General features: G+C 37.8%; 1 protein-coding gene across 5 annotated transcripts; it reads left to right on the top strand.

Moving 5' to 3' along the window:
- Positions 1 to 20,935: 20,935 nt before the first annotated feature.
- LOC130221583 (adhesion G protein-coupled receptor E5) lies at positions 20,936 to 60,530 on the top strand. Of its 5 annotated transcripts, none has more exons than XR_008836288.1 (19): positions 20,936 to 21,193; positions 25,969 to 26,049; positions 27,437 to 27,592; positions 27,670 to 27,816; positions 37,495 to 37,647; positions 38,042 to 38,085; positions 38,187 to 38,282; positions 38,404 to 38,557; positions 38,715 to 38,831; positions 41,338 to 41,525; positions 41,612 to 41,776; positions 42,498 to 42,692; positions 45,354 to 45,571; positions 45,649 to 45,715; positions 48,441 to 48,532; positions 48,647 to 48,815; positions 51,732 to 51,827; positions 57,900 to 57,991; positions 60,132 to 60,530. XR_008836288.1 is itself a non-coding variant. In XM_056454127.1 (18 exons), exons 1-18 carry the CDS (start codon positions 21,166 to 21,168, stop codon positions 57,939 to 57,941), a joined length of 2,208 nt encoding a protein of 735 aa, XP_056310102.1. In that variant the 5' UTR covers positions 20,936 to 21,165; the 3' UTR covers positions 57,942 to 59,587. The 5 variants fall into 5 exon arrangements, 2 of the variants coding, with proteins under 2 accessions (XP_056310102.1, XP_056310103.1); XR_008836287.1 differs by having other exon boundaries at positions 60,195 to 60,529; XR_008836286.1 differs by having other exon boundaries at positions 60,175 to 60,529.
- Positions 60,531 to 72,089: the final 11,559 nt, after the last annotated feature.

Below are 72,089 nucleotides of genomic sequence, written 5' to 3'. Positions count from 1 at the left end.
GAAACTGCAAGTGGTGTGGGAAAATGGAGACATGAACATGCGCGTCTTTTGGGTCTATCGCTGCAGACCAATCCTAGTGCTGCTTGGAAGGCAGTAGGTCAAAACACGCAGAACTAGGATTGGTCATAACCCTCCACTCTTAGGATCAGATGAAGTACAGACTAAAAAGCCCATAACTCATCTTGCTGAAGGGACCGGCTCGATTGCGTCCTTCGCCAGGAGGACAAAAATCTCCTTGTGCAAGACAGACACAGGGCTGACACCTGGTGTAAAACACGCCATAACCTTAAGGGGACGTTTAGAGAACTGAATCGCATAGCCAAGTCTAATTTTCAGAATGAGCAATGGTGACGGGCTGACCAGCGTTAACCAGAGGGGTTATCACTGATGCACCAGCGGTGGGGCAACATGGGATGGGAAAGCTTAACGTGTCCTGAGGAAGAGCAAAAAATAAGAGGTTTATTCCAAACTTCTTCCCAAGAGCCTGTGGCGAAGAGCACCGATCCTGAAAGCTGGAAGCCATAGCGTCCCATACTGGCAGTGTTCAGGCTGTCACACCCAGAGAAAGAAGAATTTGCTCTTTTTAAAATTTGCTAGCCCAACAGCCATAGTTTAATGATATGGTGTCTCTGGCCCTCCGCCGGGAAAGAAGCAAACCTCCTTTTATCTGAGTGGCCTGTTTCAGGGACAATTCACGGTCTGTACTGCACTTAGTGGCGCCCTGAGGTGGGAGGCGGGGATCGTCTGTGGGGTGTTCGACGCTGTCCCTTAACCAGTGGAAGGGACAGGGCAGTGGAGCAGATTTTGGAACTACAGACGCGCGCCCTCGGTAAGGAGCAGCCAAAGTGGATGGGTTGACAGGGAGAGCAGTTTTTAAAGCCCGCTGATCGCACTTGACTGCTCTTTCACCGTAGTGAATTCTTGGGTGAACTCACCCCCAGTGCCCTCACTAGCTGACTTGGTGTTCCCAGAGCAAAGTCGATTGCAGTGCATAGTGAATTAAGCCTGGGTCGGAACCTTCCTTGTGCCGTTGGGCCAATGCCTGCTCCAGCCATAGCAAGCAAGGTGTAAGCAGCCTGGCCCCCAGCAGTGTAGGCTCTCGCTCTGAGGAATGCAAATAACCTACACACTTTGGACGAGAGCCGAGGCTGACCACGCCAGGAAGGGGCACCACATGGGCAAGATTGACCGCCAACACACTCAATCTGAGGAATCACCCTGTACCCCCTAGCTGCTCTGTCATAGAGTAAGGTGAGGGCGTAGCGCATGCAGACCGGCAGAAAAAGGTGCCCTCCGCACAGCGTGAACTTTTTGTGCACCTCCGAGAAGGTGACACCATGTAACACCCGTCTATTTGGTCCAGTGACAGAGCTGGGGGACAAGCCATCTCCAGCCTCGCCGCAGAAGCAGCCTGGGTTAGCATGGCCATGATATCAGATTCCATATCCGGAGCCTCGCTTCCCGCTTCCTCCCTCAGAGGTGGTTTCAAATTTTCATTGGAAAATGACAGCCTGCCCTCTGATGCAGCGATGGACATCTGGTCCTCGGTGTCATCAAGTGAAAGGGTGACCAACCCAGAGAATGCATTGCTTCTCTCACTCGAAGCTTGGATGGAGCGCATTGAGAAAATGGGAGGTCTGCAAGCCCGAGGGCGACGGATTGACCCCCACTGTGACCCTCAGATCTGCCAGAGTGCCAACCGCTACTTGCGGGGGACAACAGGGGTGGTTCGCCCTTTTGCAAGAGCGAGCCGCAATCTTAGCTGTGCAACAAACATGTCATCACAGTGATGGTATGTGCTGCCCTCAAGCACCGCATTAACATGCTTAACCCCAGACATGAAACAGGAAACCACCGCATCCAGAAATGCAGCGTCTTTTAAAAAAAAAGACATGCTGCACACCATGTTGCTCTTTTAGGAAACTTGCTCAGATAGTAACCGCTCTAGGAGAACCGAGAACGCCCCGGGATGGGAGAATGGACCCAGCTCGACCATCATCCACTGCGTTGTCACACACTCTGAGACTGGGAGACCGGCAGGTTCTCTCACTCTCTCTCTCTCTCTCTCTCTCTCTGTCTCTCTCTTTGTCTCCTTGAAGGAAGTTGGAGATGGAGGAACTAAAGTCTCTCTCAGTACCATGAGGCTCTGAAAGCGAAAAGATACTTAACGCCACGTGGCTGGCATCTTTATACACATAAAAGTGGATGTTTTTCCACATAGCACTGAAGTTCCCCTTCTGCTGGGGAACCGTTTTTTTATTTTGTGACTTCATTTACACACAATCAAGTTGTTCAAACTTGTTTAAAATTATTTCTTTTGTTAAACACAAAATATGATTTTTTGAAGAATTGTTGGAAACAAACAGGTGCCAGCCACAAGGACATTTTACATGTGAATATGTAATTTACCACATAGCATTCTCACAGTATGGAAAGTTAATCACTACACTAATAATAGTAACTATGCTAATAATTGTGTAAATAACCACATTCTTCCTTGAAAACATTTAAAATTATATTTTGTGACCCAAGAATAGTATTTTTTTTTTAAATAATATTGTTGGTAAATATTTGTATATGTATTTGATATATGTAGACTTAGTATTCAATACAATATATGTTTATTTCTATAGCGCTTTTACAATGTAGATTGTGTCTAAGCAGCTTAACATTGAAGTTCTAGTAAACTGAAACTGTGTCAGTCCAGTTTTCAGAGTTCAGTTCAGTGTGGTTTAAATTTCACAGCTGAAAGTTCAAACACTGAAGAGTAAATCTACTGATGCGCAGCTCCACAAGTCCCAAACTAAGCAAGCCAGTGGCGACAGTGGCAAGAAACCAACTTTTCCAATTGATGAAAGTGAAGAAAAATAAAGGACTTAGTATTGACATTGATTTTTTTTATATTCTTATTTTTGTACATACAGGGCGATTAGCAAACCACTCAACTACAATGAAGATGGAAATTCTTAAAAAAGTAAGCAGCAGCATGATGAACCTCAGGCCTGTCAACTGTGCTGAATGTCTGCTGTCTTGGAAGAGCTTTATCAATGCATTTTATGTGCTTTTTGCATTGTTCTTCTCAATGTGGAGTACAACAACCCTCTAAACATGGTAAATATTTGAAGATGCAAACATCTATGTCAACTGCGTTAAGTAATTCATTGTTTAGATTTGATGGTGTTTTTGACGTTTTTTAATATTAAAATATATCAGATGTTTAATGTTAAGTTAAACATAGACAATTATTTAAAGAGATAATTGATCCAAACATGTCCTCACAATTTACTTACTAATGTTTTGGGGGGTGTTTTCAGCCAAAGGATCAGGGAACCTAATCACAGTAAATGGCACAATGAAAAAAGGAGCAAAAGATAAAAATTCTCTACAACAACATCAGCAGTCTGCAAATAAATTTGGTCTTGGGCACCGGTGGACATTTCAGCACGACAACAACTTAAAACACAGCAAAATCAGTGAAGAAATGGTTAGTGGACAAAAACATTAATGTTGTGGAGTGGCCCAGACAGAATCCTAACTTTGCAATTGAGGGTGTACATACAGTAGGCCCTGGCCCAGTTAGAAGAGGTGTTCCAAGCTTTGGCAGAATACACTTGTAGTGTCAGTGCAAAGTGCACATGAGTGTGAAACTGAAAATGCGACAAATGGATGTATTTCAAATGGATTTATTAATCATTCTTACTTTTCAATGAACACAAACTGCCATAGTTTATCAAAAATGCAAACCCCTGGCTGTACTTCAGCTGCACCTTCAGCAAACCTCCTAATACGTGCAGCACATCGTGTGTCATCGCATGCTAAACAACTTAAAATAATACAAAACAATATAACCAAAGCAATTTCCATTCTACTGAGTGATAGCGCTTCTCTTCAAAACTGAACAGTCGCAACATCGATGATGTAAGTGTGCTCGGACTCGGAAGGTAAAATTGCAGTGCAGGGGAAGAGGGGAGGGAGGACAATCGCGCCTGGGCACGGTTTTAGACAGCCATGCCTAGTGTGAGTACACCCTGAGAATCTGTGGAGGGAACTAAAGATCAGGGTGATGACAAGGAGATCCTCCATCCTGAAACAGTTGGAACTTATCTCTAAAGATAAATAGGCAAACATATCAGTGTAGACATTCAAAACACTGTTCATCAATTATAGGAAGCATTTTTTTGGTGTAATAGTTAAGAAAGACAAAGAAAAATAGTACGGTGTTTGTTTACAAAACAAAACTGTAAAGACATAAACTGTTGCTTCGGGGGTCCGTTCTTCATACGTGGATTACTCAATTAGCTAGATTTGGTTATTGACGATTTGACACGATCCAGGATCGTTTCGTTCTTCAAAACGGATCCGAGAGTTGTTGTCATAGCAACAGTTCTGGTAGCTCAAACATGCTAGGGAGCAGGCTCATTTCATATAAACAGGATTAGATCAGGTCAGTTCAAGCAAAGATAATACTGAAAGTATGTACCAAATGCTAATATTTTCTTACAGTAGTTATATACACTTGGGAAAATAGTAAATATATTTTATAACTAAATATTTATATATATATATATATATATATATATATATATATATATATATATATATATATATATATATATATATATATATATATATAGTTAAAATATATATAAATATATATATCAACAAAACTTATGCAATCTGCACTCCGAAATGAAAGTACAAAGACTGCCACCTGGTGGTTCAAAGAGAAAATTTATTGATATGAAATTTTAGATCGCTTTAGTACAATTTGTGTATGAGTCTTTTTTTTTTTAAGGAATAATACATTTATGCAGTCATGAACATGTCTTGACAGTTAATATGACGGTGGCAGATGCCTTTACCAATATAAAATGCTTTTGTAAACATCCAGTTTTTCTTTACACCGATTAAGAAACCAGCTACAATACTACTACTATGGCTACTATAACAAAACAAATCCGCTCTAACTGTAAAACTAAATAAATTGCTAAATACTCTTGACAGGGTAAAGCATGCAGCCTACAACAAAGGTGGAAAGTTATTGCGTATCATATTTAACAAACAGTTAACTACGAATTTTATGTAATTTAGCTCACATGGAAAATTGAATATTAATCAGATTATATCATTACACTGCTGTGCCATCAGCCAATCGTTGCATTGCTGATCATGATTTCGAGGATCGATAGATCTGTCCTTCACAACACACACAGCGATCTCAGATCAGTTTATCCAGACAATTTAATCTGATTCACGAACTTGTTTGAAGAACCAAATTAGCCAGAGATCAGTTATCAAGATTAAAAGATCCAGGATCTTCCAAATCATATTAGACCATTTAAGTGAGCTACAAAGAACGGACCCCAGGACTTCACAGATTCAGGATAAAAAACTGTCTCAAAGAGCTGAAGCCTCTTTTAAATTACAGCATGATCAGATTGACAACTTGTCGTGTGGTGGAAAAATTAAACCACAAGCTGGAAACACATACTCATAAGCATAGGTGTTGCTCAATTAGGCTTGGGCTCTGTGGGCCAAATAATAGCTTTGTGGTTTAATCCAATATATTTCAAAATTGCATGTCTTGTTTTGGAAAGATCTACATAGACATCCCTTGTTTAAAAAAAGATATTATTTATATTTTTATTTTTAAAATATGACATAAAAAGAAAGCTATTTCATTTCCACAATGGCTGTAAAGCTGCAATGAAGCATCAGTCAACAGGTCACAGAAACACCAGCACTATACGAATAGTTCCCATTGTTGAGGGGTCTGGGACATTACTTGTTGACTTGTTCCATTCGCCAGTATGGCCCAAAGGGCCACAGCTAGATGACATTGTTTGAACCAATTTAAATTTGGACAATGTCAGCATAATACGACACTAAATCTGTCACACAAACGGCCCCGTAGGAACCTGTGCATGTGAATACAGGGTAAAGGTTATTTAAACTAAAACATTTTCAGAGAAGAAAATTATTGTTAACAGAAAACAATACAAAGTATGTGTCAGAAACTGCACAGGTGATGAAAACCCAGCTCTAAAAACAGTGCTCTTGAAGAAGGTCTCTGTGACAATTTTTAAGACAACATGAATACAGGAAGTCACACATACAAATGCACACATGCGTCTTCAGTGTTAACCACCATACTGATTTTTGTTTGATAAAGCTTATTAACAGATTATAGGATAGATGTCAGATCACCCCATATCCTTAAATACAGGACAGCTGTATTGTAGTGCTGCACTAGCATAAATTATGTGTTAATTCAACTAAAGCTGTTTAGCTTCGCCTTGTATAAAAAATAAAAATAAAATGTTGAGTGGTTTAAAGCAATGGGTTAAACTACTCAATATACACACAGTGGGTAAAATAAGTATTGAATGTTTTTCTTGTTAATATATTTCTAAAGAATCTGTTGACATGAAATTGACCCAAAATTTGCTAAAAACCCAAACAGTCCAAACATACAACTAAAACAAAATTAGTAATGTGTAATAACAATGGAAGAATCCTAGTCGACTGATGTAATTACTACTTTGTATAATATATATATATATATATATATATATATATATATATATATATATATATATATATATATATATATATATATATATATATATATATATATATATATATATATATAAAAATATATTATATATATATATATTATATATTTATACATTTATACAACAGTTCTGTCTGGTTCTTGAATCTGATTGGCTGATAGCCGTGCAATATTTTGCCAGTAACATCACACAAAGGCCTCTTCACCCTTCACCAGCAACAAGCAGACAGACACACTACAGTTTGACAAATATTACTGCTGTTAGACAACATAATGTAGTTGTTTAGATTGCAACTATGCAGTTTTTTTTATAGGAATAGTGCCTGTATTTAAAAAATATTATATTACTACAATATAAAGAATAGTTTATGATTTTAAAATATTAACAGTTTCTGAGAGAGCTCGTCGGCGGCCATTAGCCTGCCATAGAGTAGACCAAAGACAATTGACGTTTTCTATCCACAGGATGACGACAGAACCGCATAATAAGCCCTTACGCTTAGAAGATTATAACAGTCTGATTTCTAACTACAGCTGATCAGATTATCATTAAACTGGTAAGCATACCTGCCAACACTCCTGTTTTTCCTGGGAGTATCCCGTATTTCAGACCAATCTCCTGCAACCATCCCGTTTTTTTATTTCTCCTGGACGACTCCCGTAATTTCACCACCACCCCCCCACCCCCCATTGGTAAAGTCTGTATACACCCGCGGGTTGCCAACTTTGGTACAGTACCCGATCGCAGCAGCCGCCCAAAACCTGCTGCATTCTATCCCGGTTCTCAACAATGTTATTCAGAGACCTCACCCCCAAACCCCAGTCTCCCGGATTTTCAGAGACATGTTGGTAGGTATATTAGTAAGTGATATTTTAAGTCGATCTCTCTATTTTGTATGTAGCTGTATTTATACTGATTTGCTCACATATCAGGAATGTGTGTTGTGTTGGCAGAAAGAAAGAAGCAAAGTCCGCATGTGTTTAGCATTTTTCCTTATCGCAAACGCAACAGCAGTCTGGTAGTGATTGCATTGCTTTTTTCGGAGTTAATTATTGTGATATCCCGATTGCAACAGAGAAATACTGTAGACTGTAACACTGTAAGTAGATATCTCTGTAGACAGATGGCATTTCATGTCACGTTCAGCCTTATAATCTTAGAGTGTGAGCATACCTGTCAACACTCCCATTTTTCCCAGGAGTCTCCAGTTTTGTTCTGTCTCTCAGAAAACTCTCCAAAGCACCTTCACATCCCCCCTGGTAGGACGCTGTTACTCGGCCTATGGCCTATGGCCATCTGATATACAGCTTAATCGCACTGCTACTCATGTGATATTGCTCATATATACATTTTTTGATAACGTCTCAAGATGCCTCTTGTATGGAGAATGGAGTCACATACAGTACATTGCTCAGCTGTGTAATATTTTTCCAATACCTTAAAAGAGTCTTCAAATCTTGATGGTTCTGTGGGTCTTGTCGGTAAACTCTGATCTTTAGATCTTATTTTATATTGGATTCAGGTCAGGTGATAGTCTGGGCCATTCTACCAGCTTTATTGTCTTTTTTAAAATTAGTTGAGAGTTTCCTTGGCTGTGTTTGGGATCATTGTCTTGCTGGTCAGCCTGGTTTCATCTTCAACATAATGTGGGTGTTGGGATTGAAGCGGCTAAATATTCATTTATTCTAACGAGGGGCTACTGCAAGTTTTCAGCTGCTGTCTATGCTTTTCACGCCTTTCTACACCTCCCTTTCTTTGCGTGTTCAATACTTTTTCTATTTGTTATTTATTTATTTTTTGCACATAATTGTAGCAAATTAGCTCAAGGTTAAACTTCCCGCGCATTCTCTACCATAACAATGTAGCGAATTATAATCTGAATTTAACTGCTCATATATTCTGCACCATTATATGTAGCGGATTAGCTCAAAAGAACCAGGCATACATGTAAAGTTGGTTGTTCATGATTTTGAAGGCAAAACTGGTGCTTGTTAACTAATCTGGTTAACGATTGAGGCACAGGTTGATCGTGAAGCTAAAGAGCGTCATTGGTGTTGCGGATAGGGGATCCGTGTGCATGATTATATTATACATGATTACACATAAAAAGAGAATAAGTTTACATTAAAACATCAGTCTTAAGCAAGGAGCTTGTAGAAGTTCTGACCACGTCTCTGTCCAGTGCTGTGGGCACATTCCTTTGGGTCATAAATACCTTGAAATCGGATTACAACTGACCATTCAGTCTTTTCCCTGGGCAGAAGCTGGTGTTGTGTTGGCTGATGCATTTGTTGACTAAAAGCAAAATAATTAGCCATATTCGTTACATAATTTTAATTTAACTAATTTGTTTTGTTTTCTTTGGCTATTTGGATTTTTTTTGCTGTTAGTGACATCTGGTGAAATTTTCAAGTCAACCGCACCTTTAGAAATACAATCAGAACTCAAAACTGCGACCTTTGAATCACAATTCCAACTCTCTAACCATTAGGCCACAGCTGCCTCACACAATAACAGGAAAAAGTACTGTCAAAGTTACTTACTCAAACTGTTCAACGTCGAGAATTTTTGGAGCAGAGATCAAGGTGTCATGATGCACACATGGAACATTCTTTCATTCATTCATTTTCTTTTTGGCTTAGTCCCTTTATTAATCTGGGGTCACCACAGCGGAATGAACTGCCAACTTACCCAGCATATGTTTTCCGCAGCAGATGGACTTGTGGGGGAAACCGGAGCACCCGGAGGAAACCCTTGCAAGCACGGGGAGGACATGCAAACTCCACACATGAAACGAAAACATGGAAATCTGTTTTTACCAGAATTCAGTTTTTTAATTGTGTATAGTTGCTAAAGTTAAGTCTTACAAGTCCACAGACAATGCTTGAAGGCTAAAATTTTGGCATTAACATCTTGATTTCATTCATTCATTTTCCTTCAGCTTAGTCCCTTAAATTATCAGGGGTTACTGTACCACAGACTCATTTATTTATTTTAAAATCAACTGAATTATGTTATCGATCACACTTTTTAAAAAGCTTACTCATTATGGTTTGTTCTGTTCTGGACAATCAAATGATTATTTATTGTTAAAAACAGATACACTTTAAAACCTCAATCAGACGTCCTAGTTTTTCACGATTCTGCAATCACTGAATCCAACACAAAATCCAAAAAAATTCTCAATTAAACGCAAAGTAACAATGTAAATAATCTTATAAGCATCCAATTCCAAACCATATAATCCAATTATATTTATTTCAGTTTGCAATTAATTGTTTTACTTGACTAAAGCTGCGGTCACACTGGGCTTTTCCTCCCATAGACTTCCATTCATACGCACGCGAATGCGTCAGACCGGAAACGCAGGGTCGTGAGTCAAGTTTCGCAGATCGCTGTGTTGGAAAGTTCAAGCTTGGTGAACTCTGACCTGCGAAATTGCATCACTTGACTGCGTGACCAATCAAGAATCAAAACAGGACCCCTCTGGACAAAAATTTAAAACATGGAGCAATCGCTGGCTTGCATTTGCAGTAAAAAAAAATTAAACGTATATACTCGGAGAAAGTATACCAGTATATTGAAATATCTGTTTATATTTTTCTTACCCCTTAACCATGGAGTTCAGGCATCAAAAAAATATCAGTCTATACCGGTGTTTTATATTTAAAATGATAAAAAAATTAATGGTTTACGGACGTGACAAGAAGTTTTTTGAGTTGACATACTTTGTGGAAATTCTGTGAATAAAAAATATGTAACAGTCAAAAGGATAAGGGTTGGCTCTGCTTGGAACATATATAATTATTTTATTTAATTTTTGATTTTTGCATTAATGAGGAAAAACTATCATTACGGATGTGACTTTTCTTCGTGACTGCTCTGAAATTGACAGTTGACACATTATGAAAATCAGATAAATGCTTTCAAAACTTTAACAAAGACCTCTTTGTGGATATCTGTTGAGTATGTAAACCAACAAACTTTAACCTCTGAGACATCTAAATGGTAAGGTTGCTCAATTAATCAAACCAACACAATCTCACGGCAATTCGTAACTTTTTCGTAACATGCGTTCATGTCAAGCTCGAGTGATTTACATGTGAAGTCAATGCAAAGATTGGATTAGACATCCTGTGGCGCGAATTGTGCGTATTGTGCGCTTGTCGCACTTCTGACTGCAAAAAGAAAGCTTGAGCAAACAAAATGGAACAGACAGAAATGCAAGCAGCTTACAGGAAGTTGATTCAAAAAACCGTGAAAGACAGTAGGCATGTACGATGGATGACTATAATGTTTATATTTTATACGCTATAGTTTATAACCGATTGTGTAAAATATTGAATTAAATATTTACAGCTGCAGGTCCTATCGATTTTCTAACACATATAATACTCCTATAATGTAGTTAAAGCTTAGATCAATATCAAGATTTTGTTCTTATTTTGCCATCTGTAAAATAATTTAATAAGCACTCAAGCCCAATTGCCAGGTGCTGGAAAACTTTGAAAATGTTTTCATTTTAATGTAGGCTATAGCCTATTTTCAAGATTTGAAAAGTGCTTAGATTTTGGATAAAGTGCTTGGAAAATAAATTGTGTCGCTTTGATAATTTATCTTTATAAACAGTTATTTAATGAGTAAAATAAAAACATATTTATGCTCTGCATGAAATGAAATCTCTGCTATAGCCTGCGCAAGTGTCTGCAGCCTGACCCACGCATGCGCATTTTGAATAGTGGGAAAAGACCAAATGCATGGAGGTTATTGCTTATGTGCCCTGTGCACCTCGCGTTTTGCCATTACACTCTATGTGCGCACCAGAGAAAAAAGCATGTTACCGCAGTCACCTCTTTTTCATTCTTCAATCAAATGAAAGCAGATGCAGGTGTTTTCTTTGAGGTGACAGCAGTGTGTTGTCAAGACGACTACGGCAAACTTTTAATGATGGAGGTGAGACTTGTGGTCGCTGTTTCAAGTCATCCAGAGTTGTACGACTTTTACAAATCTTGAATATCATAATGTTATTAAAAAATTTCAGTAGGCCTTTTTCACACTTCCTGTTTCCAGTAAGCGAAACGGCGTATCACAACATTCGGTTCCAATGGAACGGAGTATGATAGAATGGCAGAGTCGTCTCGTCGCTGTTATTGCAGCGTTCCCTGCTGCTCCAGCTTTAAAAAAAACGTCATCCTTAACTCAATTTCCACGAAAAGACAAAGGACAGAGGAAATCATGGGTGAAATTAATTAGACGGAATGAATGTCCTTCGTTTCAAGTTATATGCCAGAGTATGCTAATGTGCAGTATGCACTTCAAAGTAGAGATCATTATGTTTTATCAAATATTGGTGGTCTTAGTTTTATTTTAATGTGAAATTATAATATAGACAAAATTCCAGTTTAGTTATCTGCCTTCCACAAACAAGTGCTCCTATCAAGGTCATTAATATATATGCACAATTTTTCCCCACATTGGAATAATAGACAACTAATACAAATGCAATTTTTTTTATTTACTTTTGATTTTACTAAATCTTATGTTGGCAAAACTTGTTTTACAGTAAACACCATCAGTAATAATAGAGCTTTTCGAACTCTTTTCCAAAATGAAATCACTACTGTTCCTTATATAAAGTTTTATTGGATGTCTTTATTAAAGGGTGACTTGATTTGCTGAAAAAAAATGTGGCTGTTACCACAGAAGTATCAGGTTAGAAACAAAATTAAAGAAATATCCTATAAACTTCTCCACAGATTTTATCCAGCAAAACATTATTTATAAAAATGTAAAAGTGGAATTGATCTAAATTGTATTTTTGTAATGAATATGAGGAGACAGTTTTACACTTATTTTGGCATTGTACATACTCAGTCAAAAGGAATAGGTGCAAAAAATTATTAACAATTTTCAGAGTTCAAAACCTCTTTTATCATTGTGGGAAAATGTACTTTTTGGCGTTACTGTCTATCCTTATCAAGAGGAAAATAGTTTTTATTTAATTTACTTTTATTGTTAACAAAATTGTACATTCATAAATGTAAATTTACTAATAAGCAACCAAAGTTTAAGGTATTGATCACTGAAATATGCTTGTGTATTACCAGCATCAGAGACTCTTTAAACAAGGAAGCCTACCCACTTTAAAAAATTGTGAACTCCATAATGTATTTATTTAATTATTACATATGTACATTTTGTATATTTGTATTTTATTTATAATTACCCCCTGGCATGTCAATTTTTGTGTTGTAAAATGTTATTTGCTGTTCTTTAAATAAATAATAAAAACATTCAAAGCAGATAAACAAAATGAACTGGAGCATGAACTAACTTTAACCTGAAGATTCAGAAACACCCTATACGCTACAGACTGACTGTTTTGAAGATATTTGCTTTAAAATTTAGTAATTAGTGGAAAACTGAAGTGCTTTAATGGAATCGTATTCAAACACTGAACACAACAACAAATATTTTTATTTTTTCCGGCGAGTTGGAGCTAAATTATGTTTCCAGACTTGAGTAAACCTTACGAGCATTAAGCAACCTGTCATTATGGGGCTCCTCGTTCTTTCGCACTGACCGATAGCAACTCGCCCGTATCTGACCCTGAATACAAAGGAAGGAGGGGGTTAGCACAGCTTACGGACAACTACTAACATAAAACTAATCCTGCTGGATGTTAAATAGTTATTTTTGCTAACAAATGGCTTGAGTTAGCAAATCTTATGCTGTTGGCTGTGCACCTTACTGTAACCTAACGTTGCAAACGCTTCGTGTAAGACACATTTTCTGCACAAATTCCTTTTAAATGCTGATTTATTTAGGCTACGTCAGTTTTACATATTAACCAAGCGAACAACGTGTTCTTGTCCAAATTACGGCAAAGTCGACAGTGAAAATGTCATGGTGGGCATCCGATGTCCTGAGGCTGTCATGCTTCTGCGACTGTAAGTAAAACCGGAATCAGCAAAACATTGCTTCAGAGGGCGCTTCCTGTATTCAATTCCGCTGTGAAAAAGGTCTATTACAACAACATTGACAACAACACTCGTGCACAATACGGCTTAGCTGATTCAGTCGTTTCCTATAGTGACATACAAAAGAGCACCGCGCTTCTTTTTTTCTTGTCAACATAAGGCAGTGTGGTGCACCTCACGTTTTTGGAATGGAAAAGCACGTTCGCTGTGATCGGCTCCTGATGTGCAACACATATTTGTTAACTCGCAGGACAGTAACTCGTGCAACCACAAGTGCCTACAGATGTATTTTGCCAAAGAAGCTAAATGAAAGAAGGATATTCTGACCACAGTTTGACACAGAGGAGTTGACAAACCAGCGCTGATGGTGATCGCCTCTGTGCTGCCTGGAACCTCGTCATAAACCCAACAGATAGGCTATTGATGATTTAGTGTAGGCTACAACCTACAAACCAACCTTTTTCCATTTGGAAAATTACAGTTATTAATAGTTCTTATATAATATACATTTTTAAATAGCCACATAGCCTAATCTACGAATAAAACACATCCAAATATTCTATGATAACTTCGCACCAAACTGAGGCTTTCATTTTACAGCTTATAAAACGTGTATGCAAATTAATGCAATATCACATGTAAACAACAAAATTGTTATATGCTATGTATTGGCCTATACTTTACAAAAAGTCAGCATTATGAGCCTTATGGTTCATTGTCATTATCTTTCATTACACGCTGTGCACGCACATGAACCGCGAGTGAGACAGAGGAAATAATCATAATTAAGACATAATCTTTAATCTAATGACTTTTATTAAAAATGTTGACAGAGATTTTGTAATATTATATAATAACAGCAAAGCATTAATTAAATGCATATTTTCGTGAAGTGATCTATTTTGAGGTAGCCTAATATTTTTATTTGACGGAAGAAAAAAACATGATTGGACAAACAGCCTATGCCGGTTCTTTAAAATGATTCAGTCAGTGTTTTTGTTTTGCAATCTAAATTTGTCATTTAAGTGAAAAAGATCAAGAGCATGATTTATTTGATTCTTTTGTTAGTTCTGTTTTTCCATGCTGCTGAAAAAAACACTGCAGGTGCGTAAAGATGCTCTGTTCTGTATGCTGTTTGCATGTTAAAATAGCCTAAATCAGTATTTTAAAATGCAATATTTAATGTGTCACACAAAATACGTAAAAAATTTTTATTAAATAATATTTTGATATTAATTTGTTAACAGTTAGTATTTGGTTAACGAGCGGCAGTTGTCGGTTGGCAAAATTAACTGAAATCAGCATTCCTAGTTTGGTATAAATTGTATCTTAACTATTTGATGAATTATTTGATGGTCAGTTATCTACAATAAACAAGAAATGCTTCAACACAAGGTGCTGCATCGCCAAAACACCAAGATTATGCGCCAAGATTATGTCAATTTGTAAATTGTTATGTTCTCTTTATTAAACATTTATTTCTGAAATGCTACTAAAGTGGTTTATATTTAACTGAAATGTTCAGGTCTTGATATAACATATAGATATTATGTAATGTAAGTCAGTAATTGTAATGCAGCATCATAATGAACAAATATGCGCTAGTCATTGGCTTATTTTAATAGGGAGTTCAAAAATTATCACGTCCATAATGCAAAATTGTGGCTGTTTAGAGCAAAGACCTGAGATGAGTTGGCGATCATAATTAGCATGGACCTATTTTCTTTGTATACATTTCATTTTATTTGTGATAATATTTATTATACAATATAAACTTTTTCATTAAATCGTTACGGATGTGACACGTGATCGAAGCTGCGTTATGAATTAAAAGGGCAGTAATGTTATGAAAAAGTGAAGGTAATTATTTATACTACAGACCCCAATCCTTCTGCAGAATTATTACAGTTAACATAAAGCATGGAAAAGGTGAGTCTTTAACCCCTTTTTTGAAAGCATGAAATGCGAAAAGTGGTTGGATAAAAATGAAATTTACCATTGACTCAATCCTCATATTTAATTGATAAATTAAGCAATTTCCTTAAATTCGACAAAAGCACATTATTAAAATAAAATATAGACCTTAATGAGCAAATTTAAATTGGTTTTGTTATTTTGGTCAAAAGTAAATTTTTTCGTGATAAGGTTGACATTTTCATGGAATTGCTGATATATCACATCATATATCATATATATATATATATATATATGACTGCAAGTAAGGAATACGTATAGTACACACAGATAAAGGGACTGCTGATTCTGAATGGAAACATACTCTGCCCTCAGGCGCTCACAATTGTGCAGTTTTAGAAGAGTGAGGGCATTTTTATCCACCTAAAAATACTTTGTTATTAGCACCCTAATTCTGTTTTGCAGAAGTGGTATTTCCCCTTCATAAAAGATATTAATACTTTTAATCCTTGATATTGCTACATTAAGAATAGAGGCCCTTGCTTTGACTGAATTGAAGCACGTCTATGGGACATCAAGCAACTGCTCTACCCGTTTTTGGCATGTGACAGAGGCTCATTGTCCTGCATGAAAATGACTGGCTGATTGAGTGATTAATGCAGGGAAGTAAAATGCTCAACTCCTGCTGCAGATAACACCACCAAACCATGAGACTTCACCTCCAGCTTTACAGACTTCTATACATGCTTTAGGTTGAATAGCTGAGAATTTAATTTATGTGCAAAATTTGAGTACGACAAAAACATCTGTGAATAAAGTCAATCAGTTAAAGAGAGTAAAATCATAACCTCCTTATAAACTGGCGCCAAATATTAAAAAGAGAAATGGAATTTGCGGGTACTGTAGGAGAAGCTACAGGTACTGTAGGAGGTACTGTAGGAGGTACTGTAGGAGAAGCTGCTGTGGGCCTTTCTTCTTAAATAATAAATTACTTGCACAATCAGAATATACAAACAAAAGGCAATGAACACAGTCACATTTGTATTTAGAGGCATGAGACCTTCTCTTTGGCAGAGCAGAGGCCATGATGATGGATTTGTTAAAATCACACGCTACAATTTATTTTGGAAATGTGTTCCCATCAATTGTTGCACATTTTTTTCTTATTGGATAAATATTCTATCCTACTCAGTAATATTTCTTTTATGCACATTTTCCAAATCTATGCACATCTACATGTTTCCGTTAAGCATTTTTTATGCGATAATCCAAAATGAGCATAAAAATAGGTGGATGGAAACATAGCTAGTGTAATATAACGTAATGTCTTTTATTACTGAAGTGATCTTTTTCCAGTTCTCTGTCCACAACATACTCTAATGTACTCTACAACATACTCCACAACATGGCCTAATGGTTAGTGAGTTGGTTGGATTCCTGGTCCTAACAGGTATTGAAGGTAGAGGGAGCCTCATTCTCTCCATCTTTAATACCCAGCTGATGTGCCCTTGAGCAAGGCACTTAAGCCCTTATTGTTCCCCAAGTACTGGAAACATTGGCTGCCCACTACACCAGGTGCATGCTCACAGATGTATGTGCACTTGGATGGGCTAAAAGCAGAAGACCAATTTCGAGTATGCGCAAAACAATACTTGACATGGCTCACTTTACACTTAAAGACGGAAATACTTTATGGCGAGATACTGATCTTTATCCTATTCAGTGTTGAACTAATGAGCAATTCCACCAATTGTAGCTTGACCCCTGAGATTCCCCACATTATTCTGTGCTTCTCTGTGGCTTTCTTTTGTGGACACCAAGTGTTTTTGGGGACCTGAATGAGTTGGTGACGTAGAGATGAAACATTTTAGACATCACATGTTATGAACTGACTAGCTTCTCTTGTCCCTCTGTCTAGTTTCAGCCACATTAGTTTGCATCCAGGAATCTAATTTCCCTTCTGCACTTCACACAAACTGAGTGCCAGAGGAGGTTACAGTTCCAACACATCATCATTTGAACTGCTTTTAATGTTTTTGCTATAAATTACTGTGATGCCACAACACTGTAATGCTTCTCTTTGTATTGTACATTTATTTTAAGAAATGGCAGGAATGGAATTATGAACTTAAAGTATAATTGTTTAATGCTGTATTGCTACTAAAACTATATTTGCCCACATTGTTATGTTTTTTTTTTTTTTTTTTTTTTTTTTTGTGTGAAATGGTTGTTAAAATTTGGCATCAGAGTTAAGACATCTGGGTGGCACAGTGGTTAGCACTTTCGCCTCACAGATCGCTGGTTTGAGTGCTGGCTGGGCCAGATGGCATTTCTCTGTTTGCATGTTCGTGTGGGTTTCCACCAGGTGCTCTGGTTTCCCCCACAGTCCAAAGACATGCGCTATAGGTGAATTTGATGAAATAAACTGGCCGTAGTGAATGTGAAAGTGGGTTGCAGCTGGAAGGACATCCACTGCTTAAAACATATGCTGGAATAGTTTGGTGGTTTATTCTGCTGTGACCCCTGATAAATAAGGGAATACGCCCAAGGAAATAGAATGAATGCGTTAAGACATCCAAAATTAATTAGTTTATAGATAAAACGAGATCCGTTATATCAAAATAAAGGTCCATCTATACAAATTGGTCATTCTATTGAAATATTTTCCTGTCCCTTGACTTAAAAGCAATATTACACTTGACAAATCTTTGTATACAATTTCTTTATATTTTAAAATGAAACAATATGTAATTTGAACAATAAATCAATTCAATGTGGCAATAATTTTGTTTTAAGAACAAAATTTACAGAACAAATGTATTTGAAGGTTAAAAACCACTCAAAAAAGCAAATGTATTAATAACAATCAAATATGTGATGTAAATGACATTTAAAAAAAAGAAAATCACCCTGGCGACATAACTAGCCTCTCGTCTTCCTGTTTTCTTAAGATGCATGGAGAAATGCCCCTTGTAACTTCACTGTCATTTTATCGATTATCAGAAATTTGTCATATTTATCTTATGATTTCTTGTGATGGGTTTAGTTATTTTCACCGGTGTTACCTTCTTTTATTGTGAAATGTGCTTTATAAATAAACTTGCCCTTGCTTTCAGCAGACATTTTTTAAAATGCATTTTCACGAAAATAGACACTGGTGTTAATTTTCTTGTTAGTAACCACTGAAGATCATCATGTTTCTCGCTGATGATCCATTTCTGTCACTGGTGTTACTTTTCCTTTCAGTGCAAAAAAAAAAAAAAAAAAAAAATCTAATGCTTTGTTTCTTAGACTTTACACACCTGAAACTTGTCTATAGCACTTGTTCACTGCTGCTCTTATAGTTGTGTAAATTGCTTCCTTGTCCTCATTTGGATAAAAGCGTCTGCTAAATGACTAAATGTAAATGTAAAAAAAAAAAAAAATATATATATATATATATATATATATATATATATATATATATATATATATATATATATATATATATATTCACAGCAAATGTATGGTTACAGAAAATCCCACATTTAACAAACCTGATTAAAATAAATTAAAAATAATCTCCTTATTTGTTCCATAGTCATTATCTTTTAGTAACTCTAACTACAGTACATGTGCTTAAAAAGTCAAGAAATAATTTTGAATGATTGCATAAAACCATTAATACTGGCAAAAATTAAATACATTTATTTCATTAATTTTCTTTTCGGCTTAGTCCCTTTATTAATCAGAGGTCGTCACAGCGGAATGAACCGCCAACTTATCCAGCATATGTTTAATGCAGCGGATGCCCTCCCAGCTGAAACCCATCACTGGGACATCATACACTCTTGCATTCACAAACATACACTATGGCCAATTTAGTTTATTCAATTCACCTATAGCGCATGTCTTTGAACTGTCATGTCACTGTGAACATGCCAACACGGGGAGAACAAGCAAACTCCACACATAAATGCCAACTGACCCAACCGGGGCTCGAACCAGCAACCTTCCTGCTGTAAAGCAATCGTGCTACCCACTGCGTCACCTTGACGCCCCAAACTGTAAATAAATATTCAAAAATATTTTTAAATCATTTAGCTGCCCTTCAGGTTTTTGGTAACGGATTAATGTGTCCTAAGTTGAAATATTAAAAAAGAAGTGCTCTTTTAGGGCTTCATTTCAACAATCTAGGCGCAAAATCTATAGCACAAGCGCAAAAGCATTAAGGGCGTGTCTGAATCCACTTTTGCTATATTAAGGATGGAAAAATAGGCTCTGCGCCACGGCACATGGTCTAATAGGGTTGTGGTTGTTCTCTTAATGAGTTATGGGTGTGTTTTGAGAATAAATCAGTCTCATCTTCCATTCCCTTTAAAAGGGGAATGGGAGACATTTGCTATTTACATGGCGGACTTTGTAAGTGGAAAAACTGAGCGCTTCACTAGCGAGGAAACAGTTAAACAGACTGTCTGCAGCGCGAGGATAAAGAATGAGCCTCCTCCAATCGGCATTTACTTTCTCTCTTTTGAGTCCACTGAAGACATCCATTAGCCTACACAATTCGTTTTGTTTGTTTAGCTCAAAGATTTATTTCAAAACTATTTCTAAATTCAGTTTTTATTGTAAGCGAGACGCACAACTAATACGATCTGTGCTGGGCTTTAGACCTGCTTTCAGTCTATTTTAATTCCTCAAAATAGCAACATGCCAACAATGCACCTTAACACACCTTTCTAGACCGGAACACCGATGAGTCTACAAAGTGGCGCAAATGTATTTGCTATTTAAACAACGTGGCACAAAACGGGAAAATTAAGATTGCTGGTCTGAAAGAAGCAACACATCAGGGCAAACATGTCTTGCGCCTTATTGCGCTGGGTGTATGATAGGGCCCTTAGACATTTTGCCTAACAAAAAGTCCATTTTTCTGTAGAATGACACAGATATCATAATTTTTAGAAGTGAAAATGTTTACCTCTGGCAGTTATATCTGACTGTTTACTTGTCTTAAACGGTTTGAAATGCATGTACAGTGAGTTAAGCTTGTTTTTAGTTTTTTTAAAATATTATTAAAGTAATAAAAACAAAAAAGCAAGGTCGTATTTAGCAACTACTGTAAATAACATTTCAAACATACTAATAACCCTTCATTTATTTGTTTGAATTCTACTAAAGATCTAAAATAAGCATCAGGAACTTTATTTTTGCAATATTACCAGAATTATATTTGTGTGATATTAATGATATTATTAACTGAAATGTGTTCAGATGCAAAAAAGACTTTAGCAATTTTTTTTCATACAAGATTCTATGAATAGATTAAGATCCAAAGAAGTTATGTAACACTACACTGACATCACAAACCCCCTTTTTTTGTCTTAACACATCAGCTGCCAGCTTTTTTTTCCACCGTCCCTCCCTCAGTGTAAGGGGGCTGGGCCGCACTAACAAAACTCTTTCAGGCACTTCATGCTTTTTCAGCATTCAGACTTAGCCTCATCTCAAGTTCAATAAACATTTTCACCTATAGTAGATGAAGTGAGGAGTGACTCTAATCTCCTTGTATCAACACAGAATACATCTGGAGACGTGTTTGAAGAAAGACAACTTCTGGAAACCCACACATACTTTTTTTTTGTATGGGAATGCTCTGGATCAAAACGTCTTTATTGTTTACTTTTTAATCCACAAGTCTCCGTCACTCTTTGACCATGAGGCGCACATATCTGCTTACTCTGGGTGAGTCCCGATTCACATCTTTTCAGGATTGAAAGTTTCCACTGATGAATGTTTAGACAGATGTTTATGTGGTTTCGCTAACTCTGATATTTCCCTGCCAACCACTGTGAAACGGCTGCCGTTTTAAAAATAGAGAAACATTAGAGGAAACTGCCACAGATAGGAAAATCTGATGTCACAATGGGGTGGTTTTGGTCTGAATTAGGGACTCTGGAAATCACCAGCTGCATGCGACTGATGAATGGAGAACAAACACAACATTGATTTGCCTCTTGGGTTCTTATAGTTTCAAGATGTTTAAGTGAAGTGAAAGTATGGTGGATTTCAGCATTAGGACATGATTTTGGAGAGGAGACTGAAGATTTAATGAATAAATTTTTATTAATTAGACAAAGAAGTGTATGTGTTATATTTTAACGTAATTAACACACTCAGCCTTCTCCCATACATGTGTAAGTCATTTCATACATACTGACTGGAGACTAAAATGGTGGAGGAGAGAAACTGTGTGACAGCTTATAAAATGCTGTTACAGTATATGGCAGTTAGATCCAAGATACTGTTGAAAAAGTTGCGCTGTATGAGTTCTTGTTGTATATTTGTATCATATGATAGTTAGGCAATATTACAGTAGTTATTAGATCACATGAGTGCAGGTTTGTCTTAAATAGCAAGAGTGTGAATGTGATAATTATTGTACAACTGGTCAGTATGTACATATTAGTTAGTAATCTTATATATTTATGGCGCAATATTCTCTTGTAATGATGAAAATATTAACTATGTAGTTGGCATGGTGGCTCAGTCATTAGCACTGTCGCCTCACAGCAAAAAGGTTGCTGGTTTGAGTCCCGGCTGGGCCAGTTGGCATTTCTGTATGGAGCTTGTGCGTGGGTTTCCTCTGGGTGCTCCGGCTTCCCCCACAGTCCAAAGACATGCAGTATAAATGAATTGGATGAACTAAATGTGTGTGTGTGTGTGTGTGTGTGTGTGTGTGTGTGTGTGTGTGTGTGTGTGTGTGTGTGCGTGTGCGTGTGTGTGTGTGTGTGTGTGTGTGAATGTGAGAGTGTTTGGGTGTTTCTTAGAACTCTGTTGCGGCTGGAAGGGCATCCGCTCTGTAAAACATAGGTCGGAATAGTTGGCTGTTCATTCCGCTGTGGCAACCTCTGATAAATAAGGGACTAAGCCAAAGGAAAATGAATGAATATTAACAATGAAGCCACAATGCTGAAAAAATCAGTCCTTTTTTGTTGTTTTTGAAGTAATAAATGACTAATTGGGCCCCATCGATTTCCTTTATTTATTTATTTAGCCAGTGGATCACATTGAAATAGGACTGTCTCTTCTTCCAGTGAGACCTGGTGAAGATGGCAGACAGCACATAAAGTTTCATATAAAAATGACAAAAAACAATACCACAAAATTACACCATTCATAAAAAGATCAGATCATAAAAACAATTACAAGTATCCTTTAAGATAATGTACAGAAGATGTATAAAAGTACTCAGAGTCGGAAGTGAGGCAAGATTGAGCTGAATTTGCAGGTCATTCCAAGCCCTAGGAGCATAAAAGGAAAAAGCATGTTTGCCAAGTTCTGACAATACCCTTGGGACTGTTAAACGAATACAGGAACCAGATCTAGTGTGTTGGTTACTTATGTGAAATGTTAGAAAATTAGAAAGATAGGATGGTAGTTTACCTAAGAGAGCCTTTAAAGTAAATAAGTACAAATGTAATTTTCTCCTTTGATATAGAGATAACCAGTGTAAGGAATCATACAAAATACAATGATGCGTCTGTGAGTCTGCGCCTGTGACAAAAGTGTATTGCTGCTTAATAAACAGGAACTAGTTTTCTAGTTTTAGAGTAGCGGCTACATGCTTATATACAGATATGGCTACTGAGAATGCACACACCTCCGCAGTAAAGTGTTAAAATACATAATCAGGTCATGTTGCTGTGCTATTTTGAGGCACCTGAAATAGGCCGCACTAGTCTAAAGCTAAGGGTGTGGTTTTTATTTATACATTAATTTATTTAATTATTTGTTTATTTAATAAAGCATGTTAGTGACATGACAAACGCATGTACATTGCTTATTACAGACACAGAGATGTGCAGCAACACACAAACATCTTTAAATATGCAAAATCAAAGGATTCAAATGTAAAAGATTGTTATTTTGTGCATGGATATAAAAACAACATCCTTCCATAAAGTCTTTACCTCTGGAGGTTTTTGTGAAATCCAGCTTGTCCTCGCATACAAGGGTTGTGGCTGGACGGGCATCCGCTGCGTAAAACATATGCTGGATAAGTTGGTGGTTCATTCCGCTGTGGCAACCTCAGATTAATAAAGGGACTAAGCCGAAAAGAAAATGAATTTGTATTTTCTAAATAATAATAGTAAATAAATCATTTTTGAGTCATTTAAAACCTGTGTGAATTTCTTTCTTGCTTTCTTTCTTGCTTTCTTTCTTGCTTTGTCTTTTTATTGCAAAACATAAAAAAATATTTTGAAGAATGTAGCAAACAGCTATTACATTTACATTTAGCTTTACATTTAAATATCAATTTAAATACAACTTCTGCTGTTAGAAAACATAAAAAGCATGGCTGTTGAAAAATGTTACATCATAAATTATATATTGAATCAAATTATCTCTTTCTAAAGCTACTTTTTGAAAATGTCATCTTGATGCTTTTCTATTTGTCTATTCTTTTCAACACAATAGTTCCATTAAAATTAAGTTTTTTTTTCTTGGGATTAATTCTCAGTCAAATGTAATGTGTAATCCTTTAGCTACATTGTGTAATTAATTCAATAAAAAAAAATTAATCAATTGGCAGCCCTATTCCAGATAGCAAAGACTCTTTATGAAATTTGCAGAGAATGAAATACAGACACACTAAAATCGCAATACACTTTGTGACCTCAGTGCACTGGGAAAATGATGTACTGTACAAATACCAGACATTTTCACTCATAAAATTAAATGAAAAAAATACTCTGATAACCTCTCTGAGACATAAAAATATTTTTACAATGTATGCAATGCTGTATAACTATGATGAGTGAGACTGTATGTCGTTTAGTTTGATGTTAACTTAGTTTAAAGTTAAAATATTTTTACAATGTATACAATGCAGTATAACTATGATGCGTGAGAAAGTGTGTCGTTTAGTTTGAAGTTAAGTCAGCTCAGTCAAAAATGTTATTTTGATTTACTGACCTTCATGCCAATCCAAGCCAATACAACTTGTTCTGTAAAGCACAAAATAAGATATTTTGAAGAATTTTGAAGAAACTTGGATATTTTGAAGAAACTATACCATTTCTAATTATCATTGACCTCAAATTATATGGAGCTTTTTGAGATATTTCACCAACGTATTCTAATTTTCTGTGAATTACCTCGTTAAAGTACAGTGAAGCCAAAATTATTAGCCCTCCTGTGAATTGTTTTTTTTTCTTCTTCAAATAATTCCCAATTTCTGTTTAACAGAACAGTATTTCCCATAGTATTATTTCTTCTGGAGAAAGTCTTATATATTTTATTTTGGCTAGAATAAAAGCAGTTTCTAATAAAAAATTAAAAAAACATTTTAGGGTTAATATTATTAGCCCCCTTAACCAATATATTTATATATATATATATATTTTGATTGTCAAAATAAAATCATTATAAAATGACTTGCCAAATTACCTTGATTAATCTAGTTGACCCTTTAAATTTTTCTTGAAGCTGTATAGAAGTGTCTTGAAAAACATTTAGTAAAATATTATTTACTGTCATCATGTCAAAGCTAAAAGAAATCAGTTATTAGAAATTAGTTAAAACTATTTTGTTTAGAAATGTGGTGAAAAAAAACTTTTCTTTCTGTTAAACAGAAATTGGGGGGAAATATCCAGGGGGGCTAATATTTCAGGAGGGCTAATAATTCTGACTTTAACTGTATTTGACAATGGAAAAATATTGGCGGAAACCAAATCAGGACAGGAAATCCAAGGTGTTTTCATGTGTCCACACAGCTGAGAGGCCCAGGATGACAGAACAGTGACAGTAAAAATTGAAAAAAAAATCTGTCAAGAGAAGAAAAACCATACATAAACCTTACAGTTAAACTGAAAAGAGGACAAACATAGTCCAAAAATAATTGTTTGTCTGGTTCTTACACAATGATAAGCAAGACCACGCCTTAGCTAACAGTACATGTGGTTGTGAAAAATATTGTTCCACTGTCAACAGTCATCTGTGTGACCCAGCCTGTGGTCAGAGTGTGTGACGGAGTGACTGCTGGTTCTCTAAGCCAACTCTGTATGTTACATCTGTACTGCAGAGCTCTGGAGACACACACACATACACACACACACACACACACACACTTCCTGACTCCTGGCTGTCATCGCAACGCAAACGTCATGAACAATGAGTGGAAACAGAAATGGCTGAATACAATTATTCTTTTCATTGATGTGTCTTCCAGGTTTAGTCCAATGTTCTTGAATGCTGTTATTCCTAGCAGACGTGTAGCAGTGATGGGTGATTAAATCAAGTTTTTTTTTTTGTTTTGTTTTTTGCAGAGTGTCTTATTTATAAGATTAGAATGAGGCAAAGCATGACTTGATTTAACATGCATGCTGTCTGAATGCTCAATGGAGCCACTGTTTATGATTTCAGAACTACTTGATGAGTGAACGTTGAATTGAAATTGAACACAGATTTATGTGCATAAAGATGCAATGACGTGTACTCTCTATTTGTGCTTACAGGTCTTCTGTTTGTACTGATAGAGGACATCATCATGCAGGACTGCTCGATTGGTTATAAAAAACAAAAAGGAAAGTGTATAGGTATGAAAAAAGGCTCAGCCATAATACATTCCTGAAAATCTTCGTTAATATTTTCTGACTACTATATCTCTCTTTTAAGGGCTTTGAGCAATGTTGGAGCTCAACAGGGTTTTACTTGGATTGTACATAAACAAATTATCAAAAAAATTATTTATCATTATTTTACCTGGATAGTCCCACTAAGATACAGAATCTCTTCTTCCAAGAGAGATTCTGAGATCCAGGAGAGATCCTGGCCAAATTGGCAACACTAAAAAATCACATTTAAGACAAATACAAACATATAAGACAAGCAAAAAGTGCTCTGTTCTCATAAAATTTATTTGAAAGACAAAAATAACAATAACAAATCAATCATAACAAGAAGTTCCCTTTAGTATAGACCATAAGAGCCTGTTTAAGAAATTTGGATTGTACTTGTGAATTGTACTTGTATAGTTACACATTATCGAAAAAAAAAAAAAAATATATATATATATATATATATATATATATATATATATATATATATATATATATATATATTAGTGCTGTCAAAATTAATGCGTTAACGCATGCGATTAATTTGAAATATTTAACGCGTGAAAAAATTCATGCAATTGACGCAGTTGCAGGTTTTTTTTAATTCCTGTTGTGGTCGACATGTGTTCAATTACGAATTGCCGTGAGATTGCGTTGCACTCTCAGCTCACATCATTCAAAAGAAAAGGTCCACATTATCCCCCGATAATGTCAACAGACTGGACTGTTTTAGCTGCTAGATGAATGTAAAGGAGGACTAAGCAAAATTGTTTCTACTTTATAATTAATGTTCTCAACTCATCAATACAACTTTACAATAAGTACAATTGTTTGTATTCAATACTTTATTATTATTATAATTTTCCAACTTCCATATTTGCAATGCCTGTATTTTGGCATTTTTTTGCAGTCCACTTAGTATCCAACATGGAAATATTTTTTTTTTTTTTATTGGCATTGATTGTTTTGAAACTCAAATGGCATTAACATGCCTGTGTTTTAATTTCTGTAATAAATATGGCTGTCAAGACAGGATCTTGATGGTTTATTGTGGGCATGTTGTTTACATGAAGAAGTCTGTGTTACAAGTTAAACAAAAATTCTAATAAACAATTATATTTTGAATTTAAATAGTTTTGAATTTAAATAGTTTTTGTCTATATATATATATATATATATATATATATATATATATATATATATATATATATATATAATTAAGATAATGTAGAAGTATATTGTACGGTAAATAACATAGCTGCAATGTAGAACTTATAGTAAAGAATTATGTACTGAAACATCACTCACTGATGAGTTTTAAATAAAAAGTGCATGATTATTCACACATTTTCTGTCATTGCTGTAGATGAAGATGAGTGTGAGCAGAAACTCATTTGTGGAGGAAATGCAAGCTGCTTCAACACTGTTGGTAGCTACTACTGTCAGTGTCACAAAGGGTTCATACCAGAGGGTACTAAACCAACTGTTAATTTCACACAAGCAGATGGGATTCAGTGCAAAGGTAAAGAAAGATTGGCATGCTACATTTCACATGACCAGCAGCAGAAACAGCATCTGAATCTGTTCGTCTCATTTCAGACATCAATGAATGTGTAGAGACTGATTGTGGCTCTAATGCAACATGTGTGAATACTGGAGGAGGTTATTATTGCACATGTGAATCTGGCTTCATTTCCAGCAGTGTAAACAATACATTTTTAGCAGGACTAGGAGTTCAGTGTGATGGTAAGAATTTTTTTTATGATCCATATTTTACATTGAACAGTGAATCAATTCATGACATACTAATATTTATTTTTACTCAAGAGGTATATGGATTTAAAATATCTCTTGAAATTCTTAGATTTTTAGTTTGATGTACGTTTTTAATGGTTTTCAATAAATAATAGCACAAAACAATCATCTATGGTTGCGTTAAATTTGCAGGTTTTTGATGACCAGCTTACATTTTGTGTTTTAATGTTACTCACTTGATATCTGTTATTGGCAAAACAGTAGATGTATTGATTACGGCAAAAAGAAAGTAAAAAATAAAACACATTACACACACATACAATATGTAATGGACATAATTTGTCTTAAGTTTAAGTTTATTAAATTTATAGAGCACAACAGATAGGGCCAAAGTGCTGTACATAAAAGTGCTGTGCATAAAATGCAAAATAAAACAATAAGAGTTGAAGAAAATACTAAAAGAACAAGTGAGTTTAAAGAAGAGATTTAAAAACAGGTAGAGGTGGCCATTCTGAGTTTTACAGGCGAATCATTCGAGTACACCCCCCACCCCCACCCCACCCCATCAGAGTTTCAGCCTTGAAGTAGGGATTACAAGATCTTAAACTTCTTAGAGGGTTATAAGGATGCAGGAGATTTGATGTTTACGCACCAAATTGTGGAGGCACTTAAACACAAACAGAAAAATTATAAACTCGATCCTGAAATGGATGAGAAGCCATTGGAGGGAGTGTAGGATGAGTGACATGATCATATTTGCGACCGTTTTTCAGGAATTTGGCTGCAGAATTCTGAAGCACTTGAAGTTGAGCTACCTGGGATTTAGAGATGCCATACAGTAGAGAATTACAGTAATCCAAGCATGAAGTTATAAAACCATGCATAACTGTCTTACGTAACTTTTCAGGCAAAAAGTGTTTTATTTTGGAGATACCTGACAAATTGCCTAAAACTTAAATATTGAACTCTGTTTTAGCAGATGGGCTAAAAAAGTCTTGGAGTAATTTAGAGTTTAAAAAATAGTTTGAAAGCCAAAGTTTGACCTCGTAAAGGCAGTACAGTAATGTAAGCAGAGCAGAAGGGTCGTTGCTTTTTAATGGCAGGTAGATCTGACAGTTCACTGTTTTTCAGTTACACACGACTCACAACAGGGAAACATCTGATCTGTCTGCTTACCAAACAAAATTGGCATATACCACCCCTATCTGATTTATTTATGAATATGAACGAGGCCTAAACTGATCTGAGCCATCCATAGAATGCATGTGGTTGTTTTTTCTGCTGTGCTTGATGTACATACAAATGATACAGAAACTACCAATACATGCGCTGGCTATTTCTACTGCACTGGACTGCATTTCCTTATTTGTAATAAAAAAAAACTTGTATATAGTCACACTAACACTTTAGATTTTTGACACCTAACTTGTTATCTGCATCCTGACTATTTTAAGTTATGATATAGTAACAAAGCCATTTATTTAGATGACAAGAGTACATCTTTTAAAAACAACAAGTATTTGCATTTACATTTCACTATGCAAAACTCCTCCATTGCACCATTAAGGAGTCGTGAGATGGTGTTTGGTGTCTGCATCATTTCCCACTGTTGCTTTTTCAATGATGTACACCTTGCATTGACATTGGATTATACAATCTGTCTGTTTACATGGCAGACAAAAGGCGCATATTCATTTAACATCAGATTCAATTACACATTTGACAGTGGTCTTGGGTGGGTTGTAACTGTGCAACAAGTGAGGTTAAATTTATAGTCGGGTCATTAAACGACACTCTTTAAAAAAATGGTCCTAATCAGTACCAAATTAGGCTTTTTCGGCTTAGCCATTAAAAAACATTTCAATATTAATAATAGTGTTGTATTTTAAAGGTCTTTATTTTTATGAGTTTTAGTTTTATTATCAGCGTTAGTTTTATAAATAATTTATTAATATCTGTCATTTGTAATTGTTATATTGTCTATGGCTACATTTAAATTTCTTGACATATTTTTTGACGTAGATGTATTGATTACGGTGAAAAGAAAGTTAAAACCATCCATACAATCCGTGTGGTGCTTGATAAACATATGACAGTCTGTGCTTAGTGAAGGGTTTTCAGTGACCCCTGTGAAAATTGTGCTTTAATAAATATGAACTTAAATAAAAGTGAATCTGAATTAATACTAAGGCAACTTGATGTGATGTATGTGACATACTGTATGTGCTATAGAAACAGCTGTAAAGTTGAATAAACACGACGTTTATTTAGTAAGCACACTTTATTCCGTTAATTCGCTCCTTTCACACACACAAGACCTCTTCAATCAACATTCTCCCGAAAACCCCGCCCCCGTGCGCTCCCCTCATTTGTAACCCGGATAACCTCCTTTCAGGTGAACAAACTAGAGAGAGAATAACATGTTAACAATCTCCCTATACTTTAAACAAAAAAAATTATTACTGTTACCAAAATAAATGAAAGTATACAGAGGTTTTGAATGAACAATTTCTCCCTCTTTTATGTTATAAATTATTATTATATATATTTTTAAGTGTCCTTAGCCCTTAACTTAGTGCTTTCAGTAGCACCATAATCCTTCACTGAGTACTTTCGATAACATTAGGGCTGATTCCCCTTTTTTTGTAAGACAGTCAGCAAGTTGAGTTTTTTTTGTCTGACCAGAGTACCTTCTTGATCCTTTTACTCTGCATGAGCTCCTTTATGCTGCTTATTTCCAGTCGAAGACGTTTCTCAGAGACCTGTTTTGTTGACTTAAGGGCATCAAACAGAGAGTGATTGTCTGTCACACAGATCAACGGAGGTGTATTCAGTTCAGCTTTTCCAGTAGTAAGTTCAGAAAAGAGAGTAGTCAGGAAAATGGCATTATCTATTCCATCTGACAGGGCCAGAGTTTACCCCGCCAGAGTGCTCCTCACTACACGTCTAATTTTCTTAGATTGCCAACAGAGAGGAGAAAACTTTCCTCCCTCTCCCATGAGACCGATCAATGTACCCCCTTGTGTGCCACCATCTGGGAGATTCCCAAGGGAATCTTCGCTGAAAACAACAAAGTTCAGAGCATCAACCAAATGTTGAAACTTGAGACTCACTTTTTTTAGATTTAAGCTTTCTAATGACCTTGTTTTTCTCGTGAATAGACTGGCCTGTGGCATACTTATATTTGATGCTAAACTGCATACATCAAACATAATGTCTGGACTGGTTTGTTTTGCAACCCACAGTATTTGTCCTATTTTTGACCTAATCTGCTCTTTCAGTCTCATTAAGGGAGGCGTCCCTCTGCACTGCACGTGCTGCTTGCAGCTGAATGGACTGTAGTTTTTCAATGTAACTATGCTGATGTACATGAACTACACTATTAATAGTAACAAAGTCCATTCCTACATAGCAGAAATGTTCATGTTCCTCACGTCCATTATGTAATGCAGACTTTAGTATGGGTATCACATTAGTTGAGAAATTCTGTGAGCCTGCCCTACATGACATGCGAGTACTCCAGTAACCTTACACTGTTCATCCAACCAGCAGAATACTGCTGGATCTACTTTAGACATTTTACTACCTGTACTCAACATGATTTCTTTCACTTTGTTGTACCAATACAATGATGCATCTGCAAGGCCATAAACACACTTGTTTAGTTTCGAAACATTTTCCTTTCCTACCTCAGGAGGGGGCGGACATAGATCTCTCTGGACAGCTGTATACCCTGCAAGAAAGCAGATTTGATGTCCATAGAATGGACTTGCCACTTGTTTTGACAGATTACAGCTAATAATAGCCTAAGACAGTCAGAAGCACAGGTTGGAGAATCTTTCTGCAACTCATGAACAGCTCTTAACAGCTCTTCAAAAACTCTGGCTACGAGTCTAGCTTTGGGCACAATACCGTTCTGAGTTTCTTTAAGACTACAGCATCTTCAACTTCCTTAAAAACATTGTTTTTGTACCAGTTAACTATTTCATCCTGTTTAGCAGCATCAAATGTCTTTTGTAATAAGCACATCAGTCTCACTATCAGTTGCTTCAATGTGAAGATTGTCAACACATGACATATCCACTGACTCCTTTTGCCCTTTACTCCAATCATGTAATATGTTGCAGATTAAACCAGTTTTTATATTTTCCAGAGGCTTTACTGGCTCTGCCTAAAACTTTGGCTCTCAATAAACTATCACTATTCTGTTTGGTAAATGTTACCAAACATACATGTCATCTGTGGGCCTAAGCTGCTTACGTAGTGCCCTTCTTATACGTTCAGAAGACTCTGCTTCTGTGAATGCTTTTCTAGAAGCGTGTAGAGCAGAAATGTGTTCTCCTAATTTAGCACTTACAGTGGTACCTTCTAAAGCAGGTAATTTATCAACTAAAACAGAAGGAAGGTTAGGATTTTGTTCAAACACTAATTGGTATGGACTGTAGCCATGTACATTCAACATACTGTTCTTAGCCATGAGGGCCCAGTCAAGAGCAGTGTGCCAGTCACATCCGTTTTCACGTTTGACCTTCAGGATGATCTCGGTAAGTGTTTGGTTATGTCTCTCTAGTAGTCCATTGCTCCAAGGACTGTATCCAGCTGTTGTTCTTATTTCGATGTTAAAGTTTTCAGCCATGTCTCTGATCTCTTGGTTGTTGAATTCTCCTCCATTATCACTGTACAGTTTTGGGGGGGCGCCATGAACACTAATCCAAGTGTGAATGAAGGAGTTGACAATTTCAGAAGACTTCTTTGTTTTAACAATACTTCCGGTGCTGAAAAGCGTGAAGTGGTCGATGATGTGAAGGTACCATACACTTGGTTCTAACTCGTGCAGATCCACCGCCACTGTCTCATTATATTCAGAAGCCATGGGCAATCCCACAACAACTCTTTGTCCTTATTTCCTGAACTGTGCATGAGCCTCTGTAGCCTCTCTGCTGATGCGTGACCAAACTGTTTATGGAGTTTCAGAAGGACTTTACGTTTTTCCTCAAGAGACATGCTTTCTGTCACTGTTAGAACTTCCTCTTCAGTTTGATCTTTTTCATTGTCTTTGCCTCTGATATCGACACAGTAATGTCCAGAACTAGTAAATTCAAGAGGAATGGATTGCTTAAACATCATTGCACTGTCCTTTTCCATTTCCAAAATGGTCCCTGCCATCTTCAGTGACATTTTACTCAGCAGAAGGGGAATGTCAACCTTGACAACTTCTGTGTCGATTAGGCATTTTGTCAGTCCTATTTTAGCAGGTAATTTCACATTTTTTGTGGAATATACCAAGTTCCCATCCAAAACGAAATGGTCTGCAACTGCGAGTTTCTGTTTGCATCAGCTGGTTTACTTGATCTTGAGTGAGGTCATCAATATAGTTTTCCAGCCATTTCTCCCCACACACAGTACGGGTACACACAGTGTCAATAATTGCTGATCCCAGTGATTCAGTCATGAATATATCTGCATCTGATATTGAGGCTTTGGTAAACAATGTTATGTTACATTCCTCAATGTTTGCATTTTCAATTATTTTAACTTGTTCAGTTTTCTTGTGAGGACAGTCTTTAGCCCAATGAAATGTAGACTGGCAAATAGCACATCTAGATCTCCTACCGTACTTATCTATTCTACTTATCCCAGGGAAGGGCTGCTTTGAATGTCCACTTTGACTCATTTCGTTCCGTTTTCCTATTCTTTGTTGTCTTTGTTCGGTGAAAAACGCCACATCCTGGTTCACTTGTATCCCGTTTGACGAGCCTGCTGCTTTTCCTCCGAAAATCCATTTTAGAGCCGACTTCATGGATAAAAATTTTAACTCCGTGCAGGCCGTCAGTGCTAGCTGTCTGTTTTTGTCGTCGAGACAGGCCGTGTCCAACAACTTAAAAGCCAGTACAGCGTCAGGAAGTGTCATATTATACCTTTTCATCCAATTGTATCGCTGTTCAAAATCAATTATGTAGTCCGCCATGGAAATCGAACTGTCCTTAGTTATTCCATCAAAATAAGAGTACGCTCCATACGCGCGATCCTTTTCTTCTTTTAAGAACACATCATCCAGCTTAGCCATCAGCGCTGCCATACCAGTATTACTGTCTAAATCCTCCGCAGATATTTCCATCGCTGTCTCACGGGCACGGCCTTCAAGCCCCAAGGCAACAGTGTGGGCTAGTTTGCTTTTGTCGAGTTCGGTAATCCGCGACCAGATATTAACTTCATTTTTCCAGCACTCATACGGCCTTGTTTCGTCAAACTTCGGCAGCACTTTATAACTGACTGCCAACATTCAACCATCCTCTGCTACCATGTAAAGTTGAATAAACACAACGTTAATTTAGTAAGCACACTTTATTCCGTTAATTCGCTCCTTTCACACACACAAGACCTCTTCAATTAATATTCTCCCAAAAACTCTGCCCCCGCGCACTCCACTCATTTGTAACCCGGATAACCTCCTTTCAGGTGAACAAAGTAGAGAGAGAATAACATGTTAACAACAGCTTCTGATTCTCTGTTCATCTCATTTCAGATATTGATAAGTGTGTGAATTACAGCATTAATTGTGGTCCAAATGCAGGATGTGTCAATAATAATGTAGGTTATGCCTGCGTATGTAGAACTGGCTACATTCCCAACAATGGAAAGGAGACGTTTATTGTGGGACAAGGAGTTCATTGTGTTGGTGAGAGCACATTAGAGTTTAGATATGTTTGGCAATTTATTGTGGAACATAGCTTGCAATCTAACGTGATCATTTTCTCTTGACATCTTTTTGATTAATATCTGTGAATTAAAGACAGAAATAAATGTAATGATCCCAGTTTTTGTGGGAAAAAATGATACAGATACCAGTACCATTTCTACTACACTGAGCTGCATTTCCTGATTTTCAATCATTTGTAATAAAAATATTATATATAGTCACATTATCACTTCAGATTTTTGATACCTAATGTGTTATCTCCATCCTGACAATTTTTATTCATTCATTCATTTTCTTTTCGGCTTAGTCCCTTTATTAATCTGGGGTCGCCACAGCGGAATGAACCGTCAACTTATCCAGCACATTTTTACGCAGCGGATGCCCTTCCAGCTGCAACCCATCTCTGGGAAACATCCACACACTCATTCACACTCATACACTACGGAAAATTTAGCCTACCCAATTCACCTGTACCACATGTCTTTGGACTGTGGGGGAAACCGGACCACCCAGAGGAAACCCACGTGAACGCAGAGAGAACATGCAAACTCCACACAAAAAGGCCAACTGAACCAGCCGAGGCTCGAACCAGCGACCTTCTTGCTGTGAGGCGACAGCACTACCTACTGTGCCACTGCGTCGCCCCCTGACTATTTTAAAGAGCCCATATTATGGGTTTTTGAAAATGCCCTTCCATGTAGTGTGTCACACAGCTCTAAGTGAAGTGAAATATCCAGCTAAGGCTTAAATCTGTAAGTGTACAGTGTTTAAAACTATTGATTCATCTATAAAAGAGTCGACTCATAGTGCTTCAAACGAGTCGTCTTGATAACGAGTCATTAGGTGTTTCGCGATGACGCAGCTACGAAACACAAGTAGTTGGGCGCACAAACCCGGGAGATTTGAAACCTGCGGCCCCGCCCACTAACAGAAAAAGTCACACACACACACAGAGACACACACAGACACTGGTCGAATGAAGTCACGCTGTGCAGATGGATATTATGGACAGTCTAATCAAAGATGAAACATCAGCAATATAGCCCAGCCTTGAGCAGTTCTGAGTGCTTCTGAAAACTATATGCTTTCAAAGAAGACTTCATCAGTTTGTTAAAGGAAGGATCAGTATAGACTGTCAGAACATGGATCAGTGCATCATGGATCAGTTTCTACCCCCATTTCACCAGTGTAAGTACGTGCGATTAAAACTGTTGCCTCGTTTACTCTAGCTTGCACATGATGTATTTAGTTGTGTTTTGTTACTTGTAACCGCGTGTGCTGTATCAGGTTAACTCTTTATATTCTCATATCGTGTGTAAAGCCACGTTGAAAACGCGACGCGTGCCGCTTTGATTACGGATCGTCAGCTGTTTACACACATGCAACGGTCAAGTTTCAAAATATTTCAGCTCAATATTATTGTCTCCTCGTGTGTGTAACGCACGGGTATTCGCGGATATAACAGCGCCGCTCCTCTATGGATGCGCCGGCCCTGTGTGTGTGTGTGTTTGTGTCTCCTCGTGTGTGTAACGCACGGGTTTTCGCGGATATAACTGAGCGCCGCGCCCTCTCTATTCAGCCGCTCCTTTATGGACGCACCGGCCCTCTGTGTGTGTGTGTGTGTGTCTCCTCGTGTGTGTAACGCACGGGTTTTCGCGGATATAACTGAGCGCCGCGCCGCGCCCTCTCTATTCAGCCGCTCCTTTATGGACGCGCCGGCCCTCTGTGTGTGTGTGTGTGTCTCCTCGTGTGTGTAACGCACGGGTTTTCGCGGATATAACTGAGCGCCGCGCCCTCTCTATTCAGCCGGTCCTCTATGGACGCGCAGGCCCTGTGTGTGTGTGTGTGTGTGTGTGTGCGTGTGTGTGTGAAAAGAGCAAGAAGACTGTGACCTCCTCGCCAGTTCTTGGACTTTTTGCTTAATAAAATAGTTAGTCGTCAGTATTTTCTAGTCCATCGTCTGTATTTACATTCACCCACTGGCAGCCAAAATCCACTATGAAGCGTGTATGCACTGTGACTACTTTTATATTGTAGATTAGCAGCTGGGCATTTCACTCTGTCTGGCGCTGAAGCCTTGTCCGTGTCGACCAATCGCAGCAGGCTGTCATCGGTCCAATCAGCGCAGATTAGCTTCGCGCTGAGGAGGGGTTTGGGAACAAATGAATCGCTGAACGATTCATATGGGAGTCGCTGGGATAATTAGGTAAAAATAAATGCAGATTATAAGACCATCAATGTGTTTTTTGACCTTGCATGCATATTAGACTGTTGTTGGAGACCCTTACAACCTAAATATGACCCTATTTCATGTATAATATGGGCTCTTTAAGTAATGATATAGTAACAAATCTATTTATTAATTTATTTAGATGACAAGAATACATCTTTTAAAAATGACATGAATCTACATTACAGTATGCAAAACTCCTCCATTGCACCATTAAGGAGTCCTGAGATGGTGGTTTGTGTCTGTAACATTTCCCACTGTTGTTTTTTGAATGGTGTATGACTTGCATTGGTAGGGGATTATACAATCTGTCTGTTTACATGGCAGATAAAAGGCACATGTTCAATTCATTTCAGATTCAATGACACATTTTGCTGAGGTCTTGGGTGGGTTATAACTGATATGTGCTACACAGGAAGGAAAATGGCTAAATTTACTATGGCTATATTTACATTTCTTGATATATATCTTTATGATTTCTTTGATGACCAGCTTAAATCTCCTTTTTAAAAGTGAACTGTTGGTGTACTGATTATGCTTGAAAGAAACAAAAAAAACAATGCAATAATGGATATTGTTCATCACTGATGCTTTTTCAGTTACATACGACCCACACTGAATATATCAAATAAGTTTTTTTTCTAAATGGGCCTAAAACTAAAACGAACATATTAGAATCCATGCGGTTTCACATGGCCAGCAGCAGAAACAGCATCTGAATCTGTTCGTCTCATTTCAGACATCAATGAATGTGGGGATGAAAACATGGATTGTGGCTCTAATGCAACATGTGTGAATACTAAAGGAGATTACCACTGCACATGTGAGTCTGGTTTCATTTCCAGCAGTGGAAACAAGACATTTTTAGCAGGACTAGGAGTTAAATGTGTTGGTAAGAAACTTTTTTTTTTTCTAGTGCTTCTTAACTGGATTTGTTTCATGACCCAGATTGAACAGTGCTGATTTTACATTGAACAGTCTTTCAATCCATTACATTTTATTATATAATAGATAGATAGATAGATAGATAGATAGATAGATAGATAGATAGATAGATAGATAGATAGATAGATAGATAGATAGATAGATAGATAGATAGATAGATAGATAGATAGATAGATAGATAGATAGATAAATGGACAGATCCAAGACAAACTTGTCAATGTTTGCTGTGCCGTGTGTGCGTGCGTGCGTGTGCATGCATGCGTGCGTGTGTCCGTCCGCACAGAGCCTTGTGCCTCTGCAGTCCCTCGCCAAATAATTAAACATCTGACCTTTTTTTTTAGAGTTTAATTATGAGACATTTAAAAAGAAGATCGCTGCGTTTGAGGTACTGCATGACTAGACTGACTAGCAATTTACTAAATTATTGATACAGAACATACAGTCATTCAAGATCAACCTGAATACTGATCTCTGTTGTCTGTGTAGGATAATCCAGAGCTGGCAGAACTTGTCTTCTTGATGAACAGCAGCTGCGAGGCACTAAAACAGAATAAATTTCAAGATGGAGGAAAGCTTTTAGAGGTGACACTCAGTAAACTTATTTTTATTGCAAAATCGCAACAGGCTATGCAAAGATGTGTACTTATTGTCTGCAGTATATCTGAATAAACAACGATGTCTGATTTTACCCATGTCTTTATAGAAATTTCTCAGTGCTTTAGATGGTCTGCTTCATAATAATGATCAGTTGGATAACAAGAAAGCCTCATGGGTGTTTAATATTGTGGAAATCATGCTTAAACTGATAGGACCTATGCTGTCAAGAAACCAAACCAAGAGATCAACCACTAGATCTGGTAAAAAACCAACTAAAACAAAAACACTTCATATGCTTCAACAAATATCACACTTCATATGCTTCACATAAACTATTTTTACACTCATACTGTGTTTTTCTTCTTCTTTTTCTTCTTCTTCTTCTTCTTCTTCTTCTTCTACTTGTTTTCTTTTCAGATGTGGAGCTGTTGGTAGAGAGGGACCGTATTCCACCTGGCGGTCATTTCATGGTATCCACAAATGGCACACGATTTACTTCCCACTGGAAGACAGCAACAGGAAAAGAAGACATGGGTATAAATTGTTAACTGTAATTACTGAGTAAATTTAAAAACTAGACTATAAAGTTTAAATGTGTTCCTGGGGGGGGGGGGGTAGGTAGTTGCTTAGGTAGTAAGTAGTTAAGGTTTTTCTTTTTCTAGGGTAATATTGGTGGTTGGTGACAGGTGCTAGGCCATTTAGTGGGTGTGATTTTGCCAAGTTGGATGCAATCCTGGATTAACCTTTATGTTGATCCTAAAACATAATTTCTATTTGAAAATGTAATCCACACCTAAACCTATTCTAATTCCTACCCCAAACCCTAATCCCAACTGTACATTTTATCTGCAATTTAGGTTGTCAAATCGAATACTGTTTTTGTGTCACACATTAAAGTTGTCTTTCTTTCTTACAAAATCATGGTGTACAGTACAGTCTCTGAATTTAGTATCACATAGACCAGTGGTTCCCAAAGTTGGGGTTAGCGCTTGGCGATTTCCAAAAATCAATTCATTTTATCAAACTATTAGTTAACATATTTTATCCATAACCTACAGAAGAACAAAATAGTAGTCAATAGTAACATTGTTAACATGTTAATAATGAGAATTAAAAAACATCATACAAATAAAAAGCCTTTACATTTTTTGTGACCCCTGGGGTGATTACATTATATTACAGACAGCAACAGCAGATGCAGCACATTGACTTTATGGCACCAGATTAAACTTTCTGACACCTATACGGCACTCGGGTACATTCAAAATAAATACAGGCAACAACTGAACATGGAGGATGGTCTCTGAGATGCATTCTCCAAAATTAAACGATGAATAAACTTGAGCCTATTGGTATGTGTGTGGCGTTGTGTAGAAGGTTTATCTATTTATAACCATTCAGAGAATATTGGGGGTCGCGAGTCACTGGCATTGTTATTTTGAAAAGTCTGGGAACCTGCGACATAGACCAATATTTTAACAACTTATTAAAAATCAATTTCTGGCCATCTGATATTGGGCATGGATATATAAATATTGTGATCATGATTTAATCACAATTACAAAGTATTACAGTGCTTTGTCAAGATTTATTAGTACCATTTGTTGAGCCTCTCCATATAGTCTGATAGAGCACTGGACCTGGAAGCTATGTCGCATGATGTCAGACTTAACAAGCCTATAACAATGATGTAGAAGCACACAACCCTAACTGTGAACCTCAACTTAACATAAACTATTATGGGTTTTTGAAAATGACCTTCCATGCAGTGTAACCAGCTCTATGTGAAGTGAGATATCCAGCTGAGGCTTAAATCTGAAAAAGCACCATGTTTAAAACATTGATTCATCTATAAAAGAGTCGACTCTGAGTGGTTCGAATGAATCACTGCTGTAATGAGTCTTTAGCCGTGTCTGCGTAACGTCGATACAGAACTCAAGCCCTGACCATTTGTTGCGCGCAGACCCAGGAAAATTGAAGCCCCCCAGCCACGCCCACAAACACTGTAGAAAGGAAAATAGAAAGACAAACACTGTAGCAGATCCCAGTTGAATCAAGTCACGAAGACGCTGTGCTATGAAGTGTGAGGGAAAGTTAGTGTTATTTTCTCTACCCAAACATGAGGTAGAGAATATATATATATGTATGTATGTGTGTGCGTGCGTGTGCGCGTGCGTGTGTGTGCGTGTGTGTGTGTGTGTGTGTGGATGTATACACAAACTATGTTAACATATTATATTAGTGTAATTATATAAATATTAGTATAAGTATTATCAAAAATCATCGAGGCCATACAAACTACTAGATAAAGTACTTTTTGTTGTGGGGTAGACTCATTTTGCATCACCCTAATTTAAGTAAAACAAAAAAAAAGTATTTTAAGTTATTACCTTACTCTCATGTCATAAGTTAAACTTATAAATATCTTATAATATAAGATATTATATTAAACTCCTATATTAAAGTCTTGTTAACATTTTGGAAATTTAGTTTTTTTGTTTAAAATGTTGTATTTTAATGGGGTGTATGAATATATAATATTTTAACTCATGTTTAATTCAATATTTTTATTCATTCTGTCTAACGTTAGTTATTCGTGCTGTTGTTCTTTTGAAATTTTCATTCCAAAATGGCCGTTGCGTGACACTAGTGGCATCTAGTGGCTGTTTCCCAAACAGCAACTGAGTGTCACCTCTTGGTGATTCTATGCCAGGGGTGGCCAAACTCTGTCCTGGAGGTCTTGTGTACTGCAGATTTTAGCTCCAACTGTCCTTAACACACCTGCACGGATGTTTCTAGACAGCCTAGTAAGAACTTGATTAGGTAGCCCAGGTGTGTCTGATTGGGGTTGGAACTAAACGTTGCAGGACACCAGCCCTCCAGGAGTTTGGGCACCCCTGTTCTATGTTCTTTGTTGGTACTGGGTGGTTGCTATGCAGTTGCTAGGGTGTTCTGAGCAGTTGCTTTTTCAAGCCAACATAATAAAGATTTGTTTAGCACAATATAATACAAATGTTTTCTGTCTTTTTGCATCAACCAGGCTTTACAACAGTGGCTCTCCTCAGCTACACAGGTCTGGAAGAATCACTCAGCCGCTATTTTAACCATTTAGAGACACAAGAAAAGCAAACATTCAAAATCAATTCAGAAATAGTAACTGCCACTGTTAGCAATGAAGACACAGCCAACCTGGAGAAACCAGTAAACTTCACGTTTTCGCACTTGAAGGTATGAAATAATTTGTTTGTAGTGTATTACATACAAATGTTACACCAGTGTGATTCATCATGAACTTATGTGTATGTTCCCCTCAGAAAGAGAACATGAATCACATTTGTGTGTTTTGGGATCATGATTTGGATGGGGGCACGTGGTCGACCCGTAACTGCTCCACAGTGAGGTCCACTGCTGATGAGACACTCTGCTCCTGTTCTCACCTCAGCAGCTTCGCTGTGCTCATGGCTCTCTATGACATTGGGGTTCGTATTAACCATCTGTGCCCACAACTTCTAATCTTCATCTCATCACAGAAGTAATACTTCTGAGACTAAAATATTTTACCACAAGTTCCTGAAACAAGATTTAGCTAGAAAGATGAATGCATTTTTAGATGCAATCATTTAAAGGCCTGCAAGTTGCAAATTATTTGTGGTTATATACCACTATAATGATTCATGGTTATATACCATGAATCATTACTTGATTCAGAAAGTGATAATTAGACTGAAACAAAAATAAAATTTGGATCAACTTTAATGAATTGCTTCGACTTGTTAAATCTAAATGAATCAAGTTTGAAGAAAAATACTGAAAATAAAAATCAAAGGTGCAGTATGTAATTTTCACCACTAGAGTGCATGTATTAGCAATAAACAAAGACATATTTTAATGATGCCATAACTGAGTGATTGTTGTTGTTCCGTGTCCTCATTGTCTCCTTAAACTGCGAAATGACAGCTTGTTTCAAGTTCATATTGGACATCATGTGAATAAACAAAGCAGCGCAATATCAATTTAAAGGGCATATGTAAATGTTTTGAAAAATACAAATAGTTAGATATATTTCAACAGCAAACACTGCACACATAGCCTGCACATTTAAGAGATGCTTCTGTTATTTTCTCATCCTTCATTGTTTAAAACCAATATGAGTTACTTTAAACATTAAATCTATTCATCTTAAATTGCTCTCTTAACCAGGACGTGTACGAGCTGCGTCTGATCTCATGGGTGGGACTGTCTCTGTCTCTGGTCTGCCTCCTCATCTGCATTATCACATTTTACGCTGTGCGATCCATCCAGAGCACACGCAACACCATCCACATGCACCTGTGCATCAGCCTCTTCATCGCATACTTCGTGTTCCTCGTAGGCATCACCCGCACTGAAAATAAGGTAAACTTGTGTGACCGCTGCATGTTCACTTGATCGGTGCTGCATCCTGATTCACATACTATCATCCTAAATTCCCCTACTTATACTACGTCTTAAAAGTATGTATGTTTTCATGAAGTGTGTAACAGAAGAGTACGCAAGCTACTAATTTCCGGAATAGGTTAAATGTTATCTAACAATCATTCAAACATCTTTACCTTGGCCCCTCCATTTAGCTGTCTCATGCAATCACCATGTTTGTAGTTTAAAAGTCCCATGAAGTGTTTTGAATGCATTTTTAATTTGATGTTTGACGAAATCTCAAGGAAACATGAAGAGAGGGTGGGACTTTTAGTGTAGCCCCTCCCCTTTCAAAAAATAGCCAATAGCGGGGGGGTTTTCACCGCTCTGCCAGTGAGAGTGGTTGATTACAAGCACATCAAGTAAGATGCATGTTGAAGTGGGCAGGGCATGTCAGAAACTAGTGGGCGTTTGATTGGTCATGATTTGATGAGAAAATGAAATAAGAGGCAACGTGAATAAAACCGTTGATCATTTAGGCAGAAGTGACAAACTACAAGCTTTAAATGTTTATATCAGTTTTATATCTCCTAAATGTAATTTGTTTCACTGCTTTAGTAAACGCTAGCTTACAGATATCCTAAAAACTAACAATACTGATGTTAACATCTGAAAATTAAATTTTATGGGACCTTTAAAGTTGGCATGAAATCAAAATTTTACTTTTCTTATTTTAATATGTATATACTGGTGCTTTTTATAAAAGATGTATCTGTGCATTTCATTGTTTTGAATAAATAAATTTGACCTTATAATCTTTAATCAAATAGCATAGCCTCCCCTTCCCACTCGAACCAAATGAAATGACTTCTGGTCACATGGAATGACTATAGGGCGAGGCTATCAGTGCAGGGTTTTTCCTGCTTTCATTCTTTCGTCAATCTTCCACGATTCTGTTAGCAACACCCATCTTCTGATGATCAAATTGGTTCCTAATTGACCAAATCATGCTCTTTTATTCCTTTTTTTCTCATTTCAAGACCATCTCAAATGGATATACTTCACAATATGGGGGAAAAAAAGAACAATCTTAACGTCCATATTATGCCGACTTTTTACCATGCTGATAGTTCTAATTTAATTCACATATCTAATGAATTCATGTCCAGCACCAATGCACTGTGGTAAATTTTAACCATTAGATCTGCACTTTAAATTTTCTTCCAGAACGCTGAAAAACTAATTTCACATACTAATTCAAATTACTATTTCGAATATTATTTGGGATAGATAGTATGCAAATCGGCCAATAATATCTAGATGCAAACTTGCACATGCAAGACATGCAACCTCACAGGCCCGTAGCCAGAGGGGTTCGGGTGGTTCAAAAGACCCATCCCTCGCTGACAAAGGTCCAGAATTTGTCCCATACATGAGCTCATTTGTCCTATTTTGACTACTACGTCATCTTAAATACTGAAAATAACACATCGAAAAAGGCTTTAAGACCAAGTTGAATCCTCTTTGTGACTTCAGCTAATCTGTTTTGGCCAATGCAAAGAATTATTTTTCAGTCCAACATCCAGCTGTGCAAGGAAAGACAAAATCTGACATAAGAGAAGTAATTTTTCGCTACTGTATTGTTTTTAAAAAGAGAAAAATATTTTATAAGTAACTTTTATTCTAAATCTTGGACCTTATTCCTGAAACAAAAAATGACAGATAAAAAGGTCTGAAGCAACAAAAACAGACCATATTAAAATTGATTTGAATACTATTTTGACTATTGTTGTTATCCATGAATTTTTAAACGTACATTTTTACAAGAGAGGCTAGAAAAATCGTAAAAACCCTTTTATTATTATAATTATTATTTTTATTTATTTTTATTTTTATTCAAATTTCCAAATTCTGACAGATGACACTTGAATGTGCTGGCCAGTTTGTTACTTGTAAATAATAATAAATGGCAATAGACTACAGTTTAATTTAAAACTTTAACAGATTAACATCTACTGATATATGATGTTATACATTTGTATTTAAAAAAAGTAATTATTCATAATTCTTATATTTATTCATATTATCTAGCTAAAAATTGTGCTGAAAATGTCACTAAAATGCAATGTTTAAATCTCATAATTAAATAGAAAATGAGGTGAGTTACTGTAAAAAGGTCCACATTTTGAGAAAAAATTTACCAGGCTGGCTACGGGCCTGTCTCAAACACAGTGTGCTGAAGGGATCTGGTGACCTCACTGTAAGGTGTAGGATTAGGGGCCTGGTTGGTGTATGCATTAAAAGCATTGCATGTAGTGTCAGTTTGCAACTGCACCCAGTCTGCAGCTACTGTAGACCCTTCACCAATTGGGACACAGCATTACTGAGTTACAAATCATGATATGTTTCAGTGAGTTTTCCAAAGTTACCCAGGTTGCCTACTTTTTTCAAGTAGAAATTGAAAGTGCATATCTGTGCTCTCTCTAACACCTGATAATATCCACAATATGCTGCCCATTGGATGTGATTTTAATTTGAAACTACAAACTTGATGGCTCGTTGCTTATGAGTCACTTTGAAGATTCATTCAAAAAGAATGATTCACTCAAAAACGACTCATCACCAGTCTGAAGTTTTAGCAAACCTCTTTTTGTGGTGCAGGTTGGCTGTTCAGTGGTTGCAGGTGTGTTGCATTACTTCTTCCTGGCCTCTTTCTGCTGGATGTGTCTGGAAGGAGTTCAGCTCTTCCGCATGGTGGTGCTGGTTTTCAACACCACACTCAGACACGTCTACATGTTTGCTGCCGGTTATGGAGTTCCTGCTCTTATCGTTGCCATTTCGGCCTCAGTGAATGCAAGTGGATATGGCACCCCAAACTAGTGAGTTTTAGACAGATGTCTTATATTGACAATTTTCAAGCTGTTTGTGATATAATTCAGTTTTTGTTTTTCTTTAGCTGTTGGCTCAACTTTGACGATGGCTTCATCTGGAGCTTTTATGGGCCAGTTTGTATCATAATTGTTGTAAGTACCTCATAAGCAGATTAGAAAATAGCATCTGGAATTTCAGGCACCAACAGGAGGCCTAATTCATTCTTTTAATTATTTATTAATTTATTTTTAGCAATCAGTTTATTTATTTTCTAACATTTTATTCATTCATTTGGAGCAGAGATGTCTAAACTAGGGCCCGCAGGCCAAAGTTGGCTCCTGGTAACCTTTGATTTGGCCCCCCATCCCATCTGAGAATGGTTTAGAGCAGGGTTGCCCAAACTTTTTCTAATGAAGGGCCAAAAACCAAACATAATTAAGGGCTATGGGCCAAAGGTAAATATTGCAAACTGTATTATAATAATATTAAATAATATTTAAAAATTAATAGAAAGCATCACTTTAATAATATTAGGTTAACTATTATAATTATAGGGTTAATAATTATAATAATTATTAGGTTAAGCATTATAATTTTGAATATTTTAGAAATAACTTCTTACAATAAAAAGAAACAATTCCATTTATAACAGTTATTCTGATTCATTCACAACATTGCATTGAAACATTTAATTCAAGCTTGCTTTTTTTGTAGCTGAAAAATAAAACAAATTAGAAAAGATAAGCTCTAAAGGCAACCCTCCTATCTGAAATAAAAGGTTTCAATTAAAATGGCGTAAATTAATCAGATTTCATTTAAAATGTACAACGAATCGAGGACAATCCAGACACTTTGGTGAGTGAATCAAAGCAAAGGCAGATTCTGCTTGACTAGTGTATTCAGCATTGAACTCCACTGTGTTATAAATATGATTGTTTTTATTATTATTATTATTATTATTGGAACAAGTTATAATAAAAAGATTATACTGCATTAGTTGATAAGATTCAAAGTAAAGTTTTCTATTTAATTTTTAATATTATAAAAAAATATGATGGCAAAGTGGGTAGCACGATCGCCTCACAGCAAGAAGATTGCTGGTTTGAGCCTCGACTGGGTCAGTTGGCATTTTTTGTGTGCAGTTTGCATGTTCTCCACATGTTTGCATGGGTTTCCTCTGGGTGCTCCGGTTTCCCCCACAGTCCAAAGATGTGGTATAGGTGAATTGAACAAACTAAATTGGCCGTAGTGTATTAGTGCAAATGAGAGTGTACAGGTGTTGCCCAGTGTTGGGTTGCAGCTGGAAGGACATCCGCTGCATAAAACATGTTGGATAAGTTGGTGGTTAATTCCGCTGTAGTGACCCCTGATTAATAAAGGGAATAAGCCGGGAAAAATGAGTGAATGAACTAAGAAATTACCCATGGAAACTATAATGTAAAATAGTTTGGTAAATGTATCTTCGGCCCACGGCTATCAATGAGATTTGGTTTTTGGCCAAAGTTTGTGCACCCTTGATTTGGAGAGATAGTTCAACCAAAAATTAAAAGTTCCTGAACATTTACTCACTCTCAAGCATAAACGTTTATGAATTTCTTTCTTCTGTTGAACACAAAAGTATCCAGAGTAGGAACAGAAATACCATAGAAGTCAATGGATGTTTTTACAAAATATCTTCCTGTGTGTTCAACAGAAGAACGAAACTCAAACAGGTTTGAAACAAGTGGAAGATGAGTAAATGATGACAGAATTTGTACTTAGGGTCAAACTGAACCTCTAAATGGACAAAAATGTAACATTTACCCACATTGAGTTCATTTATTTGATTATTTTTTATTAAATCCATTAATTAATTAATTAAAAAATGTTTACCCTTATCATTTAAAAAAAAGTTTGTGGCAAAATAATAATAAAAATCGAATTTAATAACCGTAGTCATAGTTTTCTGTGATTTTAAATTGATCACAGCCTCTGTCACTTGTATACAGATTTTGATAAGTTAATAATTACCAATTCCAATATACTGTATATCTAGGGCTGGGCGATTAATCGAAAAGTAATTGAAATCGACATTCAGAACCTATTATCGATCTAATTTTTTCAGGTTTGGTCCGGTGCAGCCTTCGCGAGCTCGCATACCTGCACACCTCTCAAAAAAGTGTGTTTGCACTACATTGACGATGATGGAAGCTGCTCCAGAGACACCTTGAGACGGCATATTTTCTATTACAATAAAATTATTATTTACATTAAAATATTTGTTTACAGAAGATTCAAGAAATACATTGTTTAAAATATTATTTACAGAATATGCAAGAGTTATTTGATTTAGAAGAGATACTGCTTATTTTACTTTTAATATGAAAAACACTGAATATTATTTATTTTTTACACAAATTCAAATTATTTATTTTCACTTTTTTATAAGAAAATAGTGACTGTTGGTTTTAGGTAATCTATGTTTTAATTTTAATTGTTCAACGTTGATGTTCAACAAATAATCATAGATTATCGTAGATAGTGTGTGTTTCCTTCAATTATTTTAAAATCAAGTAATGTACCCTCCATTCAAAAATGTATCACTTGTAATATGTGAGCATACTTGTAATATGTGAGCATATTCACAGTTCAAAACTTATCATTGAACTATGAGGGCAAACAACAAAATAAATTAATTAATCGTTCATTAATAGTAATCAAGTTAAAATATTCAATTAATTGAGATTTTGATTTTAGGTTAAATTGCCCAGCCCTATGTATATCTATTAGACCTCAAAAATGTGTACTTCGAGTTTATCATAACACAAACACTAGAAAACAGCACATACAAACTGAAAGAAGAAATGAAAGGAACTATTTAAACCCTTTTCATTTCAGGTTAACGTGTTCTTCTTCCTCATAACAATATGGAAGCTGGCGGAGAAATTCTCCTCCCTCAACCCAGACTTAGACAATCTACGCAAAATTAAGTAAGAAATCCTATACTGATTCACTCCTTGCATGCTTCTTAACTTATATCTAAGCACATGTGCTGTAACAGTGTTCACAGTGAATCCTGTCAAGGTCTCTGTCTCCTCCTGCAGGGCATTTACAGTCACTGCCATCGCTCAGCTCTGTGTTCTGGGCATCATGTGGGTCTTCGGCTGCTTTCAGTTTGACAGCAACTCTCTGGCAATGTCCTACATCTTCACTATACTGGGAAGCCTGCAGGGGGTGCTCATGTTCATCATGCACTGCTGGCTCGCCAAACAAGTGAGTCCTCAGACAAACCTTTAATGTAGACTGACAAATTAACATTTAAAGACAGGGGCTGGTAATATTGTTTTTCTAAATTGCTTTGGCTTATTTCTCAAATGAGACTATTTTTAATAGCCTTTCAAAGCAATATGTTTCTTTGCAACAATATACTAAATGCAATCAACCAATCCACTAATTTATTTGTTTATTTATTTATTTATGTTTAATGGGTACCATTTTGTGGTGTTTTTCTGTTCAGTATACTATTGACTGTAATGTATACATGATTTAAAATCACTACATGGTACATACCATTTACAATTTTTTTATAAATAAAACAGTGTTATTTCTTTATATGCTAACATCTTCCTGTAAATTTTTGCCTATTATAAGCTTACATTTTGTGAGCAGTTGGTGTCACAGGGTTATGGGTGCTGGAAATCCTCGAAAATGCTTGAATTTTGATCTAGTGTTTTCAATGTTTGAAAAGTGCTCAGATTTTGGATAGAGTGCTTGAATACTGCGTAAATACACTAAAAAAAAAATATATATATATATATATATACAGTTGAAGTCGGAATTATCAGCCCCCCTTCTTTGTATTTCTTTTTTTTTTATATATATTTCCCAAATAATCTTTAACAGAACAAGGAAATTTTCACAGTATGTCTGATAATATTTTTTCTTCTGGAGAAAGTCTTATTTGTTTTATTTCGGCTAGAATAAAGCCAGTTTTTAATTTTTTATGAACCATTTTAAGGTCAAAATTATTAGCCCCTTTAAGCAATTTTTTTTCAGCTGTCTACAGAACAAACCATCGTTATACAATAACTTGCCTAATTATCCTAACTTGCCTTATGATGCTAATTAACCTAGTTAAGCCTTTAAATGTCACTTTAAGCTGGATAGAAGTGTCTTGTAAAATATGTAGTAAAATATTATTTAATGTCATCATGGAAAAGATAAAATAAAGTATTTATTACAAATGAGTTATTAAAACTTATGTTTAGAAATGTCTTGAAAAAAATCTTCTCTCCATTAAACAGAAATTGGGGGAAAAAATAAACAGGGGGGCTAATAATTCTGACTTCAACTGTATATATGAAGAGTTACTCATGACAGTATTATATATATATGTGTGTGTGTGTGTCATTTGCCACACAATGTAAATATGCTGGGTTCCACACAATTCCTTCCTGTTGTCTCAACACAGATCAATTAAGTTAATGTAATCATTCTTTACAAGTTTACGTGAATTAAATATAAAACAATTAAAGGTGCAGTAGGTGACACTTTTGTTGTGCTGGTTAAAAGTCTCTTCATCTGTTCACGCATATCCGTCATTAGTCGACACGTCGAGAATGTAGCTTTTTATTTAGTTTAATAGCAAAGCAGAAGTATATAGTGCTATTCCATCTAGCCTGCTAGGTGAAGTTGCTTTTATATTCATGAGTGACAGCCTCCCTATACTGTTTACCATGCTACTTTGAATATTCGCTCTGAAATAGCATGTAAGTGTGGCTTACTAATAGGTGTAATTCTTGCATGCCGGCCAACCACTAACTAGATTTCTAAACTAGTGGGTTGTCTGCTCTCATGTCGCAGTGCACGCCTTTGCGATTTCAGGAGGTGTGGTTTTAAAACACAGTCCCTCCCCTGCCGTCCAAAGATAATATGCTAACCAGTTAGCATTTTGGCAGATCACCTACTGCACATTTAAGTTGTCCTGTTGTTTCAAATTATTTTAAATAAGTAGTTGATGTAAGTAAATGATTTTGAGTTCACTTGTAAAGTGCTGGAAATGTTTAAAAATGCATTAGGAAAGTGATTGGAAAGTGCTTAAATTTGACTTTAAAGAATGTGTAAGAACTCTGGTGTCATCAAAGATGTATGTCATGCTTTATAAATGACTGTACTTTCAATGCTTGCGTGTCGTGATGGGAAATCGTTAAAAAAATCTTATAAGAGAATGTGGCTCACCCCATGACATAAATATTTCTGACACAATAACTTTTGAAAAATGAATGTTTAGGGTGTTATATACTACATTTATCAGACATGAAACTTGAACATGAAACTGAACTTGTATGTTCAGATAACAATAAGCATTTTTTTTATGTTTCAAAGTGATTGAGAAAAACTGTAGTAAATAAATACTAAGTAGCAATTTTAAATTAACGTTTATTAATAATTAAATAAATAGTGCTATATCAGTTGCATTCATGTTTGCTGTAAAGTCCCCAATAATGATTTATGCTATCTCTAGAAAAAATGTTTTTGCAAAAATAATACTACAACAACTAATAATAATAATAATAACAACAAAATAAAACATCATTAAATAAAGTGACAAAAATTACTTAGCATTTCAAGATATTGCCCACACACACGTTTAAAAAATATTAATTAATCTACTATTTTACTAATCTGATCTGTTAGTATACAATATTTGGCAGAAAAACAATTTGAAAATCTATAATCTGAGGGTTCATAAAATATAGAAAAAATCACCTTTAAAGTTGTCTGAATTAAGTGCTTAGTTTTGATATATTTACAGTAGAACATTTACAAAAAATCCTCAAGAACATGAACTTCATTTAATATTCAAATGTTTATTGCAGGAAAAATCTATCATTTTGACATATTGTGTGTTTTTGTTTATTGCCAAAAATACATCCATACAACATAAGACTTGTTTTGTGGTCCAGGATTACATATATCATATCATATCATATCATATCATATCATATTATATCATATCATAAAGTAGCATATAGATGACTCAAAAATATTAATTAAAACCTCATGAACACATTAGACTTGATGATTAATTGAGGATAATCAAAATACACTGGCATATAAAGTCAGGCAGATTGAGCCTGCAGTGATGTGTTGTCATCTGTGATGAATGTGTTGGTAATTTCTTTACAGGTGAGAGACGAATATGCCAAATTCCTGTCATGTATTTGTGCACCACAGAAAAGGAAATATTCAGAGTTCAGCTCCAATCAGACAAGCAAATCACAGGTAAACTCATTCTCAGAAACAAACCTTTAAGCTCACGCTGTGCAGAAATGCACATAAAAGGAGGCAATGTTTATATAATGCGTTCTTACATTTTGGTGCTTGGTCATGACACATTTGGGACCCTATCATACAACCGGTGTAATGCAGTGCCAGACATGACGCAAGTGTCTTTTGCTAGTTTTAGCCTGGCACAGAACTCATATTCACATTCTGTGCCACGTTGTTCAAATAGCAAATGCATTTTCGCCCATTTATACACCTATAGGCGTGCTGGAGGAGTGTTAAAACTTATCGGTACATTTTTCTTTTAAGCAACTGAAATAGATGTACAGTTTTGTTTTTTCTTGCTTTTTAAAAAAGGAGGTTAGTGATAGGCGGATCCAAAATGCACATTGCTTGTTACACACACAGGAATGTGCAGCAGCAACGAAATATCTATTAATATGAAAAATTAAAGGATTAATATGTAAAAATACTATTATCTACAGTACAAAAATATAAAAAATCTTACCTCCTCCTATGCCTTCTTCCCCTAAGGAGTCTTCAGTGGAATTTGGCTTGTCTGGCACACTTTAACCTCAAGCATGAGCAGATGAAACATTCAGTTTTTTTTGCATGTAAATAGTATCTGCCATGTAAATAGTAAATGCCCCATAGCATTATCACAACTTGTTCTTAAAGGGAATGAGAGATGAAACTTGATCTATTTTAATGCACATTACACCTGTAACTCATTTGGAGAATAAGGGCAACCATTTAGTTTATGCATCAGTCCATGTGACTGTTTTATCCATAGCATAGCACAAAATAGTACAAGTGGATTCAGACAAGCCCAAAGTGCACCTGAGCAGTGTGCTTTAGACCTTGTGCTTAGATCATTAGAGTAGAGACATTTGTCAACAATTCAAAATAGTAATTTGTAAAAATGCCAACTTGTAAACAAAGGAAATGGAACATTATTGTTTGTAAATTACACATATGGGTATAATCCTATTATTGACACACAGTTGAGGCCAAATGATTAGCCTGATGATTAAATTGTTATTATTTTTCGAATATTTCACAAGCGATGTTTAACAGGACCTTTCTTCTGTAATTCCTATGGACCCTTTTCACAAGCCTGTTATGACGTGTTTAACGGTCATCAGCAGCTTAAATCCTTGAAAGTTTTTAATATTTCGATTTTTTTTTTTAAAACACAAGTACATTAAGGCTGCATTTACACTGCAGATCTTGATGGTCAATTCCATTTTTGTGACTGTATCCGATTTATTTGCTGACAGCTTACATCATCTTTTAAAAGTTATCCCTATCTGATTGTCTGCATTTACACAGCACACAGAAAAGGCGCAATGACCAGGAAAAAAAGACTGACTGACAGCTAATAATAAAAGAGCGCCCTTTTCTCTGTTCCTGTATTTAATCTGTTCTTTTTAAACTAGTAGGCATCTTAATATCATGTCCGTGGATGCACGTGATTTATACAACAGTTTTATATTAGTTTATATTGGTTACGTGGTGGATATTGAACTCTCTTTCTCTCTCTCTCTCTCTCTTGTTAAGATGCTTAAATACTTGTGCAATATGTCAAAATATAAACTTTTTTAGTCCTCGTGTATGAGATTTAAAGTTTGCGACTCTGCTGAATTCTATTCTGAAATGAAAGCATCAGACGTGACGTCATTTGCTACAGTTTTTAATTACGCGTGACTCACATTGACAGTTGAAAATCAGATCTACCTACTTACACTGCAAACATGAGGACACAGATCTGACTCATTCATTCATTCATTTTCTTTTCGGCTTAGTCCCTGTATTAATCTGGGGTCGCCACAGCGGAATGAACTTATACAGCATATTTCACGCAGCGGATGCCCTTCCAGCTGCAACCCATCACTGAGAAACACCCATACACACTCATTCACACACATACACTACGGACAATTTAGCTTACCCAATTCACTTATACCACATGTTTTTGTACTTGTTGGGGAAACCTGAGCACCCAGAGGGGAAACCCACGTGAACACGGGGAGAACATGAAAACTCCACACAGAAATGCCAACTGACACAGCTAGGGCTTGAACCAGCAACCTTCTTGCTGTGAGGCAATTGTGCTACCCACTGCGCCATGTGCTGCCCCCAGATCTGATTAATATTGAATAAATATCAACATACTGTATGAACAAGGCCTGAATCTGAGTTGAGTAAATCGGAATCCATGTTATTTTTTTTCCTGCTTACACGTACATGGGCCATATCCAATCTGTGTCACATGAGAGAAAAAAATCTGAATTGAGTCACTTGAAGCATGCAGTGTAAATGCAGTCTAATGTGTATTTATGTATGTAGTGCAGTATATCATCTTTGCTTCAAATTCCAAAAAAAGAATTACCACTTGAGCGAGGCGTTTCTAATGCAGCGTCTATGGGACAGGACAGTACATTTGACGTTATTCTTTCCTCTGGCTGCCGTCATCAGTCTCACACTATTATTTTTTTTTCTTTTTCTAAAAGTGTTTATAACATCATCATGGAGTTTTTCTTTTATTATTTTAGCAAATAGCATTGTAAATAAAATAATTGTTGTTTTCTCCCATTTACTGCGCTCTAAGTTTTTCCAAGTATGACGACTTCCACTACTGAGAATCCCGGAACTGGCTACAGAACAAACCACTGTTGTCCAATGGCTTGCCTATTTAATCTAATTAACATAGTTAAAGGGGAAATTAAGCTCTCAGTCAAGTTTCCATTATTTTGTAAATTGATTTCGACTTTAATGAAAATATATTAAACAAACTCTATTAATGTAACCATTTAGAAGAAAACAGCATGTTTTACAATAGTTTTTAGACCTTGGGCGCCGCCATCTTGGAATGTCGCTATGTCTGACGTCACGGGGTTGGTCCCGTTCCCTCGGCTGAAAAGATACAGTGGAAATAAAGGACTAAATATGGAGTTCTGGAAAGCCTAATTTAACCCAATGTATGAAGTTGTGGATGTGGAGCTGGTGCAAATACAAACATCAGATGTGTGTCTAATATATATATGTATATATATATATATTCCATTTTTCTTTTTTCCATTTTAATTACGATCATTTGATGCACTTTAGTCCACTCTCTGTATTAATTTGCCTGACTGCCTGTCTGGGTTTCAACAATGATTGTAACGGACTGAACACAGAGACTGGTCAGCCTAATTTAACCCAATGCATGAAGTTGTGTGTATCGCAGAGCTGGTGCAAATACAACAAATACAAGCATTTAAGGTGTATATTTTTCCTCTTTCAATACCTTTCGTTTGATGCGCTTTGGTCTTCTCTCTCATGCTGCTCCAGCACTGCTTGACGAAGGGATTTACATTCAGACTAATGTAACGATTAAAATGATACATGACTTCATGCTTTACCAAGTCACGTCTGTCTGGATTGTTAACACATATTCCCTTTTCAAGTCGACCAACTCCATCCCTCAACATATTTGAAGGATTTAAAAACCTGCCATCTTAGTTTGGTTTGAACATGAAAAGAGGTGAGGGGCTATTACGCCTATTACGTCAGCACCAGGCCTGGTTAAAACCCATACAGGCAGTCAGGCAGTGTGGGATCAAAGCGCATCAAATGATCGGTAATTAAAAGGGAAAAAAGAAAAATATTTAAAAAATTATATATATATATATATATATATATATATATATATATATATATATATATATATATATATATATATATATATATATATATATATATATATATATTATATTATATTACACACACGTCTGATGCTTATATTTTAGCTCCACGCCCACAACTTCATGCATTGGGTTAAATTAGGCTTTCCAGTCTCCTTGTTCAGTCCATTACTTCCACTGTATCTGTTCAGCCGAGGAAAACGGAAACAACAACGTGACATCAGACACAGCGATATTCCAGGATGGCAGCGCCCTAGGTCTAAAAGCTATAGTAAACCATGCCGTTTTAAGCTAAATGGTGTCATTAATCAAGTTTGTAATATATATTTCTATTAAAGTGGAAATCAATTTTTAAAATAATGTAAACTTGACTGAGTGCTTCATTTCCCCTTTAAGTTACTTGTACTCATTTAAGCTGAATACCTGTGTTTTGCACAATAACTGATGATTATGAACGTGGTTATGGTCATAACTGATGGCTGATGGTTGCTTAGCAATGACAGATGTCACACGAGAGAAAGGTGGAGGAAGCGCCCTGTGATATGTAAATGGCCCCTAAATTTTGCTTCATTTTAATGCCGATGCTCTTACTTGTTTGTTTATGTGAGATGGCATTCGCTGTGCGAATGGCAGATGGGGGTGGGCCCTTAGGGAGTCTGCAGGTTCTGTCACTGTCTTTGCAAACTTGTCACTGCCTGATTCAAAGTTGGTCTGCCCTCAGGGCCCCTTTCTGGCCTGGGGGCCTAAGCATTTGCCTGCCTTGCCTATTGACAAGTGGCACCTCTGGCTGTGCTTGCGCACTGTTGCATGCACGTGTCCTGCTTCTAGGTGCTTGTTTTTTTTGGAGGGCAGGAAGTGGGTCTTCTTCTTAGGAATCGCTATCAGAACATCAAAATGTTTCTGTTTTATGTTGTTTTTAATTGTTTGAATCGGCCAAAATAAGAAATGCCGAACAGCTTTTATAGACTTCTAAAAGCTTTTGCTCATAAAGAGGGTAAAGTTCAGGAAACTGGCTTAAAAACAGAAGAAAATACAGCATGTATTGAATAAATGTTTATTACATCCATGTGTACATGCTTTTTTGAACGCGATAACTCATTTGATAGCACCAATAAAAATTATTTGTTATTGTATTTTTTGTTATTGTTATTGTATGTTAATGTGTTTTTTAAAAATCACAAATCTTCACCAACAGAACAAAAATATTTGTTTTATTTTTTTGTTGATGATAAGTTTATCAAATGCAAAAAAAAAGAAATGCAACCCTTGCGACAAAACTAGATGGTTATTATTGTGGAGCTCTTTTCCCCCTTACAAAAATAAATAGATAATAATGTAGACTATGAGTCCACGCTTTTGTATGCTTTTATCTGGTATTGATGTCTGGAAGATATCCGCATGGAGAAAAACTATAGTAATTTATAATAAACATGTTTTTGACCCACATAGTAAAGTGTATAATGTGTACAACTCTTTGTTAATGAATGCTACAGAATACTGTAGTACAGTAAACTCATAAACTGTAATAAATACTGTAACGTTAGTGTAAACTGTGGTGTATTGTGATTAGAGCGTAGAAAACTGAAGCCTATTGAATAATTAGTTTATTATTACAATAGTATCGTACCACAGCAAAAATATTATTACTACAACAGTTTAATTCAAGTAATTATCTATAGTATGCTTCCAAAGGCTATAGTATTTACTATGGTATTTTTCATGTAACGTAATTATACAGTTTGTATCGGATCGATGACAGGCAAATATATGTTAGTTCAGTAGAAAACTCAGCCCTCTTCATGATCATGATCAAGAATCATGCTCAATGTACGTGGTTATTTTCTATTTATATCTCCTTTGAAATATGTTATAAATCACAAAAATACGGACTTTCCTCTATGTCGACCATGTCCTGCCCTCTTTCGAACAACATCAGAACCATGTGATTGAAAACAACCTATTGCACTCAAAAATAAACAAATATCAACAACTACATGTGATGTCTGAATAATTGTTTGTTTCAATGTACACAGCTGAATTCAATGCAGATTTTACATATGCCTCATTGATACTAAAATGCGGACATTTGAGGTCATTGAATTTGTAATTTTGCTCTAAAGTGATCATCTGTAAGGGAAGAGTCGAAGTTTCACACTAATAACATAGATGTCAAAAATCCCATAATAGCTGTTCGCTCAGATAGAAAACAATCACGTTGCTTTCTGAATGTTTAAAAAGGGAGGTGATGCTCCTCGGGGAATTGTCGTCCTACAGAGATATGTGTTTTCTTGTAATAACTGGTTGTGACTGTGAATATAAATAAGCTGAAGCGAGATTGATCGTCTGACTGATGGACAAACTGTGTTTTGTTTTTTTACAGGCCTCAAAGAGTGTTCAGCACACTGGAGAATCCCAGATTTGACAGACAATATCAACATACTGTTACTGCTGTCGTCTGCCTGCTTTCTGTGGGTATGATAAGAATATGTATTTGTTTTTTTATTTTTTCGGAGAAGTTTTCTTTACTTTAGGGTCAATTTAAGGAAAAGAAATAACAATTAAGAAATCTTTTTTTATTGGACATAGTAGCGTCGCTTCGATTTTTTTTTCCGTGCTTTTCAAAATTTGCAAGAATTTCTCCTTTATAACACATTTATAAACACCATACATATTGTACTGTTCCAAACCTTACGGTTCTTAAGAATGCTTCTATTTATTAAGGATTAAATTATTTGGATTAGTGTGTCCAGCACTCACTCTGATCCCCCAAGCTCTGCGTTGGTTGGGGAAATTCCAAATTCAACCAAAACAAACCATAACAATTGACTTAAAATTAGCAATGAAAATTCAGGAAATGCAACTTGCAGAACTTGGGAAATTAAAAAATATATAAAATAAAAAAATTTATTAATTTATTTAATTATTTGTTTTTAATGTTTTATATACTCAGTTGATTTTAATATTGTGAAAAAAAATTATTGATTTACAATGTCTTATATTTGAATGTAGTTTACATTTTATTTATTAGTGTGATGCAAATCTGAATCTGAAGAGTCTTCACACGATACTTAAAAATCAATTAATAATCTGATTTGCTGCTCAAGAAACAATGGGGATTATTATATCAGTACTGAAAATATTAACTAATAATAATTAATAATAAATTATTAATAATTAATAATAAATCTTTTTTTTCTGGATGAGAAGAAATCCAGTAATCCCCCCTCCACCCCTACTCCTCCCTTTTCATTGACAGGGCAGCACGGCGGCCCAGTGGGTACCACTGTTGCCTCACAGCAAGAATGTCACTGGTTCAAGTCAATACCTGGCCAGTTGATATTTCTGTGCAGAGTTTTACATGTTCTCCCTATGCTCACATGGGTTTCACCCGGGTTCTCCAGTTTCCTCCCATAGTCCAAAGACATGCGAGGTGAATTGACCAAACCAAATTGGCACCATAGATGAGCTCTTAATCAGCAGTATTACTCTCCATAGCAATCTCTAATTGCCATAAGCTATAAATAAGCAGGGGAGTTCTCGAGACCTACCTGAGCTCAAACACCCCTCTCGCCCTGCAAACGTAAGGGAACCCTGGGCTTGAGGATCTTATGAGCTCAGTGCTCTCTCCCAGGACAGCATGTCAAACACGCTTTATAATTAATCATCATCTTTGAGCAGAAAATGTGTTTTACTTTTTTAATTTAACTTATTTTTTCGTTTTTTACTTCTTTTTTTACTTTTTATCATAATTATTATTATTTTATTTATGTGGACTTAAACAAGCAACTGTTGTCATAAATGACCAAGCAAGCAAAAAATTTTATTTCTTTCCAAGACATGAGATTTATTTATGAATGAATGTAAAATTGCTCTTGTTTATCACAAGGCATTATTCTGCATAAACAGGCTCATGTTTAACATGAAGATTTAATGTTGAGTGTTAGATTTTGCACCTTTATCCTTATTTTTCTGCACTTTGCTTTATCTGCCTGCCACTATTTAATGCTGATTAAATTTTATCGTTGTTATTGTTGTTTTTATTATTAAAAAGGTTATTTGTAAAATCCCCTCATGTCTCCGATATCTGCTTCTTTAATTGTGACGTTAATTAGCACTGGATTCTGTTTTGATATGCTTCATTTGTGCATGCAGGAATATTTTGGTTTCAGCTAAATTAACCAAAACAAGAAATTGAAGATTGGAAAATGAGTTAAGACATGGACTACATAATATGGCTTTTGTGCTGTAGGCTACGAAAAGTAATTATGTTTTAGCTCGAGTATATGAACTTATCTAGACTCACAAACATGTTTTTATCACCTCTGACTGCTACAGCCTCCTCTGATAAAAACAGTTACCCAAAAAATAATTAAATGAGTAGCTAATAAATAAATAAATAAATACAGTGGAGATCAAAATTAGAGAACAATTTAAAGACAATTTATTTATTTTAATTTTTTTTCAGAAATAATGTTGATGATCTTTATTGTTCAAAATTTTAGATGTGTGAAAAACAGTAGTTTATTAGATAATTTATGAAAGGCATTGGTTGAGCATTGGTTTATCCTAGGACATTCTCATCACCACATGCTTACGGTGGATCCTGGTCCAGGATTATGGTGGCATAATCCTGAACCAGGCCGTATCCTGAGCAGATGCTGTGGCTGTCATTTAGGAGTGGAGAGAATGAGACTCCTGAAAGACCACAGTGACAGACGAGTCTCCGCATTGATCCCTTGGGCAGCCTGAACACCTGCCGGTGACCTACTCACACCTGCAGCTTCTCCACGATGGACATCCAGCATTCTCCAGCCTCCGCTGCCTAGACTGCAGCTCTGCACAGAGGTTTGGCCAGAGGAGAAAGGGTCATTCTCAACTGAGCCTGGTTTCTCTTGAGTTTTTTTTCCTTCACTGGCTTGCTTGGTTTGGGACTTGTGGAGCTGCGAATCAATAGATTTTCTCCTCAGTGTTTGGACTTTCAGCAGTGAAAATTAAATCACGCTGAACTGCTTTGACACAATCTACATTGTAAAAGTGCTATAGAAATAAAGATGAATTGAATTGAATTATGGTTATATTTTTTTTCTGTGTAACATAGGTATGATGTGGAGATGTTAGTTCAAAACACTGTTGTATAATACTATAATTTAATGAAATAGGGTAGTTTACTGAAAAATGTTTCTTTACTGTTCTACCGTATTTTTAATGATAATGTTCTGGCAACCACAGAAGCTGAGTTTTACTGTTTAGTTTAGTTTTTTTACAGTACAGGATTGGGGGGACAGAAGCAGTCAGGGACAATACACCAAGAGAACGATGAGATGTCTAGTTCCCCCAGGATTTAGCTAAAAATCTAGCTAATATTGACAAAAGGAGGGTGTTAGTATGCATTACTGTTTACACCATGAATATTAATATAGCTCTTTACACCACAACGCAAAAAGCAAACAATGCTGAATACTCCCTGCCAAAAATGTAACCTCTGTGCTGCTATTTACACTGAAATGCAAATAACATTAATGGATTTTATATCCATAATGTTTTGAAGGTAAAAGATTTAGGCTTAATCTCAATTCTTACCCTTAGCCCTTTCCCTTACCTTGTCCCAATTCTCTTTAGCTTGATGGTGGGGGAATCGCTAGATAGCTCTTGAAACTGAGATTTTTCAGGACCACACTCAAAACCAAGGGGTAAGAAAGTTTCCCAGAATACATTATCTACAACAGCAGCATGGCTGCACACGGAAGTCAGGAGCTGCACAAATTAGTATTTTTTTGTCATTATTACAAATTTTTATGACAAGTATATGTTTTAGTACATTTATAATGGCGTTCCTGTTTTACTGTCATGGTTTTACAAAAAGCTAAAAAAAATAATAATAAAAAACCCAAAATTTCGATATCTATAATCCATAATAATAACTCTTGTATATCTGTAACGAGGGGAGTGACACTGACAACAGAGGAGCGGATCCACATGCAGGTTTACAAGCGAGGTAAGGCCAGTAATGGTAACACAGGGGCAAACAGATGTATACACGCAATCCAGAATCGTGGTCAATGGGCAGGCAGATGGTCAGAGGCAGGCAGCAAACAGGATAAAACAAATAAACAAGGCAAGGATCAAAAACACGGTAAAGCAAGACAAAGGAAACGTGTTGTAATGTCACTACCAGCAGTTACCAGCAGATTTGTAGTCCGATGTGAGTGTGAATGTTTACCAGCGAACTCTAGTGGTGTCGCTGGTGATCATGACAATATTCTGACACTTCACACTCGACTACCCTGTCAGAAATGTGTAATGGATGGGGATGACCTTTTTCCAGTGTATGCTTTAATGTTTATGTGTTTACATAGATGAATATGGCCGCCATGATGTAAATGCACAGTACAGTTATGAGCCTATTGACACATTATATTGTTATAATAACATGATATAGTCGCCTTTGGTGATTTCCTGAGGATATACAACAAAAAAATAAATATCAAACAAAAATAATGCAACTGGAATAACCACAACCATTGTGATCGTCGATCTCATATGAAGTAAGAGATCACGATGACGTGTGCAGGTGTTGTAGTGCTGTCCCATTTTTTAGGGGTAGATTTTGAAGCCCTTCATCTTCACACACGTTTCAAGGGCCAAGGGGAAGAGGTAGGGGTATGAAAATGGAATTGGGATTGGGTCTTAGTGCTCAAGAATAAGATTTTTGTGCACTGTAAAAAAAAAATTGGTGTAAAATTTACAGAATTACTGACAGTTTACAGCATTACCGGCTGTAAATTACCGGCTGTAAATTGTAACTGTAAATTAACAGTTACAATTAAGCCTGTAGTTTTACAGCACAGTTGCAATTAATAAGTTACAGTGCGCTTGTAAATTTTACTGTATTACTGGCAATTTTTACAGTACAACTGGCAAAATTTACGAGTAGGGTTTGTAAGGGGTGTAATATGAAGGTGCCTTAGGGGCGTAACTTGAAGTACGTCAGAGGCTAACTTGAAGTTATGGAGCCATGTTAAAACTATGTTGTCGGCTAGATGGCGCTGTACATCAGTTATTAACATCTACACCTTACCCCACCCCTCAGCCCAACCATCACAGTTATTAACATCTACACCTACCCCAACCCTTAACCCAACCATCACAGTTATAATGTCTACACCTTCCCTAAACTATAACCCAACCATCTTAATGTACAGCCACAAGTTGCGAAGGCTTTCATACTTCACACACTCGCCATTGTACTGTTATTTGCAACCACAGGGAGTGACATGGAGTAGGCTAACTGTCATGACAAAATAGATGAATGTGGATAAATTTGAAGAAAACTCATAAAAACATTTGGTGAAAATGTTCTCTGGTAAGTTTTTCCACCATCTTGCCCACAACATCTCTTTGGTTCAATGGGATGTTGATAACATCAAGTTACACCTCTAACTTACTACAAGTTACGCCCTTTCATCTTACATCCCCATCTTGTAGTCCGCAGACAGATGCACTTGAAATTTACAAGCGCACTGTGAATTGACAAATACAACTGTACTGTAGTTTTACAGCACTATAATTTTTTATTTACAGTGCACTTGTAAATTTTACAGTATTAGTAGTGTAATTTACAAGCGCTGTAAACTGTACTGTAGTTTTATAACACTATAATTAACTTACTATGCACTTTTAACCTAAATTGCCAGTAATACTGTTAATTTTACTGCAACTTTTTAGAGTGTGCTCCTTTAATAAATAGAACATATGAGATCAATTTTTACATAAGAAATTAAATATTTTTAATATCATATTGATCAACTTAATGTATCTTTATGAATAAATGTATCAGTTCCTTTTCTTCTATAAAAATGATAACATATTGAAAATATGACATTCGGAATATATTGGAACAGTTAGGGCAACGAGTCAAATAAGTATAGCTTCTCTGTATTAATACAAGTTAAGTTGGCAAATTGTTGAATGTTTGAAATCTTTGCGCCCCGGTCACATTGACTTTCTATCTGCGGTTCAAAGAAATCATGTAATTTCTCTGAAACGTATCCGGTCGTTCAAGCATAGGTTCTCCTCTGCTGTGTCTGGAATGAAACATGACATGGATTCAGATGAGCTTCAGAGACCATTAACACTTTAGCAGCCAAGCATCATAAAGCAGAACGTGACACTATTATGATTCACAAAGAGACACTGAGCTCAGCTAAATAAATAAGTCAAGTCAATTGGGCGCTGTGGACATGTAATGACTCTGCTAACAAAAGAGAGAACAGGTAAAGTTGTATGCTAATTATATTTGTTTTACCATTCTGAACCTAATAATTGCCTTAAGGACTATATGTCCATATCAGAGTAGAAGAGCTCGCTCCGACAAAATATACCTGGTCAGAGAGTCCTGATCCTGTTCATCCTGTTTTCTAAATATTATATAGAAGTGAACACAAAAGCTTGATTAACACTCCCTAAAATGACTAAATATGACTGAAGTGAAAAATAGTAACATGAAAATGTTAAAACACCTTTGAAATTATTTACATTTCATATGATCAGTGTAATTTTTATTTTCGGTAGTAATTTTCCTTTTCATTAGGTAGATTTTTTTATTTACATTTCCTATTTCATTGATTTCATTTTTATTTATTTATTTTATTTTTGTTATTTATTTAAGCATATACATATATATATATATATATATTAGGGGTGTAACGGATCCCGGTTGATCCCTGATTCGTATGGATCACAACCCACGGTTCGGAACACACATGACCCACGGATTAGGCTAATACAGATCGCCTCTCGTGTCATTCAAATCACATGTATGAAAGCGTTTAGGCTTTCCTGTAAAATATAATAATGACGAAAGAAGTTGTAGTAGGTTATTCGGGATGTGGTGGGTTTCTTATGTTATTAAAGGTGTTTTCAGTCACTACTTGTTTAGCCTGCAGTAATGTATTATTTAGTGTACGCTGCATGATTAATCATTAAAAGATCACAATCTCAACAATCACACAACATACTGTAAAGATAAACTATAATGATTTGCATATGTTTATTAAACCTTCGAATCACTGCATTCAAATATCTGATTGAAAAATGCCAAACATCAAAAAAGAGTCTTTGGTCTTTTGGTTTAGTTATGAAGTTACAAACAGTCAAATTACACAGAAGTACTGGGATAACAGTTTATAGTTTATATATAACCACTGATGTTTATGCTAAAGATTAAAATCACTATCATATGCATTTAACGATGTTCAAAAATGAACGTTGTTGGCAGAAATTGCATTATTTAACCAATAGGTGGTTAAATAAAAGCTTTCCAGCCATGAAAAGCATGCCACTGAATAATTCTTCAAAATTGACACATCTAGCAATGAAACATGAAGTTTTATGAGTAAATAACTTAGTCATTTATTGAAAATGAGACTAAAAATAAATATGGTTTGTACAGATTATAATGTTGGATTTCTACATTTAGCGTCATCAGCAACAGTAGTAGGAACAGTGAATTTTTCACAGTACTGAATATTTCACAATTTATTTTTATTCAGCTGATTATTTATTCATTTTATTTGTTAAAACCAAAAGTTTCTTACAGTACTGTTTTAGTAATAAATGGAAAGCACTTTGGCTGATCCGAAAAATGATCCGATCCCGTGACAAAAAAAAAACAAAAAAAAAACACAATGTGATCTAAACGGTGAGATTTGTGACCCGTTACACCACTAATATACACTATATATATATATATATATATATATATATATATATATATATATATATATATATATATATATATATATATATATATATATAATAATTATTATTATTATCAAAAATATCACAAAACCTGTTCATGATGCCACTAATTTATTTTCAAGTGACAGATGGCAAAGAAACTTATCTTTTAAATTTCTCCTTGTGTTGAGTATTTTATTTTGCATATTTTAATTGTTTTTCTCCCTGCAGACGTGATTCAGTAAGAACAGACATGCAGCACATTGTTCTCATTAAAAACCACAAACATTTCTCTTTTTTTAAACAACTATTAATAAGTTACTTGTAGTTTTAATAACCACTGGTTGGGGAGTTATTTTACTGTAATTATTATTATTATTATTATTGTTATTATTATTATTAATATTATTATTGTAAGATTGCATTTATTGAGAAAAGAAACAACATGCCATTCATCTTCAAGGGGAATACAGACATAATCAAATAACACTGAGCTGAGGGAAATCACTGTCATTATGCTTCTGCATTGGTAATTCATACCTACAGGTGCTTGGTGCAGTGGGCGAAGATCTTTAACATTTTGTTCTTTCAAGAACTAAATTAGATTGTGACTGACTGTGCGTATTAATATATATTTTATTTGCTCAAAAATAAATAATGTGCTCTTGGCTTGGCATTAACTTTTTTGCTGATCAGTCATATATCACTATATCCTTTTCCAAATGTAAACCACTCAACATTTTGACAGGGCACAATTTTGTTGATAGCAATATGTGTTATATCATTAAAGTTTAGTGGTAACTGAAGTCTTGCACCGAAATGTAGATTAGTCCTTACAGAGTTCCAGTAAATGACTCTCCCAGTGGGTCTGAAATTACATCCTGTTTGAGTAGGTACTTTAGATTAGATTTTGTACTACTACTGTGCAGAACGCTACGGTTACTAAAGTAACCCTTCGTTCCCCGAGGGGGGGAACGGAAATGCTATGTGGAAACTTCCACTATGGGGATTTCGTCAGAATCCAATCATCTGAAAGAGTATAAAAACGGGCCAATGATATGCCAATGAGTTGGCAGCGTCAGCGTGCACAGCTGGCGTCAATGACAATCAGTCATGCTATAAAGACGCAGCCAGTGCCATGCTCGACATCCTTTTCTAGCTGAAGAGACTTTCACGCTCAACAGCTAAGGGACAATCGTTGTGGCGAAGGAACATAGCATTTCCGTTCCCCCCCTCGGGGAACGAAGGGTTACTTTAGTAACCGTAGCGTTCCCCTTCGGATGGGGAACTCCAATGCTATGTGGAAACTTCCACTATGGGGAAATCTATGGAAAACGCCACAACGAAAGAACCTTACTGCGTCCCTGGCGAAGGGTGTGCCACGCAGTAGAGCGAGCGCACCTACAACGCCCCGAGACACAGTCTTCCAACGTGTCCCCTGGCCCTCACTTACCTGTTCAGAACAGTTATGTTTTTCGGGGAGTCGCAATAACCCAGTAAAATAGGTTTTGATACGATAGTACGTTGGGAAAGCGTTCAGTCCCGATAGGGAGGATGCTGCGGAGCTCACCTGTTACCCAGAGGGGAGACCTGGTGACAACCTATGGACTAGCCCAGAGATGGGGAGTCCTTGCATAAGGATGGTTAGCGGGGAGGGAAGACACGAGCCTGCCCTAGAAGGGGGGACTATACCATGGCTGAGTGAACGTATGGGATCGCCAGCGGGGATCACACATAGCAGGCACCTATACCCAGAACGCGGGCTGACCAGCGGGCATGCCGACAACGTAACGGGCCAACACCTGACTCCTCAGGTGCTGGGGGCCTCGGAGGAACTCTGCAGGGTTCGCCAAAGAAATGGGGAACTAAACTGACAAAGCTGAAAAAGCGCACGTATCTCCGGGTTAGGGAGAGTGGCGCAGCAAGCGTGTTTCGACACCTCAACCGAATCGTTTCCTCAATCACCAAGGGTTGCCTAATACCCTTGAGGAAACCGGCTCCACTCGCAGATTGTAACCTTGCAAATGTATTGGGTGTCACCCAACCCGTAGCTCTACAAATGTCTGTCAGAGAGGCGCCGCGTGCTAACGCCCAGGAGGATGCGATGCTCCGTAGTGGAGTGCGCTCTCACCCCCGGGGGACACGGCTCACCCTGGCCCAAAGGCGAGGGAGATGGCATCCACTATCCCGTGGGCCAACCTCTGTTTAGATACGGCACTTCCCATCTGCCGACCACTGTAATGGACAAAGAGCTGGTCAGAGGATCTAAGGCTCTGAGTGTGGTCCACATATATTCGCAAAGCGCGAACAGGACACAACAATGAAAGGGCTGGGTCTGCCTCCTCCGCGGGCAGCGCTTGCAGGCTCACTACCTGATTCTTAAACGGCGTGGTAGGAACCTTGGGCACATAGCCGGGCCGGGGTCTCAGGACAACGTGAGAGTAGGCCGGCCCGAATTCTAGGCACGAGTCACTGACCGAAAATGCCTCCAGGTACCTAACCCTCTTAACCGATGCCAACACGACCAGCAGAGCTGTCTTCAAGGACAGAAATCTCAAGGATACTGAGTCGAGTGGTTCGAAGGGATCCCCACGTAGGCTCGTAGCACTACCGCGAGATCTCAAGAGGGTATGAGAGGGGGGCGGGGTGGAAACATCCGCCTAGCACCTCTGAGGAGCTGGATGATGAGGTTATGCCTCCCCACGGTGCCGCCATCCACGCACCATGATGAGCGGAGATGGTGGCTACGTAAACCCTCAGTGTGGAGCGCGACAGCCTTCGCTCCACCTGTCCTGTAGGAAAGAAAGCACAACACTGATCTGGCAAGATCGGGGGTCTTCTCGGCGAGAAGCGCACCACTCAGTGAATAGACTCCACTCCAGGGCGTAGGCATGCCTCGTAGAGGGTGCACTAGCCTGAGTGATGGTATTAACCACCGCTACCGGTAGGTTACCTAAGTCTTCCTCGTCGCGTCTTATGGACCCCACGTGGAGGTTCCACAGAACTAAGCGAGGGTGCCAGATGGTGCCCTGTCCCTGAGAGAGTAGGTCCTCTCTCAAAGGGACTCGCCAGGGGGGGCGTCGCGAGGAGGGAGAGTTCTGATATCCAGGTCCGGTTGGGCCAGGGGCGCAACTAGCAAGACCTGTCCCTCGTCCTCCCTGACCTTGCACAGAAACTGCGCGAGTAGGCTCACTGGGGGGAGTGCATACTTACGCATGACTCGGGGTGGAGTCGCCATTCTCCCGGGGAAGGAGCTGCCGTGAGAGCCTGTTGGCCGCACGGTTGAGCCCATCCGGGGTGTGAAAAGCAAGCAGCGACTTCAGCCGCGTATGACTCCAGAGGAGCAGACGGCGAGCAAGCTGAGACATGCAGCGGGAGCGTATACCCCCCATCCGGATGGAATACGCTACCGCGGCCATGCTGTCCGTCCTGACCAGCACGTGTTGCCCCCTCAGCACCGGTAAAAAGCGGCGCAGAGCGAGAAACACTGCCAACAGCTCTAGGCAGTTGATATGCCAATGCAGCTGGGTTCCCCTCCACAGGTCCGCAGCAGCATGCCCGCTACACACGGCCCCCCCACCCCATACTGGAGGCATCTGCCGAAACGACAGCCTGCCTGGACGCCTGACCTAGGGGCACACTGGCCTGTAGGAAGGAGGGGTCCTTTCCAGGGGGTGCGGGTGCGGTGACACAGCGCAGTGACAGTCACTCGGTGTGGGCCCGCGTGCCATGCGCGTCTGGGGACCCGATCGTGAAAGCCAATGCTGTAGTGGTCTCATATGGAGCAATCCGAGCGGCGTGGCCGCGGCTACGGATGCCATATGCCCAGGAGCCTCTGAAATAATTTCAGGGGGACCACTTTTTTTCCTGTCGAACTCTCTCAGACAGTTCAGCATTACCTCGGCGCGCTCTCGTGAGAGGCGCGCCTCCATAGTGATCGAGTCCAGCTCCAACCCGAGAAAGGAGATGCTCTGCACGGGGGCGAGCTTGCTCTTTTCTCGGTTGACCTGAAACCCCAACGGGCGGAGGTGCCGGAGCACCTTGTCTCTGTGCATAACCAATTGCTCCCGAGAGTGGGCTAAAAATCAGCCAGTCATCGAAATAATTGAGCGTGCGGATGCCGGCGAGCCGAAGGGGCGCGAGGGCACCCCCCGCGAGCTTGGGTGAAAACTCGCGGAGACAGAGAGAGCCCGAAGGGGAGGACCTTGTATTGCCACGCTCGACCTTCAAACGCAAACCGCAGAAACTGCCGGTGGCGTGGAAGTGTGGAGATATGAAAATACGCGTCCTTCAGATCTATTGCTGCAAACCAATCCTGAGGACGAACGCATCGCGTGATGCGCATCTGCGTAAGCATTCCGAAGCGCAGCCTGTGAAGGCAGCGGTTCAAAATGTGCAGATATAGGATTAGCCATAGCCCACCGCTTTTTTTTTTTTTTTTTTTGGGGGGGCACGATGAAGTGCGGGCTGTAAAACCTGCGCTCCATCTCGGCTGGAGGGCCGGCTCGATTGCATCCTTCGCCAGGAGGACAGCAATCTCCTCTCGCAAGACAGGGGCGGACGCAGGACTGACCCTGGTCGCCCGTGAACCTGGGAGGCCGTTTAGCGAACTGAATCGCATAGCCGAGTCTGGTCGTATGGATGAGCCATTGCGATGGGCTGGCCCGCGCTAACCAGGCAGGCAGAGCCCCCGCAAATGGTCCCACCCGCACGATCGCTGACGTGCCAGCGGCGGGGCAGCGTGGAGTGAGTGGGCTCATCCGGGGAGCGCTGGGGTCCCACAGGAGAGCAGGAGAGGAGATGTTCTCGTCTCGCACTCAAACTCCAGGAGAGGGGCTGGGAGTGGAGAGAAAGGAGACCGTTCTCTCGTGCTCCATGAGCCATTGGCAAAATGCACCGATCCTGCGAGCTGGAAGGCATAGCGTCCCAGACTGGCAGTGTTCGGGCTGTCACATCCGGAGGAGGGGAAAAGTGCTCTTTCACTGAGGATTTTGATGGCGTTTTTTTTTTTTTTTTTACGCCTTTAAATAACGTTGCCCCCGCCCTCCAGCGGGGAAAGAGCAAATTCCCTCCTCCCCAGATGGCCCGCCTCAGGGACGCTTCGCGGTCCGTTTTACCGAACTTAGCGGCGCCCTGGGCGGGGGACGCTGGTTGCCGGCGCGATGCTCGGCGCAGCCGCGTGGCCGGAGGCGCAGGTGGGGGCGGCGAAGCAAAGCTGCGGGCGGGCGTCCTCGGCGAAAAAGCAGTGGATGTGGATGGCTCGGCGGGGGGGAGCGGTCATACAATCCCGCCGATAGAGACCTCGCCCATCGCCTCCGACTGCGCTATCACCGGCGTGAATTCCTGGGCGAACCGCCAGTGTCGCCGAACAGGCCAGCCTGGGATATGGGTGAGTTAAGAAAGCGAACTTTGTCAACGTCACGCACATCACCAGGTTTAGCCTGAGGTGGCATTCCTGGATCACGGATGTGATCATCGTCCTTCCCAGGGCACACACAGCCGACTTTTTTTTATTTTTTTTTGTAAGAGCATAGTCGGTTGCGGTGCGGAGCGCATGCTCAGTCCTGGGTCAGAACCATCCTCGCGCAGCCGGGCCAGCGCCTGCGCTTGGTAGCGCTGGTAGGTGGCCATAGCGTGCATGGTGAGGGGGAAGGCGCACGCAGCACACTGCGTGAGCCTACTGTGCCCATCCAGGAAGAAGGGGATGGGGAGGCTTAGAAGGTCTCGCCTTCATCCTCCACATCACACCCCTCTAATCGGTCCGGCCGCGGAGCTGGGGATAAACCATCTCCAGAGCCACGGCCGAAGCAGCCTGGGGAAGCACAGCCGCAAAGTCTGCTTCTGGATTCGACGCCGCGCTCAAAGTCCCGGAGGAAGCGAGCGGGTTCGAATCCTCGTCAGACCTTGACAGCCCAACCTCCAAGGATGGTGAGGATGGAAGCGCACGCAGATCGGGCAGAAAAAAGTGCCCTCAGGACAGCGTGAGTTTACTGTGCACTTCCGGGAAGAAGGGGACGGGAGGCTTTGAAGGTCTTGCCTCCTTATATCCTCCACATACACCCATCTAGTCGGTCTGGCCGCGGGGCTGGGGGATAAACCATCACCAGACCCACGGCCGAAGCAGCCCGAGAAAGCACGGCCATCACGTCTGCTTTTTAGATGCTAACGCCGCGCTCTCCACCCCGGAGGGAGGGAGCGAGCGGGCTCGCATCCTCATCAGACAATGACAGCCCATCCTCCGATGCAGCGATGGACATCTGACCCCCGGTGTAATCAGGTGAGAGAGCGACCATCCAAGGACGGAGCGCTTCTCTTCACCTGAAGCTTGGATGGAGCGCGTGGAGGAGCGAGAGGTCCACGGCCCGGGGGCGGCGGATTTACTCTCACTGAAACCCTCAGATCTGCCCGAGTGCCAACCGCAGTGCGGGGGACAACTGGGGTGGGTGGCTCTTTTGCAAGAGCGAGCCGCGATCTTAACTGCGCAACAGACATGACATCAGTGATGGCATGCACTGCCCCGCGAGCACCGCATTAACATGCTGGACCCCCAGACATGAAACGCTGTGCTCGTGCCCATCATCCGGGGATAGGAAACCACCGCATCCAGAAACGCACGGTCGGAGTGACGTCTTGAAAAAGACGCGCTGCACGACCGTGTTGCTCTTTTAGGAAAGCTTTTTTCCTATATACAAACCGCTCTTGGAGGACCGGACCCAAAGGACGCCAGGCAAGGGAGAAATACCCAGCTCGACCATCTGCCACTGCGTATACGCGCTCTGGGACCGGGAGAAGCTGCTTCTTCGATCTCTCTCTGTAGACACAGGTTGGAGAT

This window comes from Danio aesculapii, chromosome 3, assembly GCF_903798145.1.
Source record: "Danio aesculapii chromosome 3, fDanAes4.1, whole genome shotgun sequence".
Classification (NCBI taxonomy): Eukaryota; Metazoa; Chordata; class Actinopteri; order Cypriniformes; family Danionidae; genus Danio; species Danio aesculapii.
Note: the sequence above shows the minus strand (reverse complement) of the source record. Positions and strands in the feature narration are given on the sequence as shown.

Coding starts and splice junctions, on each gene's coding strand:
- LOC130221583 (XM_056454127.1), top strand. CDS start 21,166: ATGAGGCGCACATATCTGCTTACTCTGG. Junction 38,283..38,403: donor ATGGAGGAAAGCTTTTAGAG/GTGACACTCAGT, acceptor ATGTCTTTATAG/AAATTTCTCAGTGCTTTAGA. Junction 48,816..51,731: donor ACTGCTGGCTCGCCAAACAA/GTGAGTCCTCAG, acceptor ATTTCTTTACAG/GTGAGAGACGAATATGCCAA.